The following is a 72089-nucleotide window of genomic DNA, read 5'->3' on the forward strand; positions in this document are numbered from 1 at the left end:
CAGGAAGAGGCAGCTGGGAATAAGAAGACCAAGTTCAAGATCACATGCCTGTACCATATTAACACCACAGATCATTAACACTCCCTCTTAGGAAGTGCAACAACTGCCTCTCACCTTGTTGGGAGTGTTAAATGAGGCAACAGACTAACATACAGAACATCTCGTCACCTCTGATCCAGCAGTAAACCCTGACCACTTTACCTTTGAACTATATCCCGAATATCACCACTTCCATAGCCTTGATGCTAATCCAGCTTTAACTCTGACTGGATTATTGCAATTACTTATTCTTTTTTCATGTACAATTTTTTGAGATTATTAATAATTGTTTATTGTTGAAAGTATTACATATTCATGTACACATTTATTATTTTTTTAATTTTTATTGTTGACTCTATTATAGATGTCCCCATTTCTCCCCCCTTTGTTCACCTCCACCCAGTCCCATTGCCCTCTGGCCATCCCCACACTGTTGTCAGTGTCCATGGGTTATGTATATACGTTCTTTGGCTGATCTCTTCACCTTCCTTTATTCAATCCCTTTGACAACTGTCTGTCTGTTCCATGTATCTATGCCTCTGTTTCTATTTTTATCATCCATTTATTAGATTCCACATAGTTGTCATTCTTTGACTGGCTTACTTTGCTTAACATAATAATCTCCAGGTCCATCCAAGCTGTTGCAAAAGGTAAGACTTCCTTCTTCATTACAATCATGTGGTATTTCATTGTGTAAATGTACTACAGCTTTTTTAGCCACTCATCAACCAATGAGCACTTGGGCTGTTTTCCATATCTTGGCTCCTGTAAACAACACTACTATGAACATAGAGGTACATACATTCTTTCCAATTGTTTTTTGGGGGATTCTTAGGATATATTCACAGAAGTGGGATCGCTGGGTCAAATGGGAGTTCCATTTTTAATTTTTTGAGGAAACTCCATACTGATTTTCATAGTGGCTATACCAGTCTGCATACCCACCAACAATGTACTAAGTAGATTCCCCTTTTCTCCACATCCTCATCAGCATTTGTTGTTTATTGATGGTAGCCATTTTGGCAGGTGTGAGGTGATATCTCATTGTGGTTTTAATTTGCATCTCTCTATGATTAGTTGAACATTTTTTGTATGTCTAAAGGTCATCTGTATGTCCTCTTTGGAAGAGTGTCTATTCAGGTCTTGGCCCATTTTTTAATTGGATTGTTTGTCTTCCTGGTATTGAGTTATAAGTTCTTGATAAATGTTGAATATTAACCCCTTATCAAATGTATCATTGGCGAATATGTCTTCCCAGACAGCGGACTCCCTTTTTATTTTGTTGATGGTTTCTTTTGCTGTGAAGAAGCCTTTTAGTTTGATGTAGTCCCATTTGTTTATTTATCAGCAAAAAGTATTGCTATTAGAGATGTCTGATATTTTGCAGCCTATGTTTTCTTCTAGGACTTTTATGGTTTTGTGACTTACATTTAAGTCTTTTATCCATTTTAATTACTTCTTAAGAGGGCTCTCTGCTTCCATCTTTGCCCCCACTACCAGCTTCCTTCAGTCTGTTCTATGCAGAGTGGCTGGAGCGACCCTCTTAGCACGCAACTGGATCATGTCACTCTTTCCACTCAAAAACCCACCACTGGCTTCCCCCTTTGATGCGGATAAAAGCCAGAGCCTTTACATTGCTCCAAGGGCCCTATGTATTCTGCCCACCTTCCACCCCCCACTTCTGTGGCCCCATCTCTTCCCTGGGACTCCTTGCTGCTCATAAAACAATCTGGATGTTCGTGTCTCTGGGACTTTGCATTTACTAATCCCTCTGCTTGGTCTTCTCTTCCTATAGACGTCTTCTTTGCTCCCTCACTCTCTTCCCTCCTAACTGAACAGTGAGGCTTCATGGGACCCTTCTATACAAATCCCAGGATTTCTTTTACATAATTAATCAATGCTATCAATTCTTAAGTGTCCATAATAATTCCAACTTAATGTTGCTGTTCTTTTATTCTGTCTTCTCAGAAGTTCATATCTGGAAATGTTACTTTGTGTTAGGAAATGCTGAAGTACACCATTCAGCTTCTAGCTCTAGGTTCCTTTCCAGCTCTAGGCTTTTGATATCGCCCTCACTGTCTCTTCCATAGTACAATCGTACACGGCTATATTCTCAGCATTTCCTCATGCAAAGAACTGTCGTTTCTTCAGAGTGTCCCACCTGGCAGCCCCAGCCTATCCTAGACCCATGCCAGCTGATTTTACTGCAATAGCCCTCTATCTGCATGCAAATATGCTCCCCTAATGGAACTAATACAGGCCAGGAAGGCATAACAGCAGGAGGCTCGATAAAATAAAATAATAATTCCACACTTCTCATACCCTCCAGCTTGCTTTATTTTTCTCTATTACACGGTTACCATCTCATACACTGTATATTTACTGGTTTATTTATTGCCCACCTACCTTCCCTAGGACATAAGCGAGGAAAGGTACTTCGTGTTTGGCTCACTGTTGCATTCTCCAGTGCCTGTAACAATGGACATAGTAGACACTCAATAAACATTTGTGAAAATACTTTTAAATAACTGAATAGGTATTTTTGAAGAACAGAAATCTTCAGGGAGCCAACACAATAGCAATTACATTTCATAAATCCTCATATGTGTGCATCCTACCCCTTTAAAAATACCTGTCCCCTCTTCTGTTTCATCCATTCCTTGGAATTGTGCTGGAGATCACAGTTCCCAGGAACACTTAAAGTACACTCACCTACACCCACACACATTCACACATACAAACACTTCCAAAGCCACAGACCAAGGTCCTCACTGTGACGACCCATCTGAGGATGATGAAAATAAAAGAGGGACTATGCTCAGTATTTTTATATGGATATTTTGAGGGCATCTCTAGTAAAAAGAGTAAATAACTTCTCCAAGGTCCCATGGAAAACCTATTTGATCAAGGCAGTCTAACCCCACAACCCATGCTTTTAACTGTCACACCACTTATCTTAGTCTTTGTCATGCTTTAGATCTCTTTTTGAATACATACCAAAAGTCCAAGGCATTTTTGTTTGTTTGTTTTTATTGTTGTTGTTAATCCTCACCAGAGGATTTTTTTTCTCTATTGATTTTTAGAGAGAGTGGAAGGAATGGGGAGAAACACAGAGAGAGAAACATCGATATGAAAGAGACACATCGATTGGTTGCCTCCCAAACACACCCCAACCAGGGCTGGGGATAGAACCTGCAACCCAGGTACATGCCTTTGATCGGGAATTGACACTCTAAGTACTGAGCCATGCCAGCCAGGGCTGTGGCATTCATTTTTATGCTGTTATACTACAAGTCACTGTGTTGACTTATATAGAATTAAAGAATCATTAGCTTCTGCATATACATGGCTTGTTCTTCTAGGTTTGTGTGAAGCAAGAGATTTTAACTGCATATACTGCACTTAACCAGGCAACAGAAAATTATTAATTTGGGAATTCAACAAAACTGTGCTCAAAATATGGTTTTAACTAACTAATTCTCATGTTAGGATTTTGTCAGCCATCTGCAATGGGAGGAAAGATGGGGGCTTGCTATGAACTGAAGAGAAAACAGAGAAGACAACTGTTAGGAAGGTAGCAGAGCTCTTAAATCAGAGATTGGTGGGCAGGGGAGTTTGAGAAGGGCAGAGATCGAAGGCAGAGAAGGGAAATGTAGTGCTGTGGCAGGAGAGAGGAGTGGGGAAGAAGGAAGAGATTGGAAAGGTTTCAGATGTTGTAACAGTTAACAGCTGGGGGTGAGGAGCAGTGAAGGGTTGAGAAGCATCTCAGAGTCCCAAAAGGTTTCTACTCATATAATTGGGTGCATGTTTAGATGATGCCTTTAGTTGAGCTGAAGGAGTTGAATTTAGTGATTTCAATTTTATTGATGTCAACTAGTTATCTAAGGGGTAATCAACTAGTCATAAGTTCATCATAGGGAACTATCATTCTACAAGCTTGGTTTTATTCACATGAATATTATTAAGGTAGCTTTCAAATGTTAGCTGAAATCTAGATACCCTTTGTCTAGCCATTCCTCTCATGCAGCAATCCATAACTGGAAATAAAAATACTTTATAACTTATCAGTATAATATAATACCATCCTATATAATAAAAGGGTAATATGCTAACGGTCAGTCGCTATGACGCGCACTGACCACCAGGGAACAGATGCTCAATGCAGGAGCTGCCCTCTGGTGGTCAGTGCGCTCCCACAAGGGGAGCGCCGCTCAGTAAGAAGCCAGCTCATGGCTGGCCAGTGCAGCAGCAGTGGTGGGAGCCTCTCCCGCCTTCACCAAAGCACTAAGGATGTCTGACTAAGGGCCTGGGGAGTGGGCCTAAGCCCTTAGTCAGACATCCCCCGAGGGGTCCCGGACTGCAAGAGGGTGCAGGTATGGTTGAGGGACACCCCCGTGAGTGCATGAATTTATGTGCATCGGGCCTCTAGTATATATATATATATATATATATATATATATATATATATATATATATATACCAAATTTAAACCAAATTTAATTATGTGTATCAAGACAAATATTTAAGTGTGAAAATTTCAACATAAGACATAAAGAAGTAAAGATAATTGAGAGAGGAATAATAAAAAAATTCTATACCGATCTGCTAATCTATATAATTCTAATTCCTGTGACTGAATTAAAATATATACCAAATCTAGTATATATATATATATATATATATATATATATATATATATATGCCTAAGCCACTGGTCGATTGGTCACTATGATGCACACTGACCATCAGGGGCAGACGCTCACTGCAGGAGCTGTCCCCTAGTAGTCAGTGCACTCGCACAGGGGGAGCACAGCTCAGCTGACCAGGATGAGCAGGGCCGGGATGAGCGGGAGCAGTTCCTCCCTGGCCGCCTGCCGCTTCCCACACTACTACATCCCTTGGAGGATGTTGGATGCCAGTTTCAGCCCTATCCCCAAAGGCCACGCTGAGGGACCCCACCAGTGCACGAATCCATGCACTGGGCCTCTAGTTCAATATAATGTAATGTGATATATAGAAAACTATCACAATCTGTGCTGTTAATAATAACAGCTTACCACTGCTGAGCACTTACTATAAGTCACACATGTTGTTTACTTCTATTCTCACAATAAACATATGAGTTGGGCAGCACTGAAATAGGCTTTGAATGGTCAAATAACTCTCCCCCTTCACAAAGAAGTGGGTGAGCCATAATTTAAGCTCATGTTATTTGAATTCAGAGCCAAAGCGCCTAACCACTAAGGTACGTTGCTTTTCTTTTAACTTTCTTTTAGTCATTCTCCTCAAAACATTTGTTAACTTATTAGAGAACTTTCAACCCTTATAACTATTTTTCATGTGATTTCTACTCACTATACTTGCTTTAATATGTTTGTAAACAAAACATCATTGTTAATACATGGAAAACAACGTTATTATTTTAATTCAGTCACAGGAATTAGAATTATATAGATTCGCAGATCGGTATAGATTTTTTTTTATTCTTCCTCTCTCAATTATCTTTACTTTTTTATATCTTATGTTGAAATTTTCACACTTAAATATTTGTCTTGATACACATAATTAAATTTAGAGCAACTCAAGCTTAAATGGTACATTTTGACAGCACTAAATTAAATTCATGAGTTACAGGGATGGACTAAGATAGTATCTAATTTTTGAATAGCACTACTGAAATTTTACTCTCTGTTGCCTGAGCCCACCATGCTAATTTGATAGATTTAAAAAGAAAAAGCTCTTTGATTTGGAAAGATGCAGCAGAAAAATTGATGAGCACAAATCTGGCATTTTGTCACTCAAGTGAATATGATAATGATGGTATCATTAGGCAAAATAATGTGACAGTTTCATATGATGAAGGAACAGAAAATTTAAATGGTGAGCACGTGGATTCCCAGATGTTTACCAGTTTCAGCCACACAAAAACCTCTGCTAACCAGTGCTTTCTGAATAACAACTTTGAGAGCTATTATATAGAGCAGAGGCCAAAACACATAATCATTGCTGGTGGTAGGGAGATTAATCTTCCTTTGTTCACTTGTTAAGATCAATTTTTATTTATTCAATTAACACATCATAATTTGGATTACTTCAGGAAGATTGAGACAATGGAATTCAGCTGTGACCTTCATTGTCTAATCATTTTTAAGTACATCTGTTCCTTTATAAAGAACATTTTCATCTCATATGCATATCAGTTTCTTCAGATGTAAACAGTCTTGAGAGAGAGAGAGAGAGAGAGAGAGAGAGAGAGAGAGAGAGAGAGAGAGAGTTGGGGTGGGAGTATCTTTCTGTTGGGAGTGATTTCTCTCCCCAGTTAGAAACAGTCCCAGCTTCCTCCTATTGTCCCATGATTACTGGTTTACAGAAGCCCTGGATTTTGTACGGAAGCCAAGTTCCTGAGTGGACAGTGTTTACTCACCCCCTTACTTATATAGGTGTCCTGGCACCTGGCGGAACAGGTAATTACTAAGCTTCCTCTTCCATTGTCCTTCTAAGGTCCCGCCTTTTCTTTAGTTGAGAAATACAATGTAATCAAGGAGCAGGTTTGAGGAAACAACTTTGTTCAGGGGGTGCCAACTGTTCTTACCCAGTTCTTCAAAGCAATCACAGGGTGCACACCTGCTTACGAACAGTGAGAAGCAAATCGTGCCAACTTCCTTGTGCCCTTTGTCAAATGAACTTCTCATGCAGAGAATGCTAAATCCCAGTTCTCTAGAGTTCATGTACATTTGGAGCAAAATGCCTAAGTAACCCTGATGTGCCTGGAGGTAAAACATCATTGGTATGCAGTAGCGGCTCCCTTGAGGCTGCCTTTTGGGGTCACTGGGACAGCCTCGAAAACAGTGATGCTCGGCTCCCTCCTAACTGGTCTGAAGTGTAGCCCAAGAGTCAGCATTTTTCAAAGCTTCTCGAGTGATTCCAATGAGCAGCCAACGTTGAGCTCTTCTAGGCAATGGGCATTCACTGTTTGAATCCCCTTCTGGCCATTGGTTGTGATTTTCCACAGGGATGTGAGCTCACTTCGCTGACTTAACTACTTAAAATTCTCAGGACCCAGCAAATCACTCTTTGTGAATGTCAATTTGTTGAAGAGTCCCATTGAAGCAGAAAAGATTTGAGTTTTTGACGCAAAAAAAAAAAAAAAAATCAATCTAAGCTTATTTGCAAGGGATTTAGAAAGGATGTGCAAGTTTTCTTTCTTGCGACCATTCTATTATTAACATGTTTAAAGGTTAAAAAACAAAAAAGAGGCAGGAAATTTTTACTTTTGGGCTGTTAGGTAGAATATTTTTAATGTAGAAAAATGACTCTTACCAATTGGTTTAGTTAGTGTTCTTATGGCTTTACTTTGGGGCTGTTAGGTAGAATATTTTTAATGTAGAAAAATGACTCCTACCAATTGGCTTAGTTAGTGTTCTTATGACTTCTAATAAAGAGAACAAGGAGTGATTGATGGGCCTCAGTTACCATTCTGGAGGTGGGGTGACTTTCAAGGGAATATAAGCAGTCATGACATCTTCTAGAACTCAAGAAACTTCTGTCTAGATGCAAAGAGTTTATGGCTGTTTATAAAACAGGCTCCTTCTGAGGTATTCTTATAAAAAATAAAATAAAAAAATACACGAGAATAGTAAATGTTAGCATTTGCTAGAAAAATGACATTTTGATTTAGAAAACTTGGCATCTGCTATTCACAGCCAGACGTCTAGGTCAAAGCATCTCATATCCTTCTCTCAGCATCTGGATCCTTTCCTGACTCAAGAAATTAGAAACTCTCCAGTAAGCTGAAAGTCAACCTCTGAAGTCTGGTTTGATTAACAGGTTTTCTTAGGCTTGAGATGGCAACATTCAAATGTCTGGGGATAAGTTTAATTAGAAACTGACTTTTCTACAAGCCAAGATTCACATGTAAACATTCTGCCAGCTTTCCAATTTCCCCAGGAGAGTTGGTGGGTTGCAGGCATACATGGCAAAGCCTGGAGCAGGCAGAAATCCGACCGGCCTGGCTGGGTGGTCATGCAAGAGTCAGAACGCTAGTCCTGGGGACAGCAAGAGAAAGGCTATTTTTAAGGAAGGGCAGCAAAGAAGTGGCCTTCCCTACCTTTGTTTGGGCCCAATTTTAAGCTTCTGACATTGTGATCATGCCATCAGTCTTGATTTAAATGCTGCCAAGATCTCTATACTGTGCATGCCTCTGCTATCATATTGGGGGCCTTTTGCCTTGGTCGGGTTATAGCTCCCCTCTGACACAAAATAGCCTGAATATTTGCCCAACATACTACCTTAACGCTTTCCTTTAAGGTCTGAGTAATATGTTCTGCCTCCAAAGTATATCCCCTTCTCTCCACTGCTTAGTCGAAGTCACCACTTCATTGCCTGGACAGCTGGCATAGCCTGCTTATTAACTGTCTCCTCTCACCCACTTCTGTGGCTCTTCCCCCCACCCCACCCCCCGCCCCCATCTCCCGCCCCCATCTCCCCCCATCTATTCTTCACACAGTAGTCAAGTGATCTTTGCTCTGATCATGCTGCTTCTCTCCTTCATTCTCTTCACTTAGAATAAAACACAAGCTCTTTACCACCCCTCCTGCCTTCCTCCCAGCCCGACCTGTGCTCTCCTCTCCCACCTCTCAGCAATGCAGGCTTTTCAAGGTCACAAACTTGAGAACATCTCAAACCTATCAGCTTAAAAGACAGTGTTCTCCCCTTCAGGTCAGATACAGAGATAAACCCACCAAAAAGAGGCGTTTATTAGTCTCCCAATTATCTCACAGGATTGTAGTGAATGTTAAATATACATGGAAATACTGATAGATGTATTCGTATGATGTTTGATCCTCTGAAAGACCAAGCACATTTTATATATGGCACTCAGAATATACTTTCTGAATTCAATTAAATATAATTTAAGTCTTCTTTTTAGCAAGTTTGATGAAAAGCAGCATTAGGGTTGGCTGGCAGAAACTTATAAACAGCCAGCAGCAAGAAATAATGAGAGCCCTGGTCAGTGTGGCTCAGTTGGGTGTTGTCCCGTGCACTGAAAGGTTGCTGGTTGATTCCCAATCAGGGCACATGCTAGGGTGTGGGCTCAATCCCCAGTAGGGGGGCGTGGAGGAGGCAGGTAACCAATTGATGTTTTTGTTCTCTCGCTGATGTTTCTCTTTCCCTCTCCCTTCCTCTCTCTAAAAATTAATTTAAAAAAAGAAAGGAAGGAAGGAAGGAAGGAAGGAAGGAAGGAAGGAAGGAAGGAAGGAAGGAAGGAAGGAAGGAGAAAAAAGGCCCAAGGACTCAAAAAACAGCAACAAACAGGGCTGGGCTCATTTCATGTAATAGCTAAGAGCCTTTTTTATATCAACAGCCCCAGGCGCCAAACCTTTGTGTGCATAACTGTAGCCCACAATTATTAAAAGAAAGCTAAATTGTGGTCCATGTATCCTGCTTAATGTACTAACAAAATGCAAATGATATGTAAGTGATAGTTCCATCTAAAACATTAAAACTGTCCATCAAAATATCATACTTTAATTACCTAGACCTGTGGTCGGCAAACTGCGGCTCACGAGCCACATGTGGCTCTTTGGCCCCTTGAGTGTGGCTCTTCCTAAGCCTTAGGAGTACCCTAATTAGGTTAATAACAATGTACCTACCTATATAGTTTAAGTTTAAAAAATCTGGCTCTCAAAAGAAACTTCAATCGTTGTACTGTTGATATTGGCTCTGCTGACTAATGAGTTTGCTGACCACTAATAGACCATTCCCTTGGGTGGAAAATCGAATTCTTGGTTTTCTATGGCTGCTGTAACAAATTACCTCAAACTTAGGGGCTTAAAACAGTTCAACATTTACGGTCTTACACTTCTATAGGTTAGAAGTCCAACACATGTTTAACTGGGTGAAAATCAAGTGGTCAATAGGACTATGTTCCATCCCGGAAGCTCTAGGGGAGAATCTGTTTCCTTGCTGTGGGAACCTCGCCAGAGTCCCCAGGCAGCCAAGGCCACTCAGAGCGTGGAGGCCTTGTTTCTATGCCGGATGTCCAAGGCCAGCCTGCGCCTAGGCTGAGACACCACAACAGCTGCGAGGCCACGGCAATCTCACCGTACACTGGGCCCTTCCGTAACCCAAATGATTGGTGTCACTCTTGGCAACTAGCCTTCTTTGTCTCTAGAGCAGCGGTTCTCAACCTGTGGGTCATGACCCCTTTGGGGGTCGAACGACCCTTTCACAGGGGTCGCCTAAGATCATCAGAAAACACATATATAATTACATATTGTTTTTGTGATTAATCACTATGCTTTCATGATGTTCAATTTGTAACAATGAAATTGGGGGTCACCACAACATGAGCAACTGTATTAAAGGGTCGCGGCATTAGGAAGGTGGAGAACCACTGCTCTAGAGAATATACAGGTTACTGACCAGCTAGTTGGTGAGAGAATAGGCTGGTCCCTCACTGGTGGGGGAGCTAGGGAGCTCAGATGGAGCCGAGAGCTGGTACTGCTACGATGTAAGGATAGGAGCTCATAGAGAGCTCAGATCTAGCTACCATGTTAACCAGCCAGTGTGCTGAGAGAAGAGCTCGGATGCAGTTACTATGTGAGGCTACAGAGACCAGCCAGTGTGCTGGGCAGGGGAGATAGAAGCTGCTGAAGCAGAGAGCTTAGGTAGCGCTATGATGTGAGGCGGTGAGTCTGGAGGCAGCGTGCGGCTGCTCAGATAATAGCTGTGGTACAGAGACTGATGCTGCTCGTGGGAAAGATAAGTATTTACCAGCCGGTGTACAGCTGCCTATATGGGAGTGCTGTGAAGGACTGTTTTGTCTGATGGCTATGTGGCCACTGGCTTCTGCAATAAAGACTCATTCTTATACACCCACAACTTCTCATGGCTTCTCTGTCTAAGATCTGGCATCCAAGGAGGTCCAGCCCAGGCAGAGGGGCTTGGACCCAGAACCTGTTACTAGTGAGCAGAGGATAAAGGAGGAACTTGGACTAAGTTCCCAACAGTTAGGACAGTGGGCAGGGTTCGAGAAGGAACTGCCCTAGGGTAGTCGAAAAGAATTTAGAAGAATATAAAGACTCAGAGCAAGTCAGAGCAGCAGAGCTGAGCAGGGCTCTGGCTGTGCTCTCACACCTGCCTTTTCCAGCTCCCAGGGGCCACCCACTCTCTGCCCCCTGGTCCCATCCCTTCATCCTCAAAGCCAGCAACAGGGCTAGTCCTTCTCACACAGCATCACTCTGCACTCTCCGGCCTGCTCTTCCCCCTGTGAGTTCCCTTGGGTTTACAGGGGGCCCACCGAAGTAACTCAGGGTGCACTCCCTATGTTAAGGAGTTGGCAAACTTCATTCCATCTGCAATCTCAATTCCCTGTAGCCATGTAACTTTAACAAATTCACCGAATCCAGGGATTAGGCTAATGATGTTTGGGGGGCAGGGTGGGTAGGTGGTTATTCTGTAGACCACAAGTGTTATACAGTTAAGTAATGTTTGTTGAAACAGCTTATAAGGAAAAAAGCACATTGGGACAGTTATCAAGATAATAATGTCCACCTCACAGAGTCATTGTGAAAATTAAATGAGGAAACGTTCATGAATATTTTTTGTTCGGAAACGACAAATTCCCCTTAAAGTTCAGGGCATGTAATGAGTCTATAAACGTGAAGAAAGTTCTGGAATTGACACTGGCCAAGATTTAGACTTGCCGGAACGTCTGCTCTTGTGGTGACGTTTGATGGTGAACGGCGGTGCTGCTGTATAAGCAGCAGGCCAGGCTGAGAGGAGGCAGCCTGTGCCCCTCCTGCTACCACTCCCCTTGGGCGGAGGAGACACTCGCTGAGAGCAGGGCGGGATCCCCGAGGGGTTTTCCTAATGAAGGCCTCCCAGCTGAGTAAGTCCACACCAACGCCCCCCCAGTCCCCAGCTGGCCCAGCAGCAGGTGTCAACATACTAGGCAACAGCCACACCCGAGAAGCCAAGGCCCAGCTTTCCAAACTAAAACTGTCAGACTGTGAGACTGCTAAGCCTGTCCTGAAAGCACAGGTTCCCATCCTGTGTGTGGTCACACATGTGCTACAAAGGTGCCAAAATACTAGCCCTTCAACCCCAGGGTGCTCTCCATGCATATCTGATCAATTTCTATGTAGACTACGATGCAGAGAAAGAAGAAGAAGAAAAGACGGACACTATTGCTAGGTCAAGGCGTCACCTTAGTGCCTCCTCACCCCCACTGCAGCGACCTCAGTGCCCATCAGGCCCCTCAGGAGCACTCCAGTCATTTCCGATGGGAACTCTCCCCCTCCCCTATTCCTCCGCTCTTCTTTTCAATTCTATCGTGTGTACCATATTCTCATAGGTCAGGTTCGTTCTACTAGGAAGTTTAAAAACAATCTCATACGAAGACGCTCACTTTGATGATGATTCGGTGCATTTCCATTACCCCCAAAGAAGCTTTGCGACCACTGTCTTTGGGTCCTGCCGCAGTGAGAGAAGCTGGTACCTCAGTCATGGGAACAAGTCCGAGATGAACTGACCTGGAAGAAGCGCTGTCACCTCTGTGACCATCTTCTCCACCAGCGAGTCCACCCTGTCCTGCAGGTCCATTTTCATCCACAGTTGTAGGCTTTCACCGACATAAAGGCCAGAACATAAGGAGTCAAAGTTACCAGTTACTTATTCAACAATCAATGAGGTCAATTTTTATGATTGTTTCTGAGAACAAGTTATTTTAAAAATCTTGCCTTTAAGTTCCAGGTTCCATAATTTCTATAAAAGAACAACTCCAAATGAGAGTTAGGTATGTATTGAGGATATATGATTTCTATATTTTCTGCCACCAAACTCCTGCTGAGTAGCTTGTTATAAAGGAACTAGAGGCCTGGTACATGAAATTCCTGCACAGGTGGGGTCCCTAGGCCTGGCCGGCAATCAGGGTCAATCTGTGGGGTGACCAGCGGGGCGATCGGGGGAGGGGGGAGGACCCCCCACTGGCACCCAATTTGGCTGGCCTGGGACCTGCGTCTGGGGGCAGCTCCTGTGTTGAGCATCTGCCTCCTGGTGGTCAGTGGGCATCATAGTGACTGGTTGTTCCGCCGTTCAGTCAATTTGCTTATTAGGCTTTTATTATATAGGATGAAGGATCAGCCCTCCCCAGTGACTTAGAATATAAAATAGCTAACACTCTCATTCTCAAAGCTTCTTTCTGGATAAAGGCAGCAAATTACACACTGACCATACCATAGTGGTTACTTGGGAGCAGTTATGTGTATATATTTGTGTCCATTCGTATATATATTAGACACCTAGTGAACATTGAAAAATCAGAAAACAAGTTTAACAGGCCTGACTTACTGGGCCCCACCTCCTTCAACATGGCTAAATGAATGTATTGCTGCTTATCTCGTGAGTTCCCAGCTTGCTTTAATCACTTCAGATACCTTTCTGGGGCCAATTCCACAAAGGCATACTTACATTCAGATGCATGCCTTGTTGATCCCAGCAGCAGGCAACCGACTAAACTTAAAATTGAATTTCTCCCCTGGACTCTAACTTCTACATTTCTATTCCTGCTGCAACTGTTCCATAGAATTAGGTCTGAGACTCATTTCTCTGCATCCTCCTGTAAAGTATCATACTATGGATTCTGAAGAAGTGACCCAAGTCCCACAGTGCCGCTCAGATACCAGGAGGGGAACCGAAGGGAAATTGCTGTGGAGGAGAGCCAGTCTATTTCTGCATCCGATAGCCACGCAGAAGAAAGCCTGATGTTTCAGGAGAGGCAACAGAGGAAGGAAACAAATACAACTTTCACACGTCAGAGGGGGGGAGGGGAAGAAGTGCTCTGGGCGTCAGTGAAGAGCCAAAGTGACCCGTTATGAGGCCATCATTTTACTGTGAGTCCCAGAGGGAGAACATGAGGAAATCCTAGTTAATATCCTCATGACAAGTGTGCGGCACTCAGAAGTGTAGATTTGGCCTTTCAAGGATAGAAGAAAAACAAAAACCTTTGAAGGTTATTATAAAAAGAACAAAATAAAAATGACTTCAAGTTTCTGGTATGAATGGCAGGACTTGAGAAGGAAAAACAAATATTTAAGCAAATAACAGAGAGGTATGGCTAGGTAAACCCTATCATACAGAACTTCATTTTCTAAGCCCTGACATCAACTGGGAATAAGAGGCCAAAATGGGCTTTCCTTAGCCAAGGGGTAAAGCTCGGTTTCTTTTAAGTCCTCCAAACCTTCTCCTACAAAGTATTAAATTACACAATTTAAACAGCTAGGGGATTTCTTTTAAGAATCACATTTCAATGTATGTCTCTTTTCTCTGACCTGCAAATGGCTCAGAGCCCAGGACATCGTAAACAATTGAAAATGCAACCTTTTTCTACTTCCTTGCACTCCAGTGGAAAGAATCAGACCCAAATGAGAGATGCTGATGAAAGGAGTTTTTAGGGGTGAAATAGGCAGGTTTAGGAAGTTTTAGAAAATTAATGGGTCCATGGAAAAAGAACAAGGCTATAGAGCTACAAAATAGTACATTTCCATAAGACAAGGGAGCTGGGAGTGGCAGAAGTTACTATAGTAACCAATCTAAGGAATAGTGGCCAATCAGAGGCGATACCAAGGCACAAAGATCTGCAGCCTTTATGAACCATGGAAACAGGGTCTCAGTGGGACTCTTCCCCTCCCCACGTGGGAGTCTGTGCTTGTTTCTCAATAAATTTCCACCTTTGCTGCACCACCTTCTGTCTGCGGTTTCATTCTTCGACTCCGGCAGACAAAGAGCCCGGGAAATCATCTTGCCCAGGGGAACACCGCGCATTCCAGTCCAACTTTCCCGTGTCACTGTCACACACTAGACATGATAGTGTTTTCCAGGCCAGTTTTTGAAAAGACTCAAAAAAAAAAAAATCCATATTTTACAAAAGGCCAAAGCCACTTGATTTCAACAGATTTGCACTAGGAGCCCTGGGCATGGCGGCACAGCTCAGAGCCTGTGGTTCTGCCTTCGTGTCTGGCTTCCCTTGCTTGCTGGGGAATTCTGGGCTTAGTCTCTCTCTCTCTCTCTCTCTCTCTCTCTCTCTCTCTCTCTCTCTCTCTCTCTCTTCTCTCTCTCTCTCTCTCTCTCTCTCTCTCTCTCTCTCTCTCTCTCTCCTTCCCTCCCTCCCTCCCAGCTTTCACTGCATTTGAATTGAAAATCAAGATCAAGTGAACTTTTCTCTTCTTTGTATGGGAGGTTTCTATCCTCCCTGAGCTCACCTTAGTTAGGTTTGCTTTTTATTAAAATGAAGGGACTGAACTAGATGATCTCTAAATTCTTCTTCTCCCTCTCCTCCTCCTCCTCCTCCTTCTTATTCTCTCACAAATTTGTAGATTCTTTGCCGCCTAAGACTTGCTTGCCCTAGCCCAGTCATTCACAAACATGAGTGCATAAGTCCATAAGGCATCTGGCTTTAATATGGTGTCCTTGGGGTTGTCTGTAATTCTAAACAAATGACGCCCCCCCGCCCCAGCATTGCATTGTGTGAAGTGCTTGGATTAGGAACTGTGTTAGCAGTTAGAAGAACAATTTGGGAAAGCTCTCTGACAGGAGGAGAATTCACCCATCAACCCACTAGTCCTATGTACTGAGCATTAGAGAAAAAGGCATCTCCATATTTATGAACTAGGGGCCTGGTGCACAAAATTCGTGCACTGGGTGTGTGTGTGTGGGGGGGAGTGACCCTCAGCCCAGCCTGCCCCCTCTCACATACTGGGAGCCCTCAGGCGTTGACCCCCATCACCCTCCAATCACAGGATCGGCCCCTTGCCCAGGCCTGACGCCTCTGACAGAGGCGTCAGGCCTGGGCAAGGGACCCTCATTTCCCCCCATCACTGGTTCTGCCCCCAGCCCAGGCCTGATGCCTCTGGCCCAGGCATCAGGCCTGGGCAGGGGACCCCCAGACCCCTCCGATTGCTGGCTCTGCCCCTTGCCCAGGCCTGATGCCTCAGCCAGAGGCGTAGACCCCCATCACCCTCTGATCACCTGATCGGCCCCTTGCCCAGGTCTGACGCTTCCGCCAGAGGTGTCAGGCTTGGACAGGGGACCCCCATCTCCCCCCGATCACTGGCTCTGGCCCCCGCCCAGGCCTGAGGCCTCTGGCCCAGGAATCATGCCTGGGCAGGGGACCCCCATCTCCCTCTGATCGCTTGCTCCACCCCCCGCCCAAGCCTGACGCCTCTGACCCAGGCTTCAGGCCTGGGCAAGGGGACCATCATTACCCCCCAATTCCCGGCTCAGCCCCCCGCCCAGGCCTGATGCCTCGGCCAGAGGAGTTGACCCTCATCACCCTCCGATCACCAATCACCGGATCGGCCCCTTGACCAGGCCTGAGGCCTCCGGCAGAGGTGTCAGGCCTGGGCAGGGAACCCCCAGCTCCCCATGGTTGCAGGCTCCACCCCTGCCCAGGCCTAACGCCTCTGGCTGAGGCGTCCGGCTCGGGCAGCGGGGACCCACAGCTGCAGCGGCCCCGCAATCGTGGGCTTTGCTTTAGGCCCAGGCAAGGGACCCTAGCTCCCAGGACTGCCAGCTTCGACCGTGCCCAGCTCCCATCGCTGGCTCCACCCCTACTTCCTGCTATCACTGGCCAGGACGGAAAAGGCACCTGATTCTCCGATCATGGCTGGGGGACAGGGCAAAGGTGGCCTCAGGGCCACCTTTGCCCTGCCCCCCAGCTCTTAGCTCCCCCTTGGGTTTCCGATCACTGTCAGTGGCAGGGGGCTTCTTCCTGCTTTCCCTTTCGCCTCCCTGCATTGTGCCTACATATGCAAATTAACCGCCATCTTGTTGGCAGTTAACCGCCATCTTGTTGGCAGTTAACTGCCAATCTTAGTTGGCAGTTAACTGCCAATCTTAGTTGGCAGTTAACTGCCAATCATAGTTGGCAGTTAATTTGCATATAGCCCTGATTAGCCAATGAAAAGGGTATCGTCATACGCCAATTACCATTTTTCTCTTTTATTAGTGTAGATAGACAAAGGATTGTCAAGGAAGCAGGTGATTTAGAATAAAGCCTACTTGGAAAGAGAGAAGAGACAAGTGGAAGAGTTTGGGGGCCAAACGGAGAGATTGGAATGGGCAGGAAATGAGGCAAATCAGAATAGCACCGGGCCCCTGCGGAAGAGTGAAGGAAACTTCAACAGTGCCACGCTCCCATCACCGCACTCTGCTCCGCTCCGGTCGGCACGACTCCACGCCCACCTTGGTGCATCCAGCAGCTGGTAGGGAGATGGCTCATTGGAGAGCAAAGGCTTCAGTGAGTGCATGAAGGAATTAGGCGTGGGGATGGCTCTGCGAAAAATGGGCGCCGTGGCCAAGCCAGACTGTCGTCCCTTCTGATGGCAAACACCTCACCCTCGAAACCGAGAGCACCTTGAAGACCACCCGGCTCTCCTGCAACCTGGGAGAGGAGTTTGAAGAGACCACAGCAGAGGGCGGGAAAACTCCGACCGTCCAGCACCAGGAGGGGAGGGACGGAGCGCACCAGCAGGCGGCTGGAGGGCGGGAAGCTAGTGGTGGGATTGGGATGCATCATGAACGATGTCAGCTGTACTCGGATCGGCGAGAAAGCGGAGGAAAACTTCCATCGTCCTTCCAGACGGGAATTAGCCCTGAGGATAAACAAGCTCAGCTCAGTGAGCAAATCTCTCCACGCTTTCCCCCCATTAACTGTGTTCAGTTATCACAACCATACATGCAACTATTTCTGAGTTGGTTTAATTAAGATCCGCCGTTTCGTCAGTAAATATATGTGTTTATGCTATAAAAAAAAAAAAGAAAGAAAAAGAAAGAAAACGCCAATAGGAAGAGTTTTTGCATTTTTCACCTAGAAGTTGATGTTCCTCAAGCTGAAATAAATAACTGTATTTCATTCGCATACTTTTACTAATTGGGAGGTAAAAGATAACATTTCGAGGCCTGGCCAGTGTGGCTCAGTTGGTTGAGTGTCCTCCCCTGCACCCAGAGGTCGCGGGTTGGGTTAAGGGTGAGAGCACACACCCAGCTTTCGGGTTTGATCCCCGGTCGGGGTGTATATGGGGGACAATTAATCAATGTCTCTCTCTCACATCTCTCTCACTCTCTCCCTCTCCCTTCCTCTCTCGCTAAAATCAATAAAAACATTTTTCAAAAGATAATATTTCTAAAGATGCTTCAATTATTAGAAAAGGAAGATCAGGAAGAAAGTAGTGTCTAAGTTTTGAAAGAATGAATTAAATTTGCCAGGGAGTTTAGGTGGGCAAGTTTATCATCATAAATAGTCAATTTACACCGCGACCATTACATTTTAATGTATCTTGAGGTTTCTGTCTTCCCAAGTAAAGTACTTACATTTGCAGTTTATATGACAAACAATCCTGAGATATGCTTAGTGAAACACAGTTTTATTAGCTAAATGTCTTTCAGCTTTACAAAGAGAAAACAATGATAAGTCACCTCAAATCATCTCGATGGAGTGATATTACCACAAAGGGTCTTGCAAGTGCATATCCTCTTAAGAAATTAGAAACAGGCTTTTGTCTTTTTAAAAATCTTTATTGTTGAAAGTATTACATATGTCCCCCTTCCCCTCATTGATTCCTTTGATGCTAATACAAACATTTAAAAAATCACTTGTCTTAGGGGAGTGATCAGTTTTCAGACAAGACAGCGCTGTGTTTTCTATTGTTTTCCTCCACATGGTGATATTTAAAATGCCATCCTTTCCCCGTGGTTGAAATCAGCTTCCCCACCGCGACTGCCTGAAAAGCGTATCCTTCAAATCTCTGCTCAGACACTTCCTGCTGTCCGCGGTTTCTTCCTGACCCACGCCCACAGCCCACAAATGAGGGCTTCCTCCTACTTGTCATTATTTGTGTACCTCTCATCTGCTCAACTTTGAGCAACTTAAAAACAAGTAATAACAAACACATGAGTGATGCGGGATTTTGGACTGGAACGCGCGGTGTTCCCCTGGGCAGGATGCTTCCCCAGATTCTTTGTCTGTAGGAGTCGAAGAATGAAACCACGGATGGAAGATGGTGTAGCAAAGGTGGAAATTCCCTGAAGAACAAGCACAGACTCCCACGTGGGGAGGAGGAAAGAGTCCCACCGAGTTCCTTTTGCCCCCAGTTTATAAAGGTTGCAGATTTTTGTGCCTTGATACCCCCTCTGATTGGTCACTATTCCCTTCTGATTTGCTCACTATAGCAACTCCTGAGCTCAAAGGGCAAACCTCACATGGGACACGTGAGGCCCTCCTTCTCTATCTTGTAAATATAGACCTTTTGCTACTCCCAGTTCCCTTGTCTTATGGAAAGGGAACTGCTGCCTCTCCCAAATCCCTGTCTTATGGAAATGTAACTTCTGCTGGCTCCCTGCTCCCTGTCTTATGGAAATGTACCCTTTTGCAACTCTGTAGCCCTGAGATTTTTCAATGGACCCCTTAATTTTAAAAATTCCCTAAACCTACCATTTTCACCCCTAAAAATTCCTATTTCATCAGGAACAAAATGAGTTATCATTCCAGGGCATCTGTTAGAGTCAACAAGCATAATACATGATCTATTTTCAACTATACCCACCCACCCTATTTACTTTGACAAAATATTTTGCAGAAGCACCCATACATTTGTGTAAGCAAATTTCACGGACTCCTTTTGACTACTTCCTAGGCTTTGGAGTCAGCCTATGAGCTAAACCCCGGACCACCCACCACTATGAACTTATTCAAAATTTCTGAACCCCAGTCAAAAGAATACAAAATGATTGGGCAATTTTATTGTTCTGTCATTCACTCAAAATCTTTTTGTCTTCATTTCATCTCCTGTAAAAAACAAACAAAAAATAAAAACACCTACAGAATGATCTATTGTGACAATTAAGTGAGAAATTTATATATAATGTACATTATATTATCTAGCACATAAAGGTGTGTATAAATGGTATCTATCGATTCTATTCCAAAGTGTAGTAGAGGGATTTGATCTGGACCAGAAGATACTACTGCATCTTCTGTGCCTATTCAGTAAAACATTTCTCATTTCCTTTCCTCTGTGCCTACTTAAGTATTAAACGTTTCATCATTCCTATTACTACAGCATGACCTGTCACAAATCTCGGATGGTGATTCTTTAGATAACAAAGCAAATAAATTGTCATCTGCTAGAGAAAACAGAAAGCACAGTTTACATTACCAGCTGTGTGATTTGAGGCAAGTTACTCAAACTCTCTGTTCCTTGTAAATGTGGGATAATAATAGTATCTATTTCACAAAATGTTATGAGAGAATGAATGAGAAAACACACACACATCTCCTAGAATATTACCTTCATGTTGTAAACTCTACTTAAGTGTGCACTATTATCATGACTCACTTTAAGTCAATAAATACTAGAACAGATAAGATCATACAACACAATCTGGTTAGCAGTCCATCTATTCCTCAAAACTCTAATCTTGGAGCCAAAGACTCAAGGGATCCATTCCTAATTATTGCGCTCTTTGAACCACAGCTGGGCCCTAAGAATGTTATCTTGCATAAGATACCACATATCCCCCAAGAACTATATGCCTGCTATATTTTGTTTTTCTAAAAATGTTTCACTCTGCAACAACCGTTTAATATAGAGAAAAAAGAATAGGAGGTACTTAAAAATTTACAAGCCACAGTAACAAATAACTTTCAAAGAGAAATTTCATGTTAAATACAGAGATGGAAGAGAGAATATTTAGATGGAAACAATTTTTTTTTACTTTGCTAGTAACTTTATGAATTCCCATTACCACATCTCTGAGCTATTTTTTATTTTTCCATCAAGTTCCTCTGTTTGTTACATCAGAGCTTGTTGCTATGGAGATGATAAAGATGGCACAGATTCACCAGCCTGGACCATTTTCCGAACAACTAAGCATCTTTCCCCCCCATATAAGAAATATATGCCTGTCTCAGGCATGCCTTGTATTTGCATCCTGAGAAATAAAAGTAGATAGATCTCACATATTGCATTTAATAATGAAATGGGCCACTAGGCATGGTCAATCCTATATAATAAAAGCCTAATATGCAAATTGTCCCCTTGACTGTAAGTTCTGCCAGGAGTTTGACTGCTTGCTATGATGTGCACTGACCACCAGGGGGCGGCCCGGAACATGGCAGGCATTGGCAACACGGTGCTGGCAGTGGGCAGAGGAGCATTTGGCGGGGCGATTGGGCCCCTGCAGGTGGTGATCAGCTGGGGTGGCAGGGAGTGGGGCTGCCGCCTGGCTCCCAGGCGCTGAGGGAGAAAGGGCAAATAGCAATATTAAAATATTTCTTCTAATTATTTTACTTTCAGTGTGCATGAATCCATGCACCAGGCCACTAGTTTCTTAATAAAACATATTTAACTAGGGGCCTGATGCATGAAATTCATGCAAGAGTAGGCCTTCCTACCCCGTCTGCCAGCACTGGCTTCCCTCTGGTACCCAGGACCCAGGCTTCCCTCACAGCCCTGGCTTTGTCTGGAAGGTCATCCGGAAGGGCATTCAGAAGGATGTCTGGTCTAATTAGTATGTTATGATTTTATTATTATAGATCATTTTACAACTCAAAAAATTATTATCATATATGCTATATTATTTAATTCACTCAACCTCGAGTGACATAGAAAGATGTGGTTGTATTTTCCCACTTTATAAATTAGCTCATAGAGGCCCAGAAAGGCAAATTTTCCCAAGGGAAAATGACAAATACCGGAACTCACATCCAGGTCTCTTGATCATCCCTCTTCTACTTATTGCACCTCCCCATGTCTTGGGGTACAATGTTAACTTCAAGTCTAGTACTTAATCACAGTTTTCTGGCTCTATAATCTTCCTTTTCCTCCTCCTCATAACTAACTTTTACTGAGTGGTCACATGTTCAGACACCACCTCAAGTACTGTTTATGTGTCATAGTTATCATATGCAGGTCATATAACCATCACTTAACATTTCAGTTAAGCAATAAAGGGTGTGTATTCTGCTTTCCCTTAAGGCTTCAGCCAACCCTCTTTTTTCTTAGAATATGTAAATAAAGCCCTGTATTTTCATGTCTTACATAGCCTTGTTGTACAGTTTAGAAAAATCTGTTTCTGGGAGAAAGGGCTGCTGGCTCCAGCCACGAGGATCCACAGGTGTCTGCAGTAATTCTACAAATTCCTGTTTGAAGAGAGATAGCTACAAAACAAGGGGAGGAAGCTCGAGAAGCAGCAGATTCTCCCTCCCTTAGTCCCCTCCCATTCTCGGGCTCCCCCTTCCCAGGAAGTGGCACTTAGCATTGCCCTCCCCTGATCTCTTTGTTCTGCATCCCCTCTCCATCCTTATACAAGCCTCTATCTACATTGAGATTACTAAAATGGGCTTTTGAGGACAAAAAGTCCCCCCATTTTCCCAAGATGTCAGCACTCAAATAAACTATTTCCCTTCTCCTCAGCACCTGTCTCATGGGTTTGGCTTTCGCTGCCATGGGTAGCCTGGACCTAGGTGTGGGTCATTTTCATGGTTCCAGTAACTTAGGAAATAACTGCTGTGAAAGGCAATATTTATAGTATAATTTCTTTATCTGTTTGCCACTAAGTACTTTAAGGAAACTTGGAAAGCTTAATTAAAAACCAAAAAGTCTGTAATGAAAGTATAAATAATTAAGCTATAATCTAAGCTATATTTGTTTTATTCATTGCTTTATCTCCAACTCTGAACATAAGGCCTGCTTTGCAATAAACACCCAAAAAGTGGTCTCACTTTGTTCCATAGTAGCAGAACTTCTATTTTAATCTGAGAATATTGCCATGTAGGTGTAGGATTACATTTCCCATGCTCCCTTACAGGTAGGTGGAACCATGTGACCAATCCTATGACCAACTAAAAGTATTGTGTAAACTTTTTGAATAGTTCCCTTAAAATGCAGGCATGGGGGCCTTTCACTCAGAATAATGGGCTAGGAAATTCACAATAACCCTGCCACTAAAAGCAATTAGAAAGGCTGAGCAATATATTTTGAAAAATAAAACACGTTGAGATATTAGAGATTTAATAAGGTAGGAAAAATTATAGGACCAAGATCCAGGAGCCTCAGAAAAGTGAGTACAGTAGCACTTGTGTTATATTTCTCCCCTGGGTATATTTCCATCAGGGTGTGGCAAGTGACAGATGGCACACTCAAAAGTGTCATTGAAATGCGCTTAATGACGGGACTATTTACAAAATGGTGTGGCTGGTTAAGAAAAGCAGTACCAAGTGCGTGGTGAAGCTCCTAGGGTTAGAAACAACTAAGAAGCCACTAGGACTGAAGGAACAGCAAGGGGAGCAATTATTTGAACTTGGGAAAATGCCTTGAGCTGTAGAAAGGCATGATAGTGAGAAACAGGTGAATCCAGGAGAACAAATGAGCTTACAGCACAGGACTTACATAAGATCCTAAAACGTTCTCTGAGAAGCTGAGCAGAGTTTTTGAGATACTTACTGGGCTAAACTAATAAAATTGGATTACAAAACCCTCCCAAAAGAGAGGTCTTGACAAACCACTAAGACTTTAGATTGAGGCTATAAGGAACTATCGTTTAAGCAACAATAGACCAGAGTTACAAAAAAATTACAGGGAATTGAGCTTCAAGTCATCCCAGGTTTTCATTGGATTAAAATGATCCAGGATGGCTAGTAGTCACCAGCCAAAAGCAAAGACAAATTCTCTCTTGAAGAAGATAGTATCATCCTAATCCTCAGATTATATTGATAAATAAACTGTCTAATATTTTTAAATAGATAAAAGACAAGATTAAAAATCTCAGAAAAAAACTAATGCTTATTAAAAAGAACCAGATAAAAATTCTAACACTAAAAATAGAATAACTGGTATTAATATTGCAATTAATGGATTGGTGGCATATTATTTATAGTTTAAGAACAAATTAATGAAGTAGAAGGTAGGTCAGAAGACAATATCAAGAACAGAGAAAAATTATGGAAACGGTATTAAGGGACGCTGGGCATATACGCTGACTTATGTACGTACAACAAAATCTGAGAAGAGAAAGGAGGAGGGAGAGAGTGAAGGGGAGGTGGGAAGAAGGAAGAGGAACAGAGGAGGGGCCACAGCAGCAGAAAAGGAACAGAATGGGGCAGAAGCAACATCTGAAGAGATAATCACTCATCATTTCCAAAACTGATGAAAGATATCAGTTCATAGATTCAAGAATCACTACAAATCTCAAGCAAGATAAATTTAAAGAAAACCAGACCTAGGCATATCATGACAAAACTGCTCAATATCAAAAGCCAAAGAGGAAAAAAGAGAGATTACCTTCAAATTTCAACAATAAATTTTACAGGCGACTTCTCAACAGGAATAATGAAAGCTAGAAGAACAAAAATAACATTTCAAAGTATTTGGATAGAATGTAGCTACTTACAAGAGCATGGATTCATTAACAAAACAGAAAAAATCATGTTGCATGGAAGAGTCCAAACACAAAAGAATAAATACTGCATTGCTTCCATGTAGAAAAAAGGCATAAGTGGAAAAAGCTCATTTATAATGGTAGAAGTGGGCATTCTGTTTGTTTTTGTTGTTATTGTTGTTTAGGAAAGGTGCTAAGTTTATTGTACATTTTCTTAAACTGGATTATAAAATTGCACATATAAAGTACCTTTCTTGTTAAAAAAAAGAAGAAACACAAACTATCCTTACACATGTTTGTAAACAAAAGGACATGGAAGACTATCCATTGACAGAAATTGGTGGTTCTTTTTGAATTATGGGATTACTAGAGGGCCAGTGCATGAAATTCATGCACTGGTGGGGTGTCCCTCAGCCCAGCCTGCACCCTCTCCAATCTGGAACCCCTCAGGGGATGTCGACTGCCGGGTTAAGCCCGATCCCACAGGCAGTCGAACATCCCTCTCACAATCTGGGACTGCTGGCTCCTAACCACTCACCTGCCTGCCTGCCTGATTGCACCCTAACTGCTCCCCTGATGGCCTGATCACCCCCAACTGCTCCCCTGTGGGCCATCTTGTGGCAGCCATCTTGTGCGAGAGTGCAAGGGCCACCTAGGCTTTTATTAGTATAGATGGGCTCAGAAATAATTTTCTTCTTGCTTATCAGTATTCTCCAATTTAGTTACATACACATACTTCTTTTTTAGCCTGAATATGTATCGTTTTTGTGAGTACAGGTCGGAAGCTAGAGCCCAATGTTGTTAAACAACTACAGAGGTGGCTACTAGTGAATGCCTTGTTGCCCTCACAGGGATCAGCTGTGCCAGAGGGCGTGCCCATCAAGGTGATGACATCAAAGTCAATGTTCTTGTCTCTGTAGGGAGTAAAGATATCAGAGGTCACCCCTAGGAAGTCAGACAGACCCTTGTTCATTTTCTCCATCACCTAGAAGCAGCAGCAGTCCTTGACTGCCCTGGCTGTGGCTGCCCTGGTACAGGCCATGTTATGCTCTACCACCTGTGTATTCTCTCAGGTCTTGCTTCATAAACTCCAAGGTTTGGAAGGACTTTTCCTTGACTTTTCCTTGAGCTCTGTGGCAGCCATCTCTACCACCACCCTATGTCCTCCCCTCCCACCATCGTGCCTGCCTCAGGAATTCTGTTTATCTTTGAAGAGGAGGGGGAAGCTTCGGGGATGGGCAGAGGGCATAAGAAGGGTTCCTATGATGCTGATTATATTCCATTCCTTGACCTGGGCTGTGGCTACTGAGGTGAGTTGCCTTTGTGATAATTGTTTGATCTATACTCATGATGTGACACTTTTTTGTATGCGCGTTACATTCAATTATGAAATTTAAAAAATAAAAAAGTGGTCTCTTTTTCTCTCCTTTCTATGTTCTGCTTTTCGGAATGCAGATATCATGGATAGACCTCCAGCAGCCACTTTGGCCTGTGAGGATGAAAGCAACATCTAGCACAGTGATGGCAAACCTATGGCAAGGATGCAGAGCCCTCTTTGATATTCTGGGTGCAGACGAAGAGGAAAGGGATGAATTTAGAAGTGCATACTATTTCTTTGACAGTAGTATTTTCTTTGTTTTGATTGGCAGGGAAAATTGACTAAGATAGGGCACTATTTTTGTGGGCATGATAAACCACGACATGTTAAATCTAGAGCAGTGATGGCGAACCTATGACACGCACGTCAGAGGTGACACGCGAACTCATTTTTTTGGTTGATTTTTCTTTGTTAAATGGCATTTAAATATATAAAATAAATATCAAAAATATAAATCTTTGTTTTACTATGGTTGCAAATATCAAAAAATTTCTATATGTGACATGGCACCAGAGTTAAGTTAGGGTTTTTCAAAATGCTGACACGCCAAGCTCAAAAGGTTCACCATCACTGTACTAGCATGACATAATAGTGATTTGAAAGATATCTGAGTCGGACTACTTGGCAGAATTTCCACATCAGTGTGGGCAGTCTATCTCTCAAATTCATTTACCCAAGAAGGAAGAAGTCTATAGATTATTTAAGCCAGTCTTCTCTTGCATTTTTATTTTAGACACAGCAAATCTAATCCTACCAAGCACAACTCAAGGCACTCTTACACCAGGGTACCTACTTCCTCTTTCCCCAACTCCCCAATTGAATTACATATCAATTTTTAATTAACTCATTACCAATATTTGCATTATCATAACTATATAAATATTATCATTCTCCATGGCACACTATAGATGGGGGGTTTGTTTACTTCCTGTCTAAACACACTAATGCCTCTATGCAGAGTTGTCCATTGAATAGTCCTAATTATGGTGTTCTGTAAAAGAAACATAATATTGTTCCCTAAAAATTGCTGGGTCAGATTGTAGGTTCACCAGTGGAAATGACTAAGTGGTTATGAAAATAAAAACAAACAAACAAAAACCAAAGCAATAGAACTTCAGGATTTTAAAAATCTCAGTAGTCCATGTGCCAGCCATGGTCCCTCTCTAAATAGTTAAGGGTGCCCACTCACTGAAAATTAATTTATCGTAAAGTATGTTTGAAGGTTATGGACTGATATTTACAAAAATCTGAATTAAAAAATTGTTTTTTATATCCTAAAACTAGAAGACTGTCAAAATTAATCATAATATATCAAATATTATAATAAAAATATTAAAAATAATTTTTAGAATATAAAGACTCAAAAATGTTTCAGATATGCAGGTAAGTAAAAAAAATTATAAAACAAAATTTTTTACTAAAAAACGGAAGAATATAGCCTGGCTAGCATTGCTAAGTGGTTGAGCTTTTGTGAAGGCTAACCCCTATTTTGTAAAATTACTGTTTGGAACTCTCTGCTATTTTTTTAGACGGCCTCTTATTCTAAAAAAAAATAATAACTTTGCTTTCTAGCCTGCTTTAGCCTGCTTGAATAATGAGGAAGATAAACTTAGCAGTCTGACCTTGTAGGCCAGAGACTAGATACGCCCATACTCTTAATGCTATGCCAGGTGTATTTTTAATTGGATAGAACTGTATTGTTTTCAAGGCCACCAGTGAGATAACCACTAAGCACACATAGGGCTGGCCCTTTAATAAAAAGGGAAGTTCTGCTTGTAGCTTGGCCCAGAATTTAAAAGGCATTTTTCTCTGGGCCCACGGGTAATAATAAAGTGTGACTCCAAGCTCTCCAGGCATTGCTTGATTTATTCTGGTTTTCTGTAACACTTTGACCTATGATCCAGAAGGTCATGGTTCAATTTCCAGTCAGGGCACATGCCTGGGTTGCAGGCTAGATCCCCAGTGTGGGGTGTGCAGGAGGCAGCCAATCAATGATTCTCTCTCATCATTGATGTTTCTATCTCTCTCTTCCTCTCCCTTCCTCTCTGAAATAATAAAAAAATACATATATATATATATATATATATATATATATATGAAATAATAAAAAAAATACATATATATATACTAGAGGGCCGGTGCACAAAAATTTGTGCACTCGGCGGGAAGGGGGTCCTTCAGCCCGGCCTGTGCCCTCTCGCAGTCTGGAACCCATCGGGAGATAACGACCTGCTGGCTTAGGCCTGCTCCTGGGTGGCAGAAGGCAGGCCCAATCCCTAGATGCAGCCCCTGGTGAGGCTCAGAGCAGGACCGATTGGGGAGTTGGGGCACCGCCCCCTGTCATGCACAAAGCAGGGCAGATCCGGAGGTTGCGATGCCACCCTCAGCCACGCTCAGGGTAGGGCTGATTGGGGGGTTGGGGCACCGCCCCCTGTCACACTCAAGGCAGGGTGGATGGGGAGGTTGCAGCGCCACCCCCTGTCACACACAGAGCAGGACCCATCAGGGGGTTGGGGAGCTCCCCCCTGTCACACACAGAGCAGGACCGATGAGAGGGTTGGGGCTCCACACCCTGTCACACCCAGAGCACTCAGGGCGATCAAGGGTTTGGTCGCTGCCCCCTGTCACACTGATCCTGGTGCTGGGAGTCCTCGCTGCTCCACTGATCCAGGGGCCAGGACGCCTCCCGGCTCCACTGATCTGGGGGCCAGGAGGCCTCGTGGCTCTACTGATACCAGGGTCCCTGAGGCCTCTCTGCCCTGCCGCTTCAGGGCTGTTTGGCTTCGCTCTGCTTGGAGCCTGAGTATGCAAATTAACCGCCATCTTTTAGCTTCTATAATTGAAACATTGTATCTTTTGGAGTTGTTGCTTCAGGAGCTCAGAGCCCCGCAGCTGCAGACGGGGAACCTTGGCTTCCTCCATCGCTGGGGCAACCAAGCCTCCTGTTCTCAGCTGCCTGGCTGCCGGCCGCCATCTTGGCTGACAGTTAATTTGCATATCTCGCTGATTAGCCAATGGGAGATATGCAAATTAACTGCCAGCCAAGATGGCGGCTGGCAGCCAGGCAGCTTGAAATTAACATGAGGCTTGCTTGCTTCAGTGACGGAGGACTCCAATGTTCCCTGCCTGCCTTGCCGGACTCTGAGCTTGCAGTTTAAGAAACATTGTAACAAATATAGAAGCTAAACAAAACCCCAGAAACCTGCTCTCAGCGAGCTGGGATCTCAGAGCTGGAGTTATACATTGTTTCCATTATAGAACCGAAACAAACCAGATAACTGCTTTCAGGAGCAGAGGCCTAAGAGCTGGAGCCTCAGAGCTAAAGCTGGCCCAGAATAAAAAAAGAAAAAGAAAAAAAGGAGCAGTTGGGAGCTTCCTTCACCCACCAGCCTGAAAACAGCCCTCAGCCCTTCACCCAGACTGGCCAGGCACCCCAGTGGGGACCCCCACCCTGAAGGGTGTGTGACCAGCTGCAAACAGCCATCATCCCCTCACCCAGGCTGGCCAGGCACCCCAGTGGGGACCCCCACCCTGAAGGGTGTGTGACCAGCTGTAAACAGCCATCATCCCCTCACCCAGGCTGGCCAGGCACCCCAGTGGTGACCCCCACCCTGATACAGGACACCCCTCAGGGCAAACCAGCCAGCCCCCACACGTGCACCAGGCCTCTATCCTATATAGTAAAAGGGTAATATGCCTCCCAGCACCGGGATCAGCGGAGCCGCGAGGCCTCCCAGCACTGGGATCAGTGTGACAGGGGGCAGCGCCCAAACCCCCTGATCGCCCTGCGGCTCTGTGTGTGACAGGGTGCGGCGCCCCAACCCCCCCCCCCCCAACGGGCCCTGCTCTATGTGTGATGGGGTAGAGCCATAACCTCCCCATCGGCCCTGCCCTGAGTGTGACAGTGGCGGCACCCCAACCCCATGATCGGCCCTGCTCTGTGGGTGATAGAGGGCAACGCCCCAACCGCCCCCCACGGGCCCTGCTCTGTGTGTGACGGGGTAGAGCCATAACCTCCCCATTGGCCCTGCCCTTAGTGTGACAGGGTGCGGCACCCCAACCCCCTGACCCGCCCTGCTCTGTGTGTGACAGGGGGCGGTGCCCCAACTCCCCTATTGGCCCTACTCTGTGTGTGACAGGGGGAGCTCCCTGATGGGCCCTGCTCTGTGCGTGACCGGGTACAGAGCCCCAACCCCCCTGATGGGCCCTGCTCTGTGAGTGACAGGGGGCAGCGCCTCAACCCCCTGATTGGCCCTGCTCTGTGCATGACGGGGGGCAGTGCCCCAACTCCCCAATTGGCCCTGCTCTGAGCCCGACCAGGGGCTGCACCTAGGGATTGAGCCTGCCCTCTGCCACCCGGGAGCAGGCCTAAGCCAGCAGGTCGTTATCTCCCGAGGGGTCCCAGACTGCGAGAGGGCACAGGCCAGGCTGAGGGACCCCCCTTCCCCCCGAGTGCACAAATTTTTGTGCACCGGGCCTCTAGTAAATATATATTTCTAATGATAGAATATAGTTACGGTTGGGTGACTCAGTTGGTTGGAGTGTCAATCTGGTACACCAAAAGGTTGCAGATTTGATTCTCAGTCAGGACACATACCTTTGTTTGGGGTTAGATCTCTGGTCAGGGTGTGTGCAGGAGGCAACCAATCAATGTTTCTCTCTCACATCAATGCTTCACTCTCTTCCTCTCTCTAAAGTCAGTGAACATATCCTTGGGTAAGGATTTTTTTTTTAAGGGAAGAATATACTCCTAAAATGTTAATTTCTGAATTATTGATTACTAGAGGCCCAGTGCATGAAATTCAGGCACTGGTAGGGTCCCTAGTGGCTGCTGGCTGCGGGAGAGGGCCTCCCTTCCCCAGCTGCCAACTGCTGGCTTGGGCCTTACTTAATTCTGTGCTGCCCTATGGTGGTCAGTGCACATCATAGTGAGTGATCGAACTCCCGGTTGGTCTAACTCCTGAGGGTATACTGCATATTAGGCTTTTATATATATAGACACTTTGCATATTAGGCTTTTATTTTCTTATTTGTGCTTTTTTGTACTTTTACAGTGTAATTGTTTTACATTTGAAATTAGGAGAATATATTACCACAGAAAACTGGAGGAAAATAATGAAAAGAGTCCTCAAGGTTAATACAGTTCTTTGGGCTCCTGGCAAAATAAGAGAAAATGTTGAAACACTGTTTCTGTGTATCTTCTGGTATTAATTTATGCAATAATTAGAAAATGCCAAGGGGAAAATACTTAAATATCTTCAAACAAAAGCAATCAGAATCTTAAACACCAGGATGAAAATGCCAAATTAACTTCAAAAACAACAACAACAACAAAAAACTTCCCCATTGAATTTCAAGTTGTGATTAGAACTAACATAACACTTACTGTGTGCCTGGACTTTAAAAGATAGAATGCAGCATTCCAAACTGTAAAAACAGTGTTAAGTCCAATTAATTTGCATAAGAACCTGTGGTAAATATCAATTGAAAAGCAATGAGAAGAAAAGAACACAAACTATCTGTGAGGTTGACTGGCAATATTTCTAGTCCTAAGGAGGCATTTGCACAGCCTACTACAGATATCCACAACAATCTAACCCACATATTGACGAAATTCCCAATGTGTGAAAGAGATTATGGCAGTCCTTGTGGGAAATGAAAGCTGCATATTCTCTGCCCTGAGGACATTCATAATCTACTAGGGAAAAAGGAGCACAAAGAATTGTATGCAAGGCTGTCTGAGAGGTGGCTGGAGAGGAGTGTAAACAAGAACCTACAGAAGTGAAGCAAAGAAGAGTACAGACTTTGTCTTTACTAATAATCTAAAGTAGGAAATTAATTTCTCAAAAACAATGATGATTTCAAATTGGAAGTTGTCATACCAATCTAGTATGAAAAAGAATGATGATATACATTTCCCAGATGAGTTCGGAAATGGGAACAAAAATGAACAAAATGAGATTTAATTTGAAAAAAGAAGGCAGAGAAGGCATATAGACATCTGAAAGGTAATCACTTATTGCATTATGTATCCAGTGGGCAGAAGCTTAAAAAGCAGCATTGCCCCAAAACTATGGGCTAATGGATCACACATTAGTTGCAGCCCAATGTTATAGACCAGTGATGGCGAACCTATGACACGCCTGTCAGAGGTGACACGCGAACTCATTTTTTTGGTTGATTTTTCTTTGTTAAATGGCATTTAAATATATAAAATAAATATCAAAAATATAAGTCTTTATTTTACTATGGTTGCAAATATCAAAAAATTTCTATATGTGACACGGCACCAGAGTTAAGTTAGGGTTTTTCAAAATGCTGACACGCCGAGCTCAAAAGGTTCACCATCACTGTTATGGGCCAAACGCCTAAAGTCAGGGTATTTAGCAGGTGAAGAAGATGAAGGAACCTCCAGGAATAGAGCATGAATAGCAGATTTATTCTAGTGAAATCACAGCTAGCAAAATATTCCATTACCTCGGAAAATAAGATAAGCACATCAAAAAAAAAAAAAAAGCATTAAAGATCTTTATTGAATCAAGAGCAGGAAAAGAAACAAAACTCCTCACTTAGATAATTCTATCATTTAATTAAAAACAAAGTTAAAATATAGTAGAAAGAAAAAGTTGAACAAAGCAGAATCACATGAGGAAGAAACAAAACCAACCAATGGTGTTAGCCTACCAGCTAAGACATTGACATGACCATGTGCCACAATGGGGCTGATTCAGAAACTGTAGCTGATGGATGCTAACTAAACGTATTGTGGCACTCATTTCGTAATGTATACATACTAGAGGCCTGATGCCCAGATTCGTGCACTGGTGGGTCCCTCGGCCTGGTCTGCACCCTTTCACAATCCGGGACCCCACTGGTGCACTATAGGGGCCAGGGAGGGCTCCAGGGAGTGTCGACCAGTCACTTAGACTTTTATATATATAGATATCAAATCATTGTGTGGTAGCCCTTCTACAGTGTTATATGTCAATTAATCTCAATAAAACTGATATTTTAAAAAATCTTACAACTGAAAAAAAAATCTGTCACAAGTGTCTTAAGCAGAGCTGCAACTCAAATTAAAATGAGCTACATAGAGTATGTACTAGTATATGTACAACAGATGCTGATTTATTCCAAGCATAAATAAATGTCAGGTCCTCTCAAAACAAGACCTTAATTCTAGATGCCAAGGTTCAGGATACTGAATAAACATTGGGTTGAAATAATAGCATAAAACAGAACTAAACAAACCGAGGGAATTCTAGAAATAAATGCAGATAGTAAAGTAATGCCAGAGAATAGTGATTTATTCCAGACCCTGGTGATCTCATGAGCCAGTGCCCAGCCTGCTTGGGGACAGGTCTCCTGGACACCTCAGTCTCCATTATTGCCAAAGTTCAGCCCTTCCTCAGACCTCCTAAGTGTTCCCTTTTCCGTAGCTCTCAAACATGAGTGTTTCCTCTTTCTCACTTTCTGTGTTGCACTTGCTGCATTCTGGGGCTTCCAGTTTTTAATACCACCAATCTTGATAGATTTTACTTTGAGTTGAAATTTCTTTTTAATTAGCTAGGTGTTTGACCATATCTCGGCTTATTATTTGTTAATCAATGCCTTGTTTTCTATGAAATAAGAACCTCAGGCATTACTACCTTTGATAATAAATAATAAATTGTGGGCTGACACCACTGGTCATTTTAATAACTAACTTGAGTAAGAAGAGACACTGACTTCATTCCAGGTCTTTATCTCAAACAGTAACACTCTTAGGTGGCAGCTGGCTGGACTGTCATTGGTATCACTGAGAGGTTACCACTATGGAGCTGCCATTAGGACCACAGTGTTTCTATATCTGCCTTTGGAGGATTTTTAAGGCAATTAGAAAATATGTCTTTGCTCTCCATGTCAAACCAAAAATAGTATACATTCATTCACAACATGATACTAGGAAACTATGCACAAAGGTAAGTCATACAAGACAGTATTTTCTGAATATCTGACCAGGTTGGTCTCCCTAGTTATCTACTCTGTAGTTCACTGTTAAGTTCACATAGATTTTAAACTCCAGGCTCCAAAGTGAATTTATTAGTGTTCTCCAGCTAGCCAAATGTCAGGACAGAGGAGAGTCAATGCATATAAACACAAGGTGCTTTTGGCAGCAAAGCCTAGAATATACAAACAGAGGGGTTGTGGCAGGCACAGAACAATTCCTGGGAGGTTTGCTCTGCTAATATTAGTTTTAAGATGAATTGGAGTAAATTTTTTACTTCAAATCATTTATTTTCCTCTGAGGAGTCACAGATCTTTACTAATATAATCTTTATTTACCAGCTGTTCTACTCATTTTGCAAATTCTACCCTGTTGAAATATAATACCAGAGAGAAGATATTGAGGAAAATTCTGCAATTATTTAATAGTCGGTGTTTTCTTATAACCGGTATGAAACTCACCATCTGTAAATGTTAGAGAAAGATATAAAAATAAAGTTATTGGGTCATCATTAGAAGCTACCAGAAAGCTTAGTAATTGTCATATTAATAATGAGAAAGCAAAGTAATAATATCAGAGCAGGGATGAGGAAGCAAGATGGTGACAGAGGTAAATGCAGTACTTGCCACCTCCCACACCACATCAAAATTACAACTAAAATACAGAACAACCATCCTTCAGAAACACCTGCTAGCTGGCTGAATGGAAGTCCTACAACTAGAGAAGTAAAGAAGAAAGCACATTGAGACTGGTAGAAGGGGTGGAGGCGTGGACCAGACGGGACTAGCACCCACCTGTGCCGCTTTTTTAATCCAGAGGTAGATCATCCCTGTGGAGGCCACCGTGAGGAGCAAGGGGTCCCAGCCCCAGCCCAGGGTCCCAGAGCTGGGAAGAGAAGTCCCTGTAACTACGGGTTGTAAAAAACAGTGGGGATTGGGGCTCAGTGACACAGAGGCTGCTGGAGACTCTGGTGTCCTTTTAAAGGGCCAACTCATGAACTAAACTTACAAGGTCCCACTTCCTTGAGCTCCAGTGCCAGTGTGAGGCTCTGGGGGACACAGACACATATGAGGAGGAACTGGATTGTCTGGCATTAGGGCAGGAACTTGGGGGCGGTTATCTCCCAGACAGAGGTGCTGGGACCTCTCCGGTGGCAGAGGTGACTGGCAGCCATATCTGTTTACTCAACCCTGGTGATTCCCTGAGACCACACTCCATCCAATTTGCAGCCTCACCCAACCTGTTTGCAGTGGCTTTTGCATATGAATGGCCTGTCCTTGCTTAGGCTTCAGACTTTGCTAAAATCTCTCAAACAAGCTGAAGTTGGGTCAGTGTGCCCCAAATCTATCAATAAAAGGCCCAAGACCCTGAATTAGCATGAGCCTGTCTTGCTTCACAGCTGGGCCTCATCTGGGTACTTCCAAGTCCAATACAAATAGCTCCTGCAGGGTGGCTCCTGCAGGGTGGCCCCAGGCAGTGGCTGACTTTGCACTTCCCTCAAGGTTCTATAGCCAGTGCACCAGGTGGACAGCTTCAGACCATAGCAAATTACTACTGTACACATCCACAAGGGACACACTCAAGGGACAGACTCAGTGAGCACCAAAGCCCCACTGAAGCAAGCCCTGCTCCATAGGGATGTTTCCTGCACAACAGCTCTCCCACTTTAGCTACAGCTGGTCCTCTCAGCCTATTGGCCTGGAATTCAATTCCTCCCATGACATCAACAGCAATCAAGGCTCAACTACAAGACTGTGCACACAGCCCACAGAGGGGGGCATCTAGAGTTCCCATCTCAGGTGACACAGATAGTAGGGTGGTGAAGACATCGGGCAGGTGGGGAACCAGGTGGAAGGGGGCAATGGGGGGATAGAGGGGGACATCTGTAATACTCTCAACAATAAAGATTTAATTAACATTTAAAAAATAATAATATCAGAGCAAAAAATAAGCTCTACTCTGAAAAACAGATGTGTGAGCTTCTGTCTTCTTAATCCAAAAGTGTTGATCTGTCTGACTTCCTCACTCTTTGATTTATAAAGACAAAGGGGAGTGAGAATGATGCCATAATCTTCCATTTATTTGGGGGATAATTAAAATATAAGTAGGAGGTTACTTTTGATTATTAATTAAGGTTCCTTTTTTCTAGTTCTCACATTAAAAAAAAAAAAAAAGCAGTGTTTGGGAGAGAAAAACCCTACTTACTCTACTAATAGGTCGAAGCATATGTAATTGTGAATATTCAACCATTTTTTACCTACAAATTACCAGAGATTCTTATATTAAACTTTACTTGCTAGCTCTATATGAATCTCTAGGAGGAAAAGGGTAAGCTGAAGGGAAATAAAGTTAAAAATATGTACATCGTTTGTAACTATTTCATAACATAATATCATGTACATGCAGCACCGACCTCCCTTAGATCTACCTGAGTGACCAGAGAGGATATAGTGTTGGTATAAAGCAAAATCAGAGGTAATGATCTATAATCTCTTCTCAGATGATGCCCCTTGGGGGTAGTAGCATAACCAAGGTCTATCATGGTTAAGAAGGGTCTAGGTATCTTGATATGTAGATTTTTATATTTTGCTGTAGCAATGCTAACAGATAAGGAGATCACTGGTGAACTTGATTCTTTGGTCTCCACCCTAGCTCTAAAGCCCTGGAACATCAATGTAGTACGTAAACTTTGAAAAGCCAGAGAACAAAACAAGGTCCTCTATAAGTAACAGAAGTGGCAGCCACTCAGTTTAATGTCTTTGTGCTGGTTCCTATTTGTTCCCTATGCCAGGCTTTGCTGTTCTCACTTATTTCCATGAGTTGTTACAAGAGAAAAAGAAAGGGGGGAGAAACGAATTTAAATTGGAAACTTTTGCAAGAATACATATTAAAGAATTGATATTACTTTATAGATGTTCTTATTAATGTTTTCTCATTGCCTACTACACAGCAAACTCCCAAAGTCCATATTTATATATATTCTTTATTGTTGAGAGTATTACAGATGTCCTCCATCTTCCCCCTTTAACCCCCTCCAACTGGTTCCCACTCCACCTCAGTCCATATTTTAGCTGTGAAGCAAGCATTCAATGACAGATATCACAAATATCTTACCAAATATGCTTAGGATTGAAATTACTTTCACTAATTAATTATACTTTGAAATCATCAATCAAAGCTTCCTGTCAATGACTAAAACATTTTAAATGCAAAAATCTTCATAATTCTCCTTTAATTAAATATTATTAGCTTTGTTTCAAAAAAGCAAGTCATTTGATGGCCATAAAACAATGTGGTTTGATAGGTGGAGCCAAGGCTAAAATACAAGTAAAATGATTCAGAGACATTGTGATAAGTTTGACCTAGTCAGTATTTTTATAGGTTCTTAGACTAAAGGTCATATATCTTCCCTGAAATATGTCAACTTTAGCATAATATTGTGTGAGAGATAATTGACTGGTGTGTTGATTAAATTCTCAGTTTGTGACATATAGTGCCATCATGTAATAAGATAATTATCCACAAAGTAAAAAGGTAAAAGTTTTAATGAGAATTATTTGGATAATAGACTGACTGACCAGATTAGATAAGATATATGAAAAAGGTATAACAAATGTTAAAAATAAATGTGATATTTGATAGTCATTACATAAATTATTAATTTGTCATCAAAATATGCAAAATGGTGACAAATCTTTGCTTTATAATAAAAAACACATAGCATAAGATATATCTAAGTTTTTTTGTTTGTTGTTCATTCTTTATAAAAGGATAATACATACACACCCACACACAAAGATCTGATTCCTCCTACTTCAGATTTCTGGATGTAAACATGCCTTTTTACCTCCTCTAACCTAGTCTTTCTTCTTCCCTGCTGAGAGACTTCTCTGATACTTATCAAAACTTTCCACCCACATCCACTTCTGTGTAGATGACATGGGTACCTATGTGATGGCTTCAAAGAAAACAAAATTGGAGGGGGGGGAATGGAGAGAGAGAAAAAAAACTAAGTTACTGGCTGCTTCTTCTTCCCCCAGATTTCCCTGTTGGTGGAATAAATGGAGAAAGACAGCCCACTGGCTACTATTGAGCCCACACTCCATTTTCCACTTCAGATTTACTGTGTTGGAAAATTCCAACCCCTCATCTAGGAAGGATCCTCAGAAAATGGCAGATCTTATCACCTCCATTTTTGCTACTCACCACCCAAAATGGGCACATACAGGCTCTCCTTAACATCCTGCTCATAGCAGATGAAAGGCAGCTGCTTATAAATAAGGTGAATGAAGAGGCTCAACATCTCCATCAGGAGAATCCCAACGTGACCCCCAACCCATCCAGGGCAATTCCCTCAACAGAGCCCAACTGGGACCCGAGTAGTGGGGACCTAGCCGCCCTAGGACATTACGAAAGGTGCATATTGTGCATATTGGAAGGCCTTAAGAAAGGGGTGCCTAGCGCTAGCCGGCTTGGCGCAGTGGATAGAGCGTCAGCCTGCTGACTGAAGGTTTGATTCTGGCCAAGGCCACATGCCTAGGTTGTGGGCTCAATCCTCAGTAGGGGGTGTGCAGGAGGCAGCCAATCGATGATTCTCTCTCATCATTGATGTTTCTATCTCTCTCTCCTCCCTTCCTCTCTGAAATCAATAAAGAAATATATTTTTTAAAAAAGAAAAAGAAAGGGGGTGCCTAAACAAAAGAGCCTGAATATGATACAGGCCATTCAACAGTCACCAAATGAAGATCCTTCTGAATTTTTAGAAAGGACCTACCAGGCCTAACAGAAACACACTGATGCTGACCCACAGGCACTGGAAAATGTCTGGATGGTAAACATGACTTTTATTGGGCAAAGTGCCCGGATATCAGAAGGAAGCTCCAACATTTAGACCAGACTTTGGGAATGTCCTCCCATTGGTGGACATAGCCTTTAACATTAACCATACCCGGGAAACAAATAAATCAACGAAGGCCACTATTGTTTTTTTTAGATAAAGTGCAGGAAACCCAGACTTGAAAGGAAAAGGGAAAGACCCAGGAGGCGCCAATCAATGCACCTATTGCAAAGGGGAAGGCTACTGGAGAAAGACAGCCTGGAACTCAAGAAGGAAAATTAAAGCAATAGAAACCCTTGCCAAGAAATGTTAGAAAGGAACGACAATTCTGATGACACATGAGGAGGCCCAGGCTACCGACCTACTACTGTTTCCCCACAGGAGACCCAGGTACAACCGACAGTAGGAAACAAGCTAATGGACTTCCTTATAGGCAGGGGAGCTACATACTCAGTGCTAAATACACAACTAACCAAGGAAAGTTCAGCTGTGGGGTTGGTTACTGGAGTGACCAGACAATTATAAAAACAGGCATTCCTTCAACCTCTAGCTTGGGTATCAAAAACAGCGTATTTTTCTGTGTATGCCAGACTGCCCCATTCTATTGTTGGGTGGAGATTTACTTTGTAAATTGCCTAGACAATACTATAACTTGTTCCCCTGAGAAGCGGCAGTTATGTTTAGAAGTCCTGCTGGAACATGCTCTCCAACTCCAGGTGCTCCTGCCTTGCCTGGAAGGACCCAGAGATGAACTCTTCCCACCTGAGATCTATGAGCAGGTTGATTGAGCCATTTGGGCCAATGGAACCCCATGTGGGGCAGTTAACATTCAACCTGTAAAAATTAACCCAAAAGAAGGGGCACAGATCCCTCCCCCCAAAAAATCAAAACAAAACAAACAAAAAAACAATACCCCATTAAAAAGGAAGCATTAGAGGGAATTCAATCTTCATTATTGCAGAAATATTGCAGAAATTCTTAAAATCAGGATTAATTCAGTCATGTCAGTCTTCCTATAATACTCCCATTTTGCCAGTCAAAAAGCCTCAATCTGATGAATATTAATTTGTGTAGGACTTTAAAGCCATAAATGATCTTGTCTAGGAAATTCATCTTAACGTGCCCAATCTTTATACTTTGTTGACCAAGTGCCAGGGATAGCAAATGGTTTTCAGTCTTAAACTTGAAGGATACTTCTTTTCTGCATCCCAATAGATGAACAGGCTCAACTATTATTTGCCTTTGAATGGCAGTAACTAAAGCCATGCTCCAATACTGCTGGACTGTGTTGCCGTAAGGACTAAAGAATTCCCCAACCATATCTGTGGAAATATGAACAAAAGAGTAAAGGGATGTTCAATTGAAATCAGGAATTCTTCTGCAATATGTAAATGACTTACTACTAGCTAGCAATACTTACAAAGACTATTTGCTCAACACTATCACAGTCCTGAATTATTTGGCAAAAGAGGATATATAGCAGCGGTTCTCAACCTGTGGGTCGCGACCCCTTTGGGGGTCGAACGACCCTTTCACAGGGGTCGCCTAAGACCATCGGAAAACACATATATAATTACATATTTTTTTGTGATTAATCACTATGCTTTAATTATGTTCAATTTGTAACAATGAAAATACATCCTGCATATCAGATATTTACATTACGATTCATAACAGTAGCAAAATTACAGTTATGAAGTAGCAACGAAAATAATTTTATGGTTGGGGGTCACCACAACATCTCATGAACTGTATTAAAGGGTCGCAGCATCAGGAAGGTTGAGAACCACTGATATAAAGTATCGCCTCACAAGGCCCAGGTTTGCCAGGAGCATACCTGGGATTCCAAGTGAAACAGGCATTTAGGATCTTGATGGCTGATAGAAAACAAGCCCTCACTACAATAAAAATCCCAGAGTATCGGAGGCAGCTTCATGGATTCTTAGGGATTACAGGGGGATGGCCCAATTTGCATTCCAAACCTGGGCCTTATAGCAAAACCATTGTATAATTCTTAGAAAGGACTAGACTCTGAACCTCTTGAATGGACAAGGGACTGTCAGGCATCATTTCACAACTTAAAGAAAAAACTAGTTTGGGCTCCTGTAATAGGATTGCCCAATTTACAGAAACTTTTCAAAACATACATTCATGAAAGGCAAGGAATTGGGCTTGGGAAACTAACCCAGACTCTGGGAAATGCCCCTCAATCCATAACCTATTTCTCTAAGAAACTAGACCACACAACATAAGGATGGCCGCCATGTCTCCGGGCAATAGCAGCTACCCGAGACATCTTACAGGAAGCAAAGAAATTCACTCTGGGGAAACCTACTAAGGTATTTGTACCACACAAAATCCTAAACCTATTGGGACAGAGAGGGTGGTATTGGCTGAAAGCAAGGAGCATGGGAAAATATCAGGCCATTTTGTTAGACAACCCAAATGTTACCTTACAAACCATCACTTCCTTAGACCCGGCTACCCTACTCTCAGACTCAGAGGGAGGTTCAGACCTCAACATGGTTGCTTAGAAATCACTGACAAAGTTTATTCCAGCAGACCAAATCTGTTAGACCCCCCGATGACGGAACCTGGCTGGGAGTTATATGCAGATGGGAGCAACTTCATGAGAATGGTCAACAATGAGCTGGGTGCGTGGTGGTCACCACAGTTGCCATAGGAACCTCACCACAAAAGGCTGAACTGATAGCCCTCTCCAGAGCCTCAGGATTGTTTCAGAGAAAGAATCTTAACATCTACACTGACCCTTCCATATGGATGACCAACACTCATGGTATGATCTTACTCCCTGGAGCTCCAGTATATCCCATCCTCAAACACCTACACGAAGGGACCCATTATGGAAGAGATGCTTTCATGGGGCTCATTAGACAGCATCTGAAGGGCCCTGATTTACAAAACACCGTTCAGAAGGTTATCCAAACCTGTCAGGTATGCACCAAATTTACCAGTTTTTTCCTTAATAGCTTCCAGAGGTTTAGTCGTAATTGGGAAAGGTATTTTTTGTTTTTTTCATTTCTAGTTTATAGAGGAAGTCACTTTTTTCTAGTACATGGAGTGACTTTTTCATTTTCATTTTTAAAAATTCAGATTTCTGCCGAAACCGGTTTGGCTCAGTGCATAGTGCATCGGCCTGTGGACTGAGGGGTCCCAGGTTCGATTCCGGTCAAGGGCATGTACCTGGGTTGCGGGCACATCCCCAGTGGGAGATGTGCGGGAGGCGGCTGATCGATGTTTCTCTCCCATCGATGTTTCTAACTCTCTATCTCTCTCCCTTCCTTTCTGTGGAAAGGTCAATAAAATATATTTTAAAAAATAAATAAATAAAAAATAAAAATTCAGATTTCTGATCAGAGTAGTTTATTCTTGTGTATAATTTGAATAACAATCGAATTTTAATTTTTTAACCAATATTTCTCCTACCACAATTTGTTGACATTTATTTTTTCCCCTGTGATCTAAGATACATACATTAAAAGAAAGACTCATGGGCACAGACAACAGGATGGTGATTGCTAGAGGGAGATAGGGTAAAGTAGAAGGTAAAGGGGTGATAAATGGTGATGGGAGGAGATTTGCCTTGGGGTGGTAAACACACAACACAATGTACAGATGATGTAGAATTTTATACTTGAAACCTATATAATTTTATTAACCAATGTCACCCCAATAAATTCAATAACAGTAATGCATAAATTACCTGACACAGTGGGTCTATTTGGGATTTTTTATTGTTCTCTCTTAAACTGTCAGTCAGTCCATTCCTGTACCAGTCCACGCTTTTAATGTGTAAGTCACATAGTATGTTTTAGTATCTATTAGGGCTAGCCTCCTTGCTTTCCGTTGCCCTTTTCCCTTCCATAACTATTCAAGATTCATTAATTTTTTTCCACATAAACTTTAGATTCAATTTATCTAACTCTGTTTTTTCAAAAGACTTGGTATTTTCATTGCGGTTTTATATTATCTTGCACAGAATTAGCATCTTTATGAACTTCATTCTTTCTTTCTAAGAGTATGAAAAAAAAATTCCATTTGTTAAAATATAATGTTGCATATTTCAGAAGTGTTTTAAGGGTTCCCTTATACCTTTTGCACATGTGTTAACTTTACACTTTTCTCTTCCATTTTTTTAGTTGTTGTATTTCTATGTATTCAGAGTATTTAACATTTACATTCTAATCTCCTACCTTCATTCTCATCTTTACTTGTAGGTGTACAATTAAATGTATGCAACAATACTTACTAGAAGTCCTTTGGCTAAAATTATGTCTTGAGTAGATAAAGTCTATTCTCTAACACAGTGATTTTCAACATTTTTCATCTCATGGCACACATAAACTAATTACTAAAATTTCACAGGACACCAAAAAATATATTTTTTCCAATCTGACCAAAAGATAGGTATAATTTTGATTCATTCACACTGGACAGCTATTGTTGTGTTGGCTGTTGTTATTTGTTACTTAACAATCTAAAAGACAAGAGGTCAGAGCCCTTGACTAAATAGTGAGGTATTGCATGTTTTAAAAATTCTTGTGGCACACTGGTTGAAAATTGCTGCTCTAGCAAATTCTACAGGAAGAACTTGTGAGTGCAATAGTCCCTGAGTTCTTAATGGTTATAATGGGTTTTCTAATGCTGAAAGGTGGCATATAAAACCCTTGGCTTACATTTTCTTCCTTGAGCTTCTTGAAAATGTTACTCTACTTTTACTTAACCTTGTAAGCTATTGTTGACAATTTCTAGTCTGATTTTTTTATATTTCTGATTTGTGGTTGTCTTTTATATCTTTTATTACTTGTTTAATTATATTAAATTCATTTTTCAGTACTGTGTTACAATTTTCCTTTGCTTTAGGCTTTTTCTCAGGGCAAGGCAATTATCATTATCTTACACAACTCTTCTATTTTCTTTTCCTTTACTTTTTTAAACAAGAGAATAGTGCTCACCCTCTCATTTAGAGCAAGATAAGATATCTTTCAATATCAATGTAAAGAGTTGTACAATTTCCCATCATTACTGCACATGTTTGCACTTCACCTCTCTTACAACTTGACTTTCTCTCCCTTGGAATCAGATGTCTCTTTGCTATCTAATAAATGCTCTTGCTGGTCGTCCATTACCTATTTTCTATTATTCTTTCTAATGCTGTTTTTCTTTCTTTCTTTTTGTATCAGAAATGATAAGAAATTGAGCATTTTTCCCTTGGAGAATATAACTTGCCCTATCTTGCTAGTGAGCTGTAGATATCCAAAATCAATGACCTCAGTTTCTTCCCTCATTCCCTAAGTTTTAAAGAAAAATTAGGATGCTGTAAATAAATGTGGTACCAGACACACTCCAGCAAATGATAGCTCTTGGAATAGCATCTGAAATGATAATATGTACTCACTTGGAATTCAGAAATGAAAATGTCCCAGTGCCTTGCTTCATTACTGAAGGGAATCAGCCTTATACCACAGCAATTGCCTGTTCCCACCAGCTGACAACGAAATGAATACTCTGTGGGAGCTGAGATAATTGTGGCATTAAACTTAGCAGTCTCTCCATGATCCTGCACGACTGCTACTGAATCTACACTAAATCAGTTCTCAGAAGAGTCTGTACAGAACTTGCTCGTCATTTAAAATGTGGAGAGGAAAAATGAGTGAAATCAAATGAATTAGGGAAGATATTAGCAACTAAGAGACAGCTCAGGGATCTGTTTTAGATCAGGCTGAGAAAATTGAATGGAAACAGCCAAACAGCCTGAGGAGAATTGACATCACCTACAAAAGCCTGAGAGATTGTTTTATTATTGTCATCAGTTGCACTGATGACGATGATAATAATGATCTGGTATCAAGTGAACAAAAAACAATGCAATTGCAACAGCACTGGCTATAAAAAGAAAAACATAATAGACTGTGGATTCCCTGGCTGGCAAGCTTGGCATCTAAGTCGCCCAGACGATGACCCAAGGCAGGGACACTGAGGGCATGAAGAATAGATGCTTGGAGGCTCAGTTAGGATCAACTTGAGCTTTGTCAGGGAAGATACCAGCCTAGGACATGACTGCCCACCATAAACTGCTTTTAGTTAAGAAAAAAATTAATTAATTTCAGACCATCCTTTGTGGTTACTTTAGGTCTCTGAGTTTACAAGGCTAGTCAAGTTAGCATGTGGTAGCTTTTCGTCCGCATGGATTAAAGCACGCTGCCCATGGGCTGAGCTACAAGTCATCTCAAACCTTCCCGTGTGTCTCAAGCCTTCACTCCTCAATCCACAAAGCTTCTCAGTTGCCTAGGAATGCCTGAGATTTTAGCCCCCCACCCCCATCATTCTGGGAACCAAAGGAGCTAGGCTCACATTCATGCAGTTAAAAGATTTCATTAAGACCCCTCAGCCAGCAGTCAGACATCCCCCGAGGGCTCCCAGACTGCGAGAGGGCACAGGCTGGGCTGAGGGACCCACCTCCGAGTGCACAAATTTCATGCACCGGGCTTCTAGTATTACTATAATGTCAAGAGCTTTTGTTTGGTTAAGAAAATCTTGTCCTACTCTTCAGTTTTCAGAATTTCTGGATCATTGTGTTTAAATGTGCCTCTTATTATTAAGATATAGCTGAGTTGCATGAGTGTGTGTTTTTAAATCCAGTCTGAGAAAAAATTTAATTGACCCAATCTTCCAATTATTAAACTGGAGCGTTTACTCCATTTATATCTATAACTAGAGGCCCAATGCATGAAAATTTGTACAAGAGTAGGCCTTCCTCCCCCAGCTGCTGGCACTAGCTTCCCTCCGGCACCCGGGACCTGGGCTTCACACCAGCCCCGGCTTTGTCTGGAAGGATGTCCGGAATGACACCCAGAATTATGCTGGGAAGGATGTTCAGTCTAATTAGCATATTACCCTTTTATTATTATAGATAATTATTGACATTTTTAACTTATTTCTGTGACTTTGTTTTTGCTTTCAATGTTGTTTTCCTCCCTTCTTGCTTTTTTTTATTGATCATATATGTTTATTGTACATCTCACTATATGTTTTGAGAATACCACATTCCTATTCTTTTATTAGTTACCTTTAATGATCATAAGCACTCAGCTTTTTAAAGCCTGAAATCTCTAAATATCCTCATCAACCTCCCAAACAATGCAAAGACCTTAGGACTCCAAATAGGTCCGACCTATTTGATGTTGTTGAGTATTTGAGTTCTTTGTGGTTTTCCTTTTATTCCACAACAGAGCATTGTTCTTATTGTTTTCTAGTCAATGTTTGTTTAGCAAATTCTTTGCTCCTTATTTCTCTGTTCATGTCAGATCAGTCCTGAGATCACTCTCCTGCTGTCTGAAGTATACCTTTAAAATTCCTTTAGTAAGGATCGCTTGAAGCATTTCTCTTACATACTAGTAATTCTGGCCTATACAGCTATCAACATCAGAAAATTAACATGCATATAAGACCACTATCTAATCTGTATGTCTTACTCAAACTTTGTCATTTGTGGCAGTAGTGTTTATTACATGTCCTTGGTCTCCTTCAAGCCAGAATCACTCCTGACTTCTTTTTCCTTTCATGAGTTTACCATTTTTGAACAGGACAGCACAGTTATTTTATAGAATTCTCCTCAGTTTGGGTTTGTCTGGTGGTTTCTCATGGTTAGATTCAGGTATCACCTTTGGCAGCAGGGACACAGAATGAATAGTGTTCTTAGTGCATCCGATCAGCAGACACGCGGTTCTGCTTGGTCCCATTGCTGGTTATGTTAACCTTGATTGTTTTATAAGGGTGATGTCTGCCGTGCTCCACACTGTAAGTTGATAGACTTCTCTGAGCAAGTACTTGCCTGTCGGTAAGTTATTACTGCTTATGATTAAGTAATCTAGTTTTATTTCTTAGTACTTCAAAGGGAACTTGTCAGTTTTGATTAAGTTGTGTTGCTTTTTCTCAAATGGCAAATGTAAGAGCTTGACATATTTGGAAAATAATTATAAAGCAGAAAAGGAGCCCTGGCTGGGTACTCAGTTGATTAGAGCGTCGTCCTGATATGCCAAGGTTGCGGGTTAGATCCCAGGTCAGGGCACATACAAGAATCAACCAATGAATGCATAAATAAGAGGACCAAGCAAATCTCTCTCTCCTTCCCTCCCTCCCTTTCTCTTTCTCTCAAATCAATACATTAAAATTTGAAATAACAATAATAAAGCAGAAAAGGAAATACATTTAAATATTGGAATATAGATTTGGGGAATTCTTATCTAGTTAGCTCAAAATATCTACGCTATTAATAAGATTTTGATAAGTAATTTTGAAAGAATGGGTATTCCAGAAGAAAAAATGTTCACCAACCATCTCAACCTATATAAAACCTGTGCAGGATCTTATAAATTTTGGAACATAGCTAAAGGCATATTTCTTCCCAATAAAATTTTATCTGATATGTAATTTTATTTTGTTTTTATTATGATAACTTTTTTTCTAAAATTTCCTTTCAGATAATTAAATGTTATTTTCCTAAAGTAATAAGATGAGTACTTAATTTATTTTCTATGTTTTTAACCACATCAGAAATATTTTTAAAGCTGTTAAATTCACTTTGATTACTTATTTGGCCTCCTTCCATGGAGTTCCAATTTATACATAGGTTAAGTTATTATCATTTCAAAAACAATCTGTTACTGTTTTCTTGGCTTGGTTTTATTTTAATCTTTCTTGATTTCTTGGTGCAGTTGTTACTTCAGATAATATGGTTGTTGTTTTTAAATTACAAACATGTCAGCTTTCTTTAACTAAATATACTTTTTTCTAGCTTTATTGAATAATGATCTGAAAATATGTTCTTCACATTTTTGGCATTTTGAATTTATATAGATTTTCTTTGTTTTCTGTTATACAGGCAATTTCAGTATATAAAAACAATGTGCATTTTTAAATGAATAATCCTTGCTTATAGTCTATAAATTTTGATAAATAGTCCTTTTCAATCATTGATTAATCATTTTTTCTATGTTCTTGTTTTATTTTGAATTAGACACAAATACTCATGAGCTAAAATCAGCACAGGTTCAAATCTTGGGCCCACTATGTGCTTTAAATTCCACTTGAAATTTACATTCTTTAACCTTTTATTCTTAATTTTTCTGCTTTAGTTATGTCATAATAATACAAATTACTGTATTTTATATGCAATATGCTATTTTTGGCGAGTGATTGAGACATCATCATTCACAGAAATAATTGTTGTGCTAGTCCTAGCAGATGTCATTCTGCATTTGCTTTATTTTAAAGTTACACTTTTTGGGGGGTACTGTGAGGGTCTATTGTCTCAGATTGCATATTTTTATAGAGACGTTTTTTAGTTCGTAACATTAGAACTTTAATTATGCTATTTTTGAAAACATTTTAAAAATCGAAGGAAATCAGCCATGACAGCTATTTCAAGCTATTTCAAACTTTCAAACAAACTCCACAACTTTAAACCCTGTTACGAGGGGAGAAGCAGACCCCATGTGTGGCTTTCCCTCCTTGCTTCCTCGGAAACTGCTTCCTTGGTCTGATCTGAGGATACCTTTTAGTGGGTGGAGGAGAAAGTTGAATTAAGCCCAGCTTTTGGCCTAACAATTAACCAAAATAATTCCTTCTGTTCTCAGTCTTATCATTTCTTCTGTGCCATCATTGTCAGCTCTCCCAACTCACTATTTTTATTTTTGCTTATTTAAATTCTTACAGAAAGGAAAAAAAAAGATACTTTATTTTTTTTAAATGGCAGCTGTTTTTGCATTATAGGGCGAGATGGAGGCTGCTGTTTTGTTTAGGAAGGGACAGGAGAGAGAGGTGATATGTGAAAGAGAGAAAAATACTCTCAGATGCATAAACCTCAAAGTGTAGGGATGGGTTGGTTGGGAAATTTTCATAAAAGGGCAGAGGTAATATCCCTCAGAAGCTATACTTCATGATACCCAATTTAGACTTATCTTTGCTTTGTTAAAATTACTTGAAAGTTTCAGCATGTCCATTACCAAGTATTCGCTGAGACCTAGTGGATGGCAGGGGTCTCTTTGTGTAAAGCTGACCTGCCACACAAGGGACGGAGTGGTATAGAGATGGCCAGATATGTCTGAGAACTCCTAACCAGGGTGGGGAGCAAGAAGGGAGAAGTGATTTGCTCTACACACGTATCCTCATGTCTCACAAACACAGTGAGAAATGGGAGTGGATTGCCTACAATCTACCATAGGGCGCTAGATGTTAAAACAAATTGTGACCATGGAGAATATGAAAATTAGAAAACTATACAGGTGTCCCCCCTCTCCCTCTTAGTCATACCGAGGTCCTTAACAGATCTCCAATTTGAGAACATTTGTTTAAAATGCTTCTTTTAAACTTATGAAAAACAGCCGCTACTACAATAATGGTTTTAAACAGTTTGGAGTCAGAGATCTCTTTGGGAAAAAGAGGTGGGGATTTTTCTTTCATGGGAGGGGAAATACTCTCACCAGAAAAAGAATGCATTTTCATTCATGCATACGAAATTTTATCTAAAGTTTAATCCTTTTTAAAACCCCAGAAACTTAGATCATTCTTTCTCCTTCCTTAAAACCATAATTTTCCTTGGAAATATATTTCTGTTTGCTAGTATTTTCATGTCACAAAGAGCACCTTCAATTTCTGGTCTCATTTTATTTTTAAATTGCATTTACTCTTCAATTAAACTCTTGATGATAGTTTTATTTACTGTTTTCAGGAAGGTCTATTATTTCTATTAATCTGCCTTCTTGTAAATCATTTGTCTCACATTGTCTCAGTGTATTTTAATTGTGTTCCTCAATCTGTCTTTTGTGAGCTGACTAGAAATTCCATGATGGTAAGGAGTAGGATTATTTTGCTTATCACTTCATCCCCAGCATTTTGCACAGCAGCGCAAATGTTTGCGGAATGGAATTGAGTTTTACCCTTCTGATATTTTGCAGCATGCATTCTTTTTTTTTTTTATTGTCTAAAGTTTTACATATGTCTCCTCCCCGGCTCCCTCACCATTGACCTGCCCCCCCTTCCCCATCCAGCCATTCCCATCCTGGGCAAGCCCCCACCGCCCCAGTGTCTGTGTCCATTGGTTATGCTAATATGCATGCACACAAGTCCTTTGCTTGCTTTCTAACACCCCCCCCCCCGCCCCGCACCTCCCCTGCCATTTGTCTCTGGATCTATTTTTGTTCATCAAATTATGTTGTTTATTCCATAAAAGGTCGAATCACTTTGGACAGCTAATTTTGAATAAAAATATGATCAAAGGCAAAAAGAAAAGCAGCATGCATTCTTACCATCTCCAGTAATTATTAATTTTTTTAAATAGTAGAATGTAATCTGCTAAAGAATGGCTAGTAAGTCTTTTATAAAATATTCTTGGGGTTTCTTTAAAATGAAGTGACCATAAATCTGTTAACCAAACAAGGACACCTTTGAGAGAGGGAAGCCGGTCTATTAATATTTATGCCAATACCAGGCATAAAAAGGGCCTATGGTGAACATACCAGGATATGCAGTTATGCCTATCAGATGTTAGAGTAACCAAACAAGGAGGCCATTACCTTTACCAACACTTCAGGATGTGACAGTTTTGGGGAAAAGGGCCTTTAAAGAAGTAGTTAAGGTCAAATGAGCTCACTGGGCGGGCCCTAATCCAATATGACTGATGTCCTTATTAGAAGAGAGTAGAACACAGGGAGGCACAAAAGCAGCAGTTCTCAACCTGTGGGTCGCGACCCCGTTGCCAGTCGAATGACCCTTTCACAGGGGTCGCCTAAGACCATCGGAAAACACATATGTAATTACATATTGTCTTTGTGATTATCACTATGCTTTAATTATGTTCAATTTGTAGCAATGAAATTGGGGGTCACCACAACATGAGGAACTGTATTAAAGGGTCGCGGCATTAGGAAGGTTGAGAACCACTGCACAAAAGGAAGCCCTTCTAAAGGCAATGGGAAAAGACAGAAATCTACAAACCCAGGAGAGATGTCTCAAAATGAAACTAACCCTGCTGCCCTAAACGGTTTGGCTCAGTGGATAGGGCGTCGGCCTGCAGACTCAAGGGTCCCAGGTTAGATTCCGGTCAAGGGCATATACCTTGGTTGCGGGCACATCCCCAGTGGGGAATGTGCAGGAGGCAGCTGATCAATGTTTCTAATTCTCTATCCCTCTCCCTTCCTCTCTGTAAAATATCAATAAAATATATTTTTAAAAAATAATAAAAAAAAGAAACTAACCCTGCTGACATCTTGACCTTGGACTTCTCTCCAGAATTGTGAAGAAACACATTTCTGTTGTTTAAGCCACCTAGTCTGTGGAATCATACAGTGTTTGTTTTTTTGTGACTGGTTTCTGTCACATAACATTCTCATGTTTCATTTATGTGTACCATGTGTCAGAATTCCCTTCCTTTTTAAGGCTGAGTGATATTCCCTTGAGTGTATATACCACAGTTTGCTTGTCCATTCAGTCACCGTGCACACTTGGGTCCATGGGCAGGAATATTCACCTGTTTTGTTCACATATCCCCTCGTCCTTAGAAATGTTCCTGACTTAGGTTAGGTTTTCAGTCATTATTTGTTAAGTAAATGAATGGTTAACAGTTAAATGTGTGGTCTTGATTGTACTTATAGCAGCATAATGTCCACTGAATAAGTTATAAATCTTGATATAAACCTGCTTCTGGGTGACTTGTGCTTTCTTATCTCTTCTATTCCCACACTTTCTCTCTCTGGTTCTTTCTTTTATTATCTCTTCAATACCCATTCTAGTGACTTCTTCCATTGTCTCTATTCTGTCTCTCAGACAAAATCAATAAAACACTGCAGCTTTTATGTAGCAATGCTGGATAAAGGCAGGGTTACTTGATCCAATAAATAGTCCGTGAGCATCTACATTGTGCTGGACTCTGCCAGCATGAAAAACATGATACCGAGTTAATACTGTCTACTGAGATCTTCATTTAGGACCTTAATTTCATATCTTTAAAAAGCTGAGCATTACACAAATGAAGTTCAGGACTTAAAAGTATTCACTTAAACCACTTAATTTAAGGAAAAAAAAACAGTAGTAAATCTATTTTAAAACTAATACCTCCTGAAAATTGTTATAAAGCTTACTGTACATTTACCCAAATTGATGTACCTGTGAAGAGCATTTTATCACATGTATATATCCCCAAAATGTGTCGGAAAGAAATCAACTTCAATCCCAGGTCAAATAAGGTTGAACACATTCAGGGTTGTTTGGCAGTAGAGCAATTTGCAAGGCCTAAAGTTAAAAATGATTGGAGGTATATTATTCAATTTTTCTGAAATTGCTTGCTGGCTAGAATCTAGTGTATTTTATTTCAGGTCTAACTGAATTTTATAAACACCCAAAAAAGAGAATTTATAAAGTCAACACTGACAGAACAATAGCTCTGTTGGGACCAACTATTCAATTCTCAAACTGAATTTCTTGTTTTCCCTCTTATTTTGTTATGTCTTTCAATACTATAACTTACAAAAAGAAACTTTCTTATCTTCTTTCACTGGACCTAGAAGTATTATTTTAGGTCATATCTCCTTTTTCTAAAAAATAATACCAAGAACCCTTTGCACTTCATATTTTTTTTTGTTTGTTTGTTTTCAGGTTCCTAGATTCCTGAAGCAAGGCCTGTCTTCATCCAAGCACAGGTACACAGGAAACAGAAAGCAATCTGCATTCCTTACCGATATCAGCAACCATGCTCTGGTGGATTGATATCGGCTATGGCAGATTTCATAGATGTACAGTAACATCACTGAAAGTACATCAATCCTCATCAGCATCTTAAAACAACAGAATTGGGAGAAATACAGTAGAGGGTCTCAAAGTATAGAGTAGCTATGGTATGCAGATCAGACAGAAACAAAATTCTATGGGCAGTGGCTAATTATGCTTGCTAACAACTTACTGTCCACATAACCAAGCTGGGTAGCTGCCTACATAACGCCACTAAAGGATCCCCAAATTGCCTTTCTTATCCCCCAAATATTGCCTTCACATATTGCCATTTTACCAACCTTCTTCTCTCCTGCTTTAGCTTCAAGTTCCCACCATCTCTTTTATTTTTTTTTTAATTGATTTTTTACAGAGGGGACGGGAGAGGGATAGAGAGTTAGAAACATCAATGAGAGAGAAACATGGATCCGCTGCCTCCTGCACACCCCCTACTGGGAATGTGTCCGCAACCAAGGTACATGCCCTTGACCGGAACCGAACCTGGGACCTTTCAGTCCTCAGGCCGAGGCTCTCTCCATTGAGCCAAACAGGTTAGGGCCCACCATCTCTTTTGGGCTATAGAACTAACGAGTCATTTGCTTAGAAGTACTATGAAAGTTTATCAAATGGTTGAAGGAGATGAAAGAAAAGTTCTCTTCACATAGCCCCATGCATTATTATGTGAAATTAGCTCATATCACCTGAACACATCAGAGGTCCTGGAGAGACTGAGGGAAGTGGGTGCTAACAGGTTAACACAAGGTTAACCTGAGGTATCTGAAAATCTGAAACTACTAATGACCAGTTTTACCAGCATCCGTTTTTTCTTATTAATCATTTGTTCTTGTGGCCTGGGAAATTTGTAAGTGAATGCTAGACATGGTATATGGAAAAACTCTAGAGACATTTAGGTAGTTAGGGTAAGGGAAATTCATCTTAATCCAGTCTGTGGTTGAAATTGAGAAAGTTTGAAACTGAGTTTAGTCTGTATGTGGGCCAGTATATTTCTGGTTAGTCTTTACTATTAGAGAGTAACTTGTTAGCAGTCACAATTGAAATCCTAAATGGTTAACTAGGTTTTGATCTCTGAATTCCAATTTTGTTTCCCAAGGTCTGAGCAGATAGATTTCAAGCAGCATTAAACAGACTGTCAAACTATAGTAGGAAGGCTGGCTGGGGAGTGTTGGGGCCGGGGCGGGAGGGGGGGAGGATAAGAGATCAACCAAAGGACTTGTATGCATGCATATAAGCATAACCAATGGACACAAGACACTGGGGGGTAGGGGAGGCTGGGGGAAGGTCAAGGGGGAAAAAATAGGAGACAAATGTACTACTCGTTGTAATATTTTAAGCAATAAAAAAAAAAATTGGCAAATGCCTGGAGTGGGGGGTGGGGCAGAGTCACACTGAATGCTGCACTCATTCACTTTTCTTCCTTCTCATCAATAATCTGGTCTTCAGGTCCATCCATTCCGCCTTGGAATCTCGGATGTCTTCCAACAGGTAATGTGTGATCTGTGTGGGGTGTATATTAATACAGCTCTTCACTTTTCTTGTTTTTCTCAGAGTTAGTCTGCCCTCGCTGGAAGCAGAAGTCTTCGTGGCTATTTGTAATTAACATGTCATACCAATGGAGGAACCATAGAAAAGGAAAGAAAGAATAAGCTTTCATATTTTTGTGTTGTTGTTGTTTTTTAAACCCATGGGAGTTGCTTTTCTACTCATTGACATAACATTTTCTCAGACTCCTCCCTCTGAGGGCCAATCCTTCAGAAACATGGCTGCTTTGAACCTTCTCAACTGTAATGAATTATTGTCTCATTTTTGGAGGGGGTCAAATCTTTCATTCATCATTAGTGTGTGGCCTCTGGAATTCTCTTTGAATCAACCTATAAAGAAATAAGGATTGTCCTAATAATTTTTATTTTTTTATAAAAGATATTTTTATGTATCGATTTGAGGAAGGGGAGAGAGAGAGCAAAAAACAAAACAAAACAAAAAAAAAACACATTGATTTGTGGCCCCACTTATTTTTGCATTCATTGGTTGCTTCCTATATGTGCCCTGATGGGGGATTGAACCCGCAACCTTGGTGTATCAGGAAGATGCTCTAACCAACTGAGCTACCCAGCCAGGACAATATCCTAATAATTTTTTTGAATTCTCACCCAAGGATATGTTTGTTTGTTTGTTTGTTTGTTTGTTTGTTTGTTTGTTTTTTACTGATTTTAGAGAGAGAAGGAGAGGGAGAGAAAGAAACATCACATCAATTGGAGAGAGAAACATTGATCCATTGCTTCCCATATGCACACCAACTGGATTGAACCTGGAACTTGGGGATATGCCCTGATCAGAAGTCAAACTTGAGACTCTTCGGTGAACAGGACCAACTGAGCCACACTGGCCAGGGCCTAATAATTTTAATAGCTAAGTATAAGTTGTAGTTCTTTCACAAGCTTAGAAAAACAACATAGACCCGTGGAATTGGAACACAGTCCAGTCTCTCACAAAGAAGCCACCTTGCCCCAGGTCCCACACTGATGCTTTTATTGAATTCAAGGGGTTTGTTGTTTGAGTTGCTGAAACGTGGTCATCCTAAGGTAATTTGATTTACTTATATCAAGTGAAGGAGAAAGGGGGTTCCTGTCCTAAGCTCTGTCTCCTCTAAGGGAGGCTTCGGATTGCTTATCTACTCTGTCTGATCAGTTACATGCTGATTTCTGCTTTGCAGTTGGCTACTTTCATCTGGTTGAGTTCCTGTCAGCTTATCCTGTTTACAGTAGTTTACAAAAGACTATGCTACATTTTCATATTTAGCAAGAAATAACATTTAGATCTTCCCAGACCTTAGACCCTTGTCCTACCTAACCTTTGGAGAAAGGAACAGTAAGTGTCTTCTTGTGTAGGACTCTTTATAATACCCTGTTGCTTGCAGGAGATAAGTTATTTCATGGGAAGATTTGTGTTGACTGATAATTCTTGAATTCTGCAGCTATAATGTCCCCCTTGAAAAAAAAGACTTTTATGATTGTTGCCTATCACAACCTCACTCTATTCCGTACCCAAAATTTTCTCTTTTAGATACTGGTGTAGGGTGTCAAAAGATGATGATGATTCTCAAACTTCATGCTACTGTGTACCATATGAAGGTGTTGTTTTCAGTCAGTTCTCCATGAAACAGACATTTGCATGCAGGAAGTTTACTTGGAAAGTTTGTAGGGGAGTATAAGAAGAAGTATTGGGCAAAAGGAAGATTTAAACTGGATGAGGTCACAACAAAGACTCACCTGATCACATGAGTGTCAGGACTGACCAGCAGACCCTGAGCAATAGATGAATGGATTAGTCTGACACATTTCTGTGAAAGAGAGAGCTAAGGGACTGCTTGACTATAGGAACCAAACAACCCCGTTCACCTGCTTCCTTAGGCTTTTATTGTAGCAACAGCTTGAACTAAAATTAACCTCTAGATACTATCAGCAGGGTAAGCATCCTTGAGAAAGCACATACTTCTATAAGGTCGTGCCTAAAGACTAACCATAGAGATTCCAGTAAAACAACTGGGGGCTCAGACTTGTTTGGAAAAGTCAAGACAGGGGCTGCTGCCTTCAGCAATGTCCGCCTAGAGGCCCCGACCTTTTGGAGAATTCTCCTTACAGACTTTCTAACCAAGTCCCATGCTTCCCCACACATGAGTACTACTCTGGAGCAGGATGGTACCCTCAGAGTTGTTTTGCCTTTAGGAAAGGGGTTCAAATCATTATGCCTCTACCTGGATAAGTCAACCACTCGTTTGATGCAGGCTGACCTCACGAGAAGGGTATGATCTTTTACTTTTTCTTTTTTAAATATATTTTATTGATTTTTTTACAGAGAGGAAGGGAGGGGGATAGAGAGGTAGAAACATTGATGAGAGAGAAAGATCAATCAGCTGACTCCTGCACACCCCCTCCTAGGGATGTGCCTGCAACCAAGGTACATGCCCTTGACCAAAATCGAACCTGGAGCCCTTCAGTCCGAAGACCGATGCTCTATCCACTGAGCCAAACCAGTTAGGTACAGTGGTTCTCAACCTTCTGGCCCTTTAAATACAGTTCCTCATGTTGTGACCCAACCATAAAATTATTTTCGTTGCTACTTCATAACTGTAATGTTGCTACTGTTATGAATCGTAATGTAAATATTTGATATGCAGGATGGTCTTAGGCGACCCCTGTGAAAGGGTCGTTCTACCACCAAAGGTGTCGGGACCCACAGGTTGAGAACCGCTGAGGTAGGGCAAGGGAAGGAGCTTAAGCAGAGTGGCCTTCTTTGGCGAGCAGCTCAATTGAGTCACCAATGATACATCTCTTAAGCCTCATTCCTGGAAGGGGAACCTGGGCTGCACACTAGAGCATCCACCACAAGTTCTTAGTTAAACCAAAATCTATAACAAGAAAAATTTAAAGGAACTAACTAAAAAATGGAATCCAAACAAACAAAAATGGGTCTTTATTTGTCTCTCTGTTGGGTTGTCCAACAGACAGCAACAGTCTGGAAATGAAATAACTTAAAGGTTTTATTCACAGCCCTGACCAGTTTGGCTCAGTGGATAGAGCGTCAGCCTGCGGACTCAAGGGTCCCAGGTTTGATTCCAGTCAAAGGCATATGCCTTGGTTGTGGGCACATCCCCAGTTGAGAGTGTGCAGGAGGCAGCTGATTGATGTTTCTCTCTCATCGATCTTTCTAACTCTCTATCCCTCTCCCTTCCTCTCTGTAAAAAATCAATAAAATATATTTTTTTTAATAAAAAGGTTTTATTCACAAACATTTTTCACTGGCCAAAGACAAAGTATTAAAGAGACATGCAAATTTCACATTCATCTGCCCAGCAGAAGGCTATCAGAGTTCAGGCAATTGCTTTCTTGAAGAGGACCTGCATTGTATTCATGTTCCTTGGGCAAGTTTTACCGAGAGGCTTAGTGGAATAATGAAAATGAAGTCAAAGAAACTAAGGCGAAGACATTATCCTCATATCACCATCTTTCATTCATATCACCATGTTTAGAGCTGAATAAATGGTTATTTAATAAGAACAGTCCCTGTATAGCCAAAAAAGAGACTTTTTTTAGTTAACTTTGTCAATGTCTGCATATATTCATTAATATATTTAATGAAAGGAATTAATGTTCTTCAATAGAAGAGCTATTGTGTTAATGTCCTTATTGAATTATAGTAAAAGCATGAATCAAGCACAAAATCTCTAAAATTATTATATTCCAAATTTTAAAGACAAACATTTGGAAAATTTTCATGATTTTTTACATACATTTTCAACTTTCTCAGCTGGCTTTCTTCCAGCCAAATTGAAAAAGAAAGTGAATTTGTTTTGCCATCTTGGATTTTCAAAGCTTATCTCCTATTAGCCCTTAAATTGCCTTCATTTGGATGTGGGTGTGTATGGAGTTATTCTTAGAAGTCAAATGGAATAGGCTATGTATTTGAGATCAGTATGTTCTCAGAGAGAATAAAGAAAGAATATTTCTTTGTGAGAATGTCAAATAAGAAATTAAGGATCAATTTGAAGGATGGAAAAATCTCCTTTAATCTGTGACCTCTTTAACCTGCCTAAGAATCCTGATTTTTAAAACCCAGTCTAATCTAGAAACAAAAGTTGGAGGTTGGAGGACTATAAAGCCATCTTATTTCCTTGTGTTATCATAGTCCAAACAAGCTCCCAAAGTTTCAGCCTCTTAATCTGTCCAGAAATACCCGCTATTGGAGGAACTAATGGGAATGCTGTTACCATTAAACATAACATGTGGAAGGAAGCCCAAGTATTGGGGTAGTTTTTAGGCACTTAGTCTCCTGCAAGGGTTTGGTGCTTAGACAGTGTTTTTATTGTTAACACAGAGAAATTAGCAAGTTACCTATTGAAGAGTTCCAAGGAGATGAGAGAACAAAGTAGGTACTTTCCAGTTAGAAAAAGATTGTAAAAAGATCGGCAGAAAGGGGCTGTGGGCATTTGATGAAGGAAGCCTAAGAATTCATGGCCAGGAGTTATAGTCGAGAACATCGACATACTTCATAGACTCCACGGTTTCCTCTGATGCCAAGTATGTTAGCTGACCTCCTATTTTTGAATGCTCTCTCTCTAACTTAGGCTTCCTTGCACCTTTTCATACTTTTATACTTGAGAATGGTAACATGCCTCCAGTTCCTTTCTCTTCTTAACTCTGAAGACATTTATTCCCAAGCACAACCAAAAGCCATGCTAAGAAGTATGATTGTCCCTGTAAATACTGCCATTTTATAGTATAATATTCTACTGAAAATTTATCTAATGATTCCAATAATTGCTCTTTTCATATTTGATCAACTCTGGATTTCTAAATATTTGATCAACCCTGGATGAAAGCTTTTATGACTTTTGGTGAGGAAGTGGGAAAACTTCCCGTGGTTAGTAATGATGACCTTTATAAGAGTACTGGAGGCCCATTGCAGGAAGATTCCTGCAAGAATAGGGCTTCCTGCGGCCAGAGCGAAGATGGGCTTTGCTACCTTCTCCGCTGCCTCGGCTCCCTCCCTTCTCCACCACTTCACTCCCTTCAGCACTTGGCTTCCTTCTAGGCTGTCCTCAGTTTTCGTTCTGCTTCTGTGTATGCAAATTAACCGCCATATTTGTTGGGTTAATTTGCATACTCACTCTGATTGGCTGGTGGGCGTAGTGGAGTGACAAAAATGTGCATGTTTCTCTTTTATTAGTGTAGATCTTGGCAATGAATTCATAATCTATATCTCAGTCTAGATTTAGATGACTTTCTGCTATAGTTGTAGTCTCCTTTTATGTGAGAGTTGTTGGTTTGTTATCTGGTTAGACAGAAGTTAATCTCACTCCTTGATAAATTTTATTTAAAACGTTTTTTGTGTAGCATGTATAATGATGGGGGGAAAAAAACTGAAAAAATGTGTGGGTATGTGTATGTGTATGTAAACTGACATATGTATGGCGGTACCTATTCATGTAATGATTGTAAAAATAAGAATTGTTAATGAGTACACCTCAAAAATTTGAATACTTCTCTACAGCATTTACACATGAATTTCTAACATGGCTTCCAAAGCGCATTACTCTCTAAATCCTAGCGATAGAAATGCATGAGCTTACACGGGACTGCTTCTCTTAGGCTCCAGGTATTTGAGTAGAAAAGGCTACTCTCTAAAGTTCTCAGAGATAAACTTCAGAGGCACACTAGAACTTTGAATGTTCTGAGATTTAATATGAGCAATCGCCTTGCTCTTTTGCCTGGCTGGTAAATCATGTACTCCTGAGAGTAACATTTGCCTTTTAAAAAGGCTCCTTTTGAAAACAAAAACAAAAACAAACTCAAAATAGAGCTGAAATAGGAGCACTGTGTGCTTTCTCCCAATACAAACCTACCAAAATAGGAAACTGCTTGGCTTTTCAACTTAAAACCCAGTAGGAAAAAGGGGGTGAGGGGGATGACTTTTAATGAAAAATGTATCTAAAGTTCTTTTTACTAAATAGAAGGAAAACTACAAATTATTGGAGAGTTTAAACATTCTTATTAGTGGAGGTATATAAGCATATGCACATTATGTCTAAAAACACCTGTAGGGCAAAATAACCCTTTATTCTGGAGTTTAATATCTAGTCCTAGCCATACGCCACCTCCAAGCTCAAGAAATAGGACAGTCCTGTAGGAAACTGACAGTCCCGAGTCCAAGTTGCAAGCATTCCAAAAATACTTGTGTATATTTATCACACAAACTGGAGAGGAAAATGGTTTTCAGAACCAAAATCATAACCAGAAAGAGGTGTTACATAAAAGAGTAGCCAAAATTATACCACATGAGATGAAAATCATATTTCCTTAGCTTGTATATGCGTCACTCCAATCTCTGCCTCCATCTTCCTGTGCCCGACTCGGTTGCATGCTGTTGGGAGAGACCGACCTTGGCCTGGATCCTGGCTTCAGCAAATGCCCTGCCGTGGCAGCATCGTTAGAGACCATGGCCTTGCCAGCAGTGATCACCATGAGGACCACTTTGTAAGCCTGGCCTTCCCGTCAGCGTCCAAGGTGAAATGGGTCACCAAGCCTCGCTTTCCATCAGTCAGAATAATTACATTTGGTGTTCATTACCCAAACCCTCTAAACTCTTTAAGTAAAAACAGTTGCCTAATCCATAGGTTCAATCAGAGCATTGAACTTTTAGTGCCAACCAAAGAGATAGAAAGAGTGAAGTTTTAGACTTTGAAATGCGACGAAAGTTTTATTGCTAGTACAACACACTTCTCAGGATTTTAAGTATCTACTTATGAGGAAAACATTTATGCAATATTTTAATCCCTGATAAAATGCAGAATAAGCCAATAATACATAGAGTATTTTGTGCAACTACCCATGCCACTGACAAGAAGAAACAAGAAAAATAGCCTCCAGACATCCAGACTAAAATGAGCCCCAAATAGAAAAGGAAACAAGCAAAAAGAAAATACAATAGAAAAATGTATTCTCTTAGTTCGTTCAGCAAAAAATTACTCTGGCTTGTGCCTTACCAATCATAGATGAAAGATGTAAACAACACCAGAAATCATCCTTTCAGCAGAGATGTCAGTCATAAATGAGGTTTCATCATTTATATGCTTGTCCAAGGTGGTAATTTAGAACTACTGCTACCAACTCTGGCTGTATCCAGCATGATAATTAAGTGGTGAGCAGATGCTTGGAAATAAAAGTTTTCTCTGGGCTACCAGGGGCCTAAGGACAAAGCTAGCAGGCCCTGTAAACCATTCGTTTAAGAACAGAATTGTCAGTGCAGCCACAGTCTACCAATCTGCTAAACACTGATGGGCATTAGCCATGACATTACAAATATGAACCATTTTAAGAAAAATAAACTATCTCTGAGACATAATCTGTTTTGCTTTTCTTTCTCCAGATCTGAGCCTACTCTGAATATCTTAAAGCAGCAACTCAAAATTAATTCACCAGAAAAAAGAGAAACAAGCTAATAAAAATTGTATTTATAAGCTCACAGCAAGAAATATGTGCTTAAAACGGGATTTATTCTTTCTTATTGCTATTGGAATGGATGCTTAATTTTCTCCCTAAAATGAAATGAAGCTTTTAGAAAATGTATGGTGCTGGAAGAGCGGATTCTCACATGCCAAGGGATGTAGCAAAGTTGGGAATAAATCATCAAAGAAATCTGACTAGTACTACACTGCGGTTCATGCAAAGTCATACTTCGCTTCTTACCCACACGCAGCAACAGTAGGACAACTGCTATGAATGAGTTCACTGCGCTGCACAAAATCCTATCCTCCCGCCACAGACAATGAGCATTCTTCCCCTTTACTCTCAGCTCTGATTGGTCTTTTAGTATCTTTCCCTCTTCACAGACTCTCTCCATTGCTACTTCTTTAAAAATATCTTCCTTGTTCTAGTATATCGCAGGGAAACTCAACACTCTCCTGAATACCTGGAAGGTCTAAGGCGAGCCACACTGAAGAATAGAAGAACCGAAGGACCTTCACTACTGCATTTTTTTTTCTTTTTTCACTTTTTAACTAAGAAATCAATTTTTTTTCTTTTTTTTTTCTGTTCTTTTTTTTTTTCTTTTTCCATCACCTGATTTTACCCTTTTAATTACTACCTTCTTATTTTTAACCAGTATTATTACTGCTACCATTTTACCATTTTTTAAAGTGCCATTTTATTTTCTCTTTATTTTATTTGGGGATTAGTGTTCTCCATTCTATTTTCATCGTTATATTATTGGTTGTTATTAGTTTGCATTCATATCCAGGGAGCTGTTGCTGGAATTTGTTGGGATTAATGGCTGTTCTATAGGAGTATTCTCCTCATATAAAAAGTCTCTTCCCCTCTTCCACTTCATTCTCTCTTTTCGCTCTTTTTTTTTTTCTTTTCTTTTCTCACTTTTATTTTCCCCCCTCCTTTTTCCCAATTTCATTTTTGCACTCCTTTTTTTGGTCCCTACTTTTCTTTTCTTTTTTCTCTTTTATCTTTTTCTCTTCCTTCTTCCTTATCCCCTAATTCTCTTAATTCAGGTGGTCTCCTTTATTTGGGGTTATTAATATCGTGAATATATTTGTGTAGAGTGCCTGGTACGTGGTGCCTTGTTGTGTTGTATTTTGTGCCTTTAAATCAATGCAGCAGATCCAAGCAACAGCAACCTCCTGAGCACCACATCCTCTGCTGAGGAACAGCGGCTGTACGTGAAACCTCGCCCCACCAGCCAGAAGAGCCACCACAGCTGTGAACAGCACCCACCAGAGGAGCTGCTGCCAACTGAAGAGCAGCTGCTACCGCAACCGCCCGAAGAGCAACCACAGACCAAGGAGTCACTGCCACCAAGGGAGCAACCACTGAACGACTCAACATCTAGATATGTCAGTGAGATCAAACATGGGTAGACAAAGAAACCCCCAAAGGAAAGAGAAGGAGGACTCTCCAGAAAAGCAGCTAAGTAATACAGAGGCATGCAACATGACAGATAAAGAATTCAGAATAAGGGTCCTAGAGTGCATAAACCGGATGGAGGAAAAAATAGACAACCTCTTCAAGAAGCAAGAAGAAACAGATGAAAAAATCGATAACATATGGAAGAAGCTAGAAGAAACAGATGAAAAAATCGATAACATATGGAAGAAGCTAGAAGAAACAGATGAAAAAATCAACAACTTAAATAAGACCCAAGAAGAAATGAAGAGTGATATAGCTGCAATGAAAAACTCCATTGAAAGTATCAACAGTAGACTAGGAGAAGCGGAGGACCAAATTAGTGAATTAGAAGACAAGGAAGCAAAACACACCCAAAATGTACTGCAATTGGAGAAAAAAATTAAAAGACAGGAGGAGAGCCTAAGGGAGCTTTGGGACAACATGAAACGAAACAACATACGAATAATAGGAGTACCAGAACAACAGAAGGATGAACAAGGATTAGAAAACCTACTGGAAGAAATAATATCAGAAAACTTTCCTGAGGTGGGGAAGAAAAAAGTCACACAAGCCCAGAGAGTCCCAAACAAGGTGAACCCGAAAAGACCCACACCAAGACACATCAGAATCACCATGGCAAATGTTCAGGACAAAGAGAGAATCTTACAGGCTGCAAGAGAGAGACGGAAAGTTACATACAAGGGATCTCCCATTAGACTGTCAAATGATTTCTCAACAGAAACACATCAGGCCAGAAAAGAATGGACTGAAATTTACAAAGTGATGCAAAGCAAAGGACTGAATCCAAGAATACTCTATCCAGCAAGGCTATCATTCAAACTTGAAGGGGAAATAAGAAGCTTCACAGACAAAAAAAGGCTAAGGGAGTTTGTCACCACCAAGCCAGCAATGCAAGGAATGCTAAAGGGACTGGTATAAAAATAAGAAATAAAAAGCTCAGAAAGAAAACAGCCACACAAAAAAAGAAATGGCTACAAACAAGTACCTTTCAATAATAACTTTAAACGTAAACGGACTAAATGCTCCAAACAAAAGACATCGAGTGGCTGAATGGATAGAAAAACATGACCCATACATCTGCTGTCTACAAGAAACCCACCTCATTAGAAGGGACTCACACAGACTGAAAGTGAAAGGATGGAAAAATATCTTTCAGGCAAATGGAAAGGAAAAGAAAGCTGGGGTAGCAATACTTATATCAGACAAAATAGACCTCAAAGTGAAGGCCATAACAAGAGATAAGGAAGGCCACTTCATAATTCTAAAGGGATCAATACAACAAGAAGATATAACCCTGGTAAACATATATGCACCCAATGCAGGAGCACCCAAATTCATAAAAAAAACTCCTGGAAGATATCAAACGAGAGATCGACAACAATACAATCATAGTAGGAGACTTTAATACACCATTGACAGCACTGGATAAGCCCTCTAAACAAACAATCAGCAAAGATACAGCAATCCTAAATGACTCACTAGATAAGATGGACTTAATAGACATCTTCAGAACACTTCAACCCAAAGCCAGGGAATATACATTCTACTCAAATGCTCATAAGACATATTCAAAAATAGACCATATATTGGGTCACAAGCAAAGTATCCCCAAATTCAAGAAGATTGAAATCATAAAAAGCGTCTTCGCAGACCATGATGGCATACTATTAGAAATAAACTACAATAAAAACAACCCAAAATACACAAACACCTGGAAGCTGAATAGCATGCTATTAAATATTGATTGGGTTACCAATGAGATCAAAGAAGAAATTAAAAACATCCTGGAAACTAATGACAATGAAAACACAACAATCCAAAACCTATGGGGCACAATGAAAGCAGTCCTGAGAGGGAAGTTTATAGCTCTACAGGCCTATCTCAAAAAACAAGAAAAAATGGTAGTAAATCATCTAACTCTACAACTCAAAGAATTAGAAAGAGAGCAACAAGAAAACCCCAGAGTGAGCAGAAGGAAGGAGATAATAAAGATTAGAGCAGAAATAAATGACATAGAGACCAAAAAAACAATACAGAAAATCAATGAAACCAAGAGCTGGTTCTTTGAAAGGATAAACAAGATTGACAAACCTCTAGCCAGACTCACCAAGAAGCAGAGAGAGAGGACCCAAATAAATAAAATCAGAAACGATAGAGGTGAAATAACAACAGACCCCACAGAAATACAAATGATTGTTAAAAAAATACTATGGACAGCTCTACTCCAACAAACTAGACAACCTAGAGGAAATGGACAAATTCCTAGAAAAATACAACATTCCAAAACTTAATCAGGAAGAATCTAAAAACCTCAACAGGCCAATAACTATGGAAGAAATTGAAGCAGTCATCAAAAAGCTTCCATCAAACAAAAGCCCAGGACCAGACAGCTTCACAGGGGAGTTTTACCAAACATTCAAGGAAGAACTAAAACCTATCCTCCTCAGACTACTACAAAAAATTCAAGAGGAAGGAACACTTCCAAGCTCATTCTATGAAGCCAGCATCACCCTAATACCAAAACCAGGTAAAGACAACACAATGAAAGAGAATTACAGGCCAATATCCCTCATGAACATAGATGCCAAAATCCTCAACAAAATCTTAGCAAATCGGATCCAGCAGTACATCAGAAAGATCATACACCATGACCAAGTAGGATTTATCCCAGGGATGCAAGGATGGTACAATATCCGCAAATCAATAAACGTGATACATCACATAAACAAATTGAAAGAAAAAAACCACATGGTCATATCAATTGATGCAGAAAAAGCATTTGACAAAATTCAACACCCATTTTTGATAAAAACTCTCAGCAAGGTGGGAGTAGAAGGATCATACCTCAACATAATAAAAGCCATATATGACAGGCCCACAGCCAACATCATACTCAATGGACAAAAACTAACACCATTTCCCCTAAGAACAGGAACAAGACAGGGATGCCCCCTCTCACCACTCCTGTTCAACATAGTACTGGAAGTGTTAGCCATTGCAATTCGGCAAGAAGAAGAAATAAAAGGCATCCAAATAGGAAAAGAGGAAGTAAAACTGTCCTTATTTGCAGACGACATGATATTATACATACAAAACCCTAGAGATTCCATCAAAAAGCTACTAGACTTAATACATGAATTTGGCAATGTAGCAGGATACAAAATTAACCCCAAGAAATCTGAGGCATTTCTATACACCAATAGTGTACTTTCAGAAAGAGAGATTATAAAAACAATCCCGTTTACCATTGCACCAAAAAAATTAAGCTACCTAGGAATAAACTTAACTAAAGAGGTAAAAGACCTCTACTCAGAAAACTACAGGACGTTGAAAAAAGACATAGAGGAAGACATAAACAGATGGAAGAACATACCGTGTTCATGGATTGGTAGAATCAACATCATTAAAATGTCCATACTACCCAAAGCAATCTATAAATTCAACGCACTTCCCATTAAAATACCAATGGCATACTTCAGAGATCTAGAACGAACTCTCCAAAAATTCATCTGGAATAAAAGAAGACCCCGAATAGCTGCAGCAATCCTGAAAAAGAACAAAGTAGGTGGGATCTCAATACCAGATATCAAGTTGTATTACAAAGCCACTGTTCTCAAAACTGCCTGGTACTGGCACAAGAATAGGTATATAGATCAATGGAATAGAATAGAGACCCCAGAAATCGGCCCCAACCAATATGCTCAATTAATATTTGACAAAGGAGGCAAGAACATACAATGGAGCCAAGATAGTCTCTTCAATAAATGGTGTTGGGAAAATTGGACAGATATATGCAAGAAAATGAAACTAGACCACCAACTTACACCATACACAAAAATAAACTCAAAATGGATAAAGGACTTAAATGTACGACGGGAAACCATAAAAATTCTAGAAGAATCCAAAGGCAACAAAATCTCAGACATATGCCGAAGCAATTTCTTCACTGATACAGCTCCTAGGGCACTTGAAACTAAAGAAAAAAATGAACAAATGGGACTACATCAAAATAAAAAGCTTCTGCACAGCAAAAGAAACCATCAACAAAACAACGAGAAAACCCACTGTGTGGGAAAACATATTTGCCAATGACATATCTGATAAGGGCCTAATCTCCAAAATTTATAGGGAACTCATACAACTTAACAAAAGAAAGATAAACAATCCAATCAAAAAATGGGCAAAGGACCTAAATAGACACCTTTCAAAAGAGGACATTCAGAAAGCCAAGAGACATATGAAAACATGCTCAAAGTCACTAATCATCCAAGAGATGCAAATCAAAACAGCAATGAGGTACCATCTCACACCTGTCAGACTGGCTATCATCAACAAATCAACAAATGACAAGTGCTGGAGAGGATGTGGAGAAAAAGGAACACTTGTGCACTGCTGGTGGGAATGCAGACTGGTGCAGCCACTATGGAAGACAGTATGGAGTTTCCTTAAAAAACTGAAAATGGAACTCCCATTTGACCCTGTGATCCCACTTCTAGGAATATATCCCAAGAAACCAGAAACACCAATCAGAAAGGATATATGCACCCCTATGTTCATAGCAGCACAATTCACCATAGCTAAGATCTGGAAACAGCCTAAGTGCCCATCAGTAGATGAATGGATTAGAAAACTATGGTACATCTACACGATGGAATACTATGCTGCTCTAAAAAGGAAGGAACTCTTACCATTTGCAACGTCATGGATGGAACTGGAGAGCATTATGCTAAGTGAAATAAGCCAGTCAATAAAGGAAAAATACCACATGATCTCACTCATTCATGGACAATAGAGACCATTATAAACTTTTGAACAATAATAGATACAGAGGCAGAGCTGCCTCAAACAGATTGTCAAACTGCAGCGGGAAGGCCGGGGAGGGTTGGGGGCAGGAGGTAGGGGGGTAAGAGATCAACTAAAGGAATTGTATGCATGCATATAAGCATAACCAATGGACATAAGACACTGGGGGATAGGAGAGACTAGGGGACTGTCTAGGGCGGGGGGATAAAATGGATACATATGTAATACCCTTTGTAATATTTTAAGCAAAAAAAAAAAAAAGATGTCACCAGAAAAAATATATATATATATCTTCCTTGTTCTGAGATTGGGAGGTTGCTTGGCTACCGTCGTGGCCTCACTTTTTCCTCTCCTCACTTTTCTTCTGTCACTTGTATTAATGCCACTTTCTTCCAAGCCTTTCCAGATGACAATGGTGAGAATCACAGACTTGTCTTCCGCCTTTTCCTACTGTTCATAAAGCATGTGTTAATCATTTAGAATGAGAACCATGACTGCTATGCTTTCTATAAATCGGCTTAGATTTCTACGCTTTTTGCTTGAATGCATCTTGGAATTTTTATCTAAACAAATTGAAAGATATTTGACTAACAATTATATAACCTAAACATTTTGAGATGAAGGGTTGTTTTTGTCTTTTGTGGTTTCTGATAAATATTTCACCATCGATTTGGGAAAAGAGATTCCTGGCTAATAAATTATGGATCCCCTTTATATTCAATTAAAAAAAACCAACCATGCAGTCAATTAGAGTAAGAACCCATTGTACTGTAAGAAAACAAGGTAATAATAAAAACCATTTTTTGAGTGTCTACTATGTGTCAGAGACTATATTCCTAATAAGCACATGCATAACCTATGACTGTTATTACTGTCTCTGTTACATTGATGAGCACACTCAGTGTCTGAGAGGTTGCATAGACTTTTACTATAATTTCACTCCAGTAAGTCTTATTAGTAAATGGCTCTCGGTTTGAGATTCTTAAATCATAAGACTAAAATCTACACTCTTTTTTCCTTTGTGCTGTTTAAGCGTCTCTCTCTGCAAAATTCAGGGAAGGCCAACCTGTCACCTTAGTAACAGGTTCTGCCAGAAATTCTTTGCTAACTCATGTTCCATTTAATCCAAGGGGCAGGCAAAAATAAGAGACTTTTTCTTAGCCACCAGGGTGTTGATTCTGGAGATAAGGGAAATGCTGTTGAGGGCAAAGCGTGGCTGAGTGCCTAATACCTTGCCCTTTGAAAGGAAAACGGCAATTATTCGTTCTCTAGACATTCAACGTGTCACAGGGCAGTCAAGTGAAAATGAAAATCAAGTTAATTATCTCTCTCTGTGAGAATGTGCTTCTAGACATACTAAACATTAGGGCTTAGAGAAATCAATTTTTTAAACTGCCTACCTTAGAGATTACAGCAAGAGGCAGAAACGTGTATAGAAATTATTTAGAGGTGAAGTTGTATAAATAGAAATAGGGCCCTTTTGCTCGTATGGGATGTGTGGATCACTTTCATGGAAGGAAGTTTCCATGATCCATTTGACTCTTCATTCTCCTTGTCTACAAGGCACTGAGAGTTGATGAGGATTTAGAGCAGCCGTGGGCAAACTACGGCCCATGGGCCGGATCAGGCCCGTTTGAAATGAATAAAACTAAAAAAAAAAAAAAAAAAAAAAAGACCGTACCCTTTTATGTAATGATGTTTACTTTGAATTTATATGAGTTCACACAAACACTCCATCCATGCTTTTGTTCCGGCCCTCCGGTCCAGTTTAAGAACCCATTGTGGCCCTCGAGTCAAAAAGTTTGCCCACCCCTGATTTAGAGAGTTAAAGTCAATTAAGAGAGGCACAAAAGTGCTGTTTTCCTTGGGAAAACCCTGAACGCCTTAATACCACAGACCTTGTCTTATTTATCTTAGCATCGCCAGAGTCCACCTCAGAACTTACGTAGTTAGTTGGTCAATTTATATTTGTTAAACTGACACAAAGGGAGAAGCAATGAGATGAACATAGTAAATGCTTCCTTCAACATGAAATTATATTTATGGTAGTCTGGTATCGAATACACACAATTCTTATAACTTCATATGCATCTAGTTATTTTCTGCAACCCTGGAATGTGCCCTATTTTTAGGACCCATTTTATAGATGACGAAACAGAGGCACTGAAGAGTTTAAGTGATTTCCTCGAAGTTGCATAGCTATAAACTAGGCTGGGATTTAAACTCAGGGTTCTCTTGTCCCGGAGTCCACATTCTTAACCAGTGGGTGATCATTGCGCCTCATGAAAGTCATGTAAGAGAAGGTGTTCCTCTGGCCCTGTACACCTGGTCACGCATGCACGGTCACTTCCCTTATTGTACCGTGACCTCTTGCACTATTTTCCAGGAAGGATCTGAGGGCCACTCACCTTTGATTCAGATACAGTAAACATACTGAGACCTGTTTATAGTTGAATAACTATGTCAAAACACAATCCTCCCCTCAGGGGTAAGGAAAACCATAGTGGCAAACTTCAGAGGTAGCATAGAGGTATGGAAAGTGGTCGTGTTTGAGTTCTGCTGCTTGCTCGGAAACAGACATTCATTCACTCAACTATTTCATGACTAAAATCCCCTAAGAAAGGAAAAGTAGGGGCGATGCCCAAACTAGGATCGAGACCAAAGCAAGGAAACCTGCACTCTCTGGGTAAAGCCTGAAACTTACAAAAGTAAAGCAGAGTTTTCTTAGGGTCAGACCTAATGCGGCAACACTTCAAATAGTATATTTGGGGAAGAGCAGCCAGCTCAGAAGTTTCTACCAAGTGGTAACATATCGGGGGATCTTTTCCTACTTGGGTCTTTCATCTTCTCCTATTAGCGGATTGATTATTAGTTTATCAGATTAGTCAGTTGATACCTGTGAAATAATGTACAGCTTGTGAAGGCGTCAGTGGGTGAGTGGAGGAAGGAATGTAAATAGCACAAGAACAATGACTTTCAGACATCGATGAGCCAGGTGGTAGGAGGTGGCATTAGAGGGCTAAGCCGGCCTCTGGTGATGGGGAACCTGAAGAGACACCTAGCCATTATTTGTACTTCCAAGCACCAATGAAGATCTTTTCGGTAGTGTACATAGTGGATAAAATATTTCACTGGGTATAGGAAGACCTGACTTTTCTACAAATTGCATAATATTGAACAACTGGCTATGCTTCTTTGGGTCTTTGTTTTCTCGTCTGTAAAATAAGGAGAGAATTGGACTAATTGGTTTCTATGGTCCCTTGCAGTTCTAACATGCTGGAGAGTCTACCACAGATATTAGGTCATCAGGGCCAAAGTCCACTTGAATGAGAGAGAGAGAGAGAGAGAGAGAGAGAGAGAGAGAAGAAAGAATGACTTTGTTAAGAATTTGCAGTGTCTGGGAAGGCTGAAGGCCTAATCCAGCCATCCCCTTATCCAGCTCTCTTTTTGTCTTTCCCTAACCACTAACCATGATCTTAAGTACTTAAAAACATGATTACATTCAAAATCACTGAAAATCTGCTCAAAGGAGGCATTAAGAAAGGATGTGAGTTCTTATTCTCATTTTAGAAACCCCTTCAACTATTAAAAGCAAAACATTACAAAATCCAAAAATAGTTCTCAACTGTACAGTATTCTGTCATACTGAGGTTTAGCACTGGGTTGAATATGCAACAAACACAGTGAAAAATTATCTTATAGGTTCTCGAAGGGCCCAAAGTTTTCTAAATTCAAGTCCATGTTCTCTTCTAAGACAGCGATAAATCTGAGATGAAAACAAGTCACACACAGAAGGGATCTAGAATCATAGTCTGTTTATTTACAAACACGTACTGTTCCTACACCATTTGGTTTGAACTAAGACAATCAAAGAGTGGCAACAACAGCAGGTCTCAGGCAGAGCTGCCACAGAGATAGCTCAGTTTCCATGTCTGGGCTGTTCTCAGAGCAACATCCACTCTGTCTGTCCAGGCCAGGCTCTTCTGCTTGAAGAACCGCCTATGGAACTCCACTTCCCCTTTCTCCTCAAGGTGAATTAAATGCATGCTTCTCGCGCCAGGTTAAAAATGTGACCCTCCCAGTTCCAGTGGTTCTTCCTTTCAAGAATATTATTTTGTCTGCTCTAGCTCATTTGGCTCAATGGATAGAGCATCGGCCTGCGGACTGAAGGGTCCCGGGTTCAATTCCAATGGGTTGTGGGCTCAATCCCCAGAGTGGGGCATGCAGGAAGCAGCCAATCAATGATTCTCTCTCATCATTGATGTTTCTGTCTCTCTCTCCCTCTCCCTTCCTTCTCTGAAATCAATAAAACTGTATTTTTTTTTTTTAAAA

General features: G+C 41.0%; 1 pseudogene; it reads left to right on the forward strand.

Moving 5' to 3' along the window:
* Positions 1 to 17297: 17297 nt before the first annotated feature.
* Positions 17298 to 17792, forward strand: LOC132211328 (fatty acid-binding protein 5-like; annotated as a pseudogene).
* Positions 17793 to 72089: the final 54297 nt, after the last annotated feature.

This window comes from Myotis daubentonii, chromosome 10 (assembly GCF_963259705.1).
Source record: "Myotis daubentonii chromosome 10, mMyoDau2.1, whole genome shotgun sequence".
In the NCBI taxonomy this organism is placed as follows: Eukaryota; Metazoa; Chordata; class Mammalia; order Chiroptera; family Vespertilionidae; genus Myotis; species Myotis daubentonii.